This window comes from Balaenoptera ricei, chromosome 17, assembly GCF_028023285.1.
Source record: "Balaenoptera ricei isolate mBalRic1 chromosome 17, mBalRic1.hap2, whole genome shotgun sequence".
NCBI classification, from domain to species: domain Eukaryota; kingdom Metazoa; phylum Chordata; class Mammalia; order Artiodactyla; family Balaenopteridae; genus Balaenoptera; species Balaenoptera ricei.
The window spans coordinates 21973127-22045215 of NC_082655.1; the positions used below are offsets into that span (position 1 = coordinate 21973127).

Below are 72089 nucleotides of genomic sequence, written 5' to 3' on the forward strand. Positions count from 1 at the left end.
ATGACAGTGCAATGGTTTTTACAGTCAGATCAGTTGTGTCTCAGACAAAAACCAGTATTCTTAGAATATGCAAATTATTTGTGAGGGTAAAGTATTTTGTCAAAGGAAGGTAAATGTAAGTTTCTATCTCCCACAGAAATGAATTTATTTTGTTCACTTTTAGCCTTCCATTGAAAAGTGTTTGTCAAAGCCAGCCTACTCATTATTCTTCATCCTTAAGATGTGTTTCAGTGATGCATCTGACAACTTATACTCAGATTTTCTTTTGGATGTAATAGTTGTACTATAATAAATATGAAGCCTATTGTAAGAATCTTCCAAAATGTAGAATTCAATCATGTAACTCATTAATTCTTCACACAAACATGTTGCATCAAAGACAGATACGTGTTTTTAAATTTTGTATGATGCTAAAAATCTAAAAAATGTAAAGAAACAATGCCAAACTAGATATGACATCTTTAATAGCACAGAATATTATTTGAAAGCAGTAGCTTCAAATGTATTAGTATGAATAGATCTGTTCTTTCATTTCAAGAAGAATGTATTAGTTTAAATTCTATTCAAGTCTTTGATATCCTAGTTCAAAATATATACATGGTCTATATAGCAAACCAAGCAATAAATTACTTAAGAAACCTCTTAAGAATTTTGTACTTTGGAATAAGTGTAATCTCTGATAGAGGGCTCATCCCCTAACTGACTCCACTTCAACCAAGCAGATCTCCTTTCTTTTCCTTGAAACTTCCAGGGAACCTCTTGTCTCAGAGCCTTTGTACTTTCTGTTCCCTCTTCCGACACTTCTTCCCTAGGGACTCACAGGGCTCATCCTCTGGTTTCCTTCAGATCTTCACATAAGTATCATTTTCTCAGGGAGACTTCCTTCACCCCCTCAATACTCTCTACTCCCATCCCCTTCACTATTTTTCTTCATGGCAGTTGTCACCTTCTAATGTACTATATATTTTACTCATTTGTTGTAATAAGTACTCAGCAAATATGTGTTGTGTTCATTTAGTAAATAAAAGGAAGGAAAGGTGGGGATGCCAATAACATGGTTTTTCTGGAGTGGATTTAGTAGGCATGGTCTGTCTCTGGAGCTCTAATGCTGGTGGAAGCTTCTGACACCGGTCCATAGCTAAGGTAGTGTGATTCTGGAATGAAGTGTACCAACAATGCCTTCCTGATTCCCCAGCTTCCTGACAACTGCAGAGGTAGCCCTTTCTTTAGAGGGTGGCTCTCAGTTGATATTCTGGGAGTCTCTCCTGGAGACCCAGAGAGAGTCAGCTCTTCTTCACAATCTATCTCATTCATCTTAGTTTACCCAAATGTTTCCTATTATCTACAACTGAGCCCTGACTATGCCCCCATTTTACATCAAGAAAACTGATCATCAGGAACACTAAATGACAGCAATGAGTCAAGCCTGAGTTTATATGATCCCACAAACTAAATGAACAATTCTAGATTCCTCTTCCAATGACTCAGAAACACCCACGCAGTTCCAGAAATTTCTCCTCCTAATCCCTCAGAAAGATAGATTTCTGGAACTGATGAAAAAATATATTCTTTCCAGCCCAACCCTCTGCCTGGAATAGTTTGCACCTGCTACGGATGACTGTTAAGACTGCTCCCAAGGGGCAAAAAAATCTTGCATCTCAGTATTTGAGCATTTTGCATAATATATTCTGTATGATATTTTTGTGCAATTTTCAAGATATGTTGTACCGGGTAACTCAAATTAAGTCACAAAAATCGGCTGTTTGGTTATAAACCATCCATTGTGGGCTTACAGTGCATATTATGGATTCAAATCTTCTTTCAACTAAAAATGGCTTGTTTTCCTTTTCTGATTACTCAGTTGATGACTTGTGTGATTTGGGACAATCAGAGCCTGAGAATCTGGCTGTTGCTTCCTGTCTTTTGCACATTCTGTTGAAGCAGCTAAACTCTGTATCTAGTTGGGTTTTTTTTTTTGTTGTTTTTTTTGTGTGTGTGCATCTGTGGAGTTTGTTTTTGAAAGTGAAAACATTTTTCAAAGAGAAAACCATCTCAGAAAAACATCACAGAGGGAAAATCCTCTCCATTATTTGTATAATATTATATAGGCAAGCCAAGGACAGGCTACTCCTCTGAAAAGACAAACCTGGTAAGAGGAGATTCCATAATATAGAAAGCAGATGAAGCTGAAGGAATCAGAGGATGGAAAGGACCAACATATTTTCAGGGGTATGAAAGTTAGTAATACAAAGTTATTAAATAACCTGTGAGTTAATTATATTGCACTTTTAACACACTGTGGTTTTTTTTCTATTTATTTAAAGAGTTATTCCATAAGTTTTTAAGAATTGGTTCCCAGGGAATTCCTGGGTGGTCCAGTGGTTAGGACTCGGCGCTTTCACTGCCAAGGGTCCAGGTTCAATCCCTGGTTGGGGAACTAAGAACCCACAAGCCACGTAGTGTGGCCAAAAAAAAAAAAAAAAGAATTGGGTCCCAAAACGTACAGAAGGAACTGTCCCTTACAAAGTTGTAAGTTAGATCATGAGAAATTGTCAATATTATTGAAAGTTATTTTTAAAAAGAGAGTTTCTCTCTTGGTTGTCAAAGTCAGTACATTTCCCACTACTCAGATGGAAATCAGACCTTTACCACAAAGAGAATGCTCCTTAAAAATGGCGGTCTCATAGCATCTAACATAATAGCTTATTAGGTTTAAAAGAGAGAAGAAGAGAGAAAGAGGGAAAGAGAGAGAATAAATACCTTGGCTACCATCAATAAAAATTATATCTTTAAAAAAGGTTTTATATTAGAGAATTCTGTCACAAAACACTGTTAGATAAAATATTATACTAAACATATGATATAGTAAGTATAAATAAATAGGGTAACTCCCAGAATGTACCAGGTGGACTCAGGGCAGAGGAACTACGGTGAGTGTGCAGGGGTTGGAGAAAGATTCTCCTTTGTGCAGAATCAGGCATGAGCATTATGGAAAAGGAAACCCTAGGAAGGAGAAGTCTCATATTTGAGTCTGTAGGATTTGCTAAGGGGCCAGGAATATACATTTTTTTTTATTAATCGTTAAATTCCACAGCCTGACACATTGCCACACACATGACGGTTCAATAAATATTTGTCAAGCAGTTTGATACCAATGATGTCTGTTGAGCACGTACGTAGATGTCAACTCCTTTCTTGCTTCTTCTTGTCTTAAATGGTGAAATGATACCTAGAGCAACAGGCATCATGTTCCAGCCATGAAGCCAGTATTCCAAGGATGATAGGGCAGGAAGATGTAAAAAATGTGGGTCTTTGAGGTTATCAAGGAACTGTTTCCTCCAGATGTTTTGTTATGTGAGTACTTAAATGTTTTATTCCCCCTTTTTTTTTTTGCTTTTGAGTGCAAATTTATATTTGGGTTTTTTTTCCTCTTTTTTATTGAAGTATAGTTTCTGTACAATATTACATGTTACAGGTGTACAATATAGTGATTCACAAATTTTAAGGGTTATGCTTCCTTTATAGTTATTATAGTTTTATAATATATTATAAAATATTGACTCTATTCCCCATGTTGTACAATGTATCCTTGTAGCTTATTTTATACCTAACAGTTTGTGCCCCTTAATTCCCTACCCCTATATTGCCCCTCCCCTCTTCCCTCTCCCCAGGTAAGCACTTGTAAACTAGCTAAGCACTAGTTTGTTCTCTATATTTGTGAGTCTGCTTCTTTTTTGTTATATTCACTATTTTGTTGTATTTTTTAGATTCCACATATAAGTGATATCACACAGTATTTATCTTTCTCTGAGTTATTTCACTTAGCATAAAGTCCATCCATGTTGCTGCAAATGGCAAAATTACATTCTTTTTTTATGGCTGAGTAGTATTCCATTGTGTGTGTGTGTGTGTTTGTGTGTGTGTGTGTGTGTATATGACATCTTTTTTATCCATTCATCTGTTGATGACACTTAGGTTGCTTCCATATCTTGGCAATTATAAATAGTGCTGCTATGAACATTGGGGTGCATGTATCTTTTTGAAATAGTGTTTTTGGTTTTTTTTTGGATGTATACCCAGGAGTGGAATTGCTGGCTCATATGGTAGTTCTATTTTTAGTCTTTTAAGAAGCCTCCATACTGTTTTTCACAGTGGCTGCACCAATTTACATTCCTACCAACATCATACAAGTTTTCCCTTTTCTCCACATTCTCACCAACATTTGTTGTTTGTAGACTTTTTTATGATAGCCATTCTGACAGGGATGATTTGATATCTCATTGTGATTTTGATTTGCATTTCCCTGCTAATTAGCGAAGTTGAGCACCTTTTCATGTGCCTGTTAGCCATCTACATTTCTTCTTTGGAAAAATATCTATTCAGTTCTTCTGCCCATTTTTTAATTGGGTTGTTTGTTTTTTTGATGTTGAGCTGTATGAGCTGTGGAGGTAAAAGACCTGTACTCAGAAAACTGTAAGACACTGATGAAAGAAATTGAAGACAATACAAATAGATGGAAAGATATACCATGCTTTTGCACTGGAAGAATCAATATTATTCAAATGACCATACTACCCAAGGCAATCTACAGATTCAGTGCAATCCCTATCAAAATACCAATGGCATTTTTCACAGAACTAGAACAAATAATTTTAAAATTTGTATGGAAACACAAAAGACCCCGAATAGCCAAAACAATCTTGAGAAAGCAGAACAGATCTGAAGAAATCACACTTCCTGGCTTCAGACTATACTACAAAACTACAGCAATCAAAACAGTATGGTGAAGAACACAGCAAGGAGGCAGCTGTCTGCAAACTAGGAAGGGTGCTCTCCCTAGAGACCAATCAGCCGGCATCTTGATCTTGGACTTCCCAGCCTTCAGAACTATTTATTCTCTTCATCAGTACCCCCAGGCGGGAGAAGTCCCTGCCTTAGTCCTGTGTATCTCTCCAAAAAGAAAACAAAGAGATGTTTCCTGGAAACATTTTCGCTCACCATTTATTCATTTAAATCAGTCAATAGACATTCACTGAGGCCCTCTTCAGGCCAAGCGAAGCACTGAATGCGACTGGATACACAGACATAGCAGATTGGAATGGACCCTGTCTTCAAGAAGCTCCTGGTTCAGTTGAGGATAGGAACGTGTAGAGACACAGCTACAGAATGTTGCAGAGTGTCTCTACCCACCACCAGAGCCTCCCATCAAGCCTCTTAGATAGCCTCAACCACCAGAGGGCAGACAACAGAAGCAAGAAAAACTATAATCCTGCAGCCTGTGGACCAAAAACCACAGTTACAGAAAGATAGAGAAGATGAAAAGGCAGAGGGCTATGTACCAGATGAAGGAACAAGAAAAAACCCCAGAAAAACAACTAAATGAAGTGGAGATAGGCAACCTTCCAGAAAAAGAATTCAGAATAATGATAGTGAAGATGATCCAGGACCTTGGAATAAGAATCGAGGCAAAGATTGAGAAGATGCAAGAAATGATTAACAAAGACCTAGAAGAATTAAAGAACAAACAAACAGAGATGACCAATACAATAACTGAAATGAAAACTACACTAGAAGGAATCAATAGCAGAATAACTGAGGCAGAAGAACGGATAAGTGACCTGGAAGACAGAATGATGGAATTCACTGCTGCGGAACAGACTAAAGAAAAAAGAATGAAAAGAAATGAAGACAGCCTAAGAGACCTCTGGGACAACATTAAACGCAACAACATTCGCATTATAGGGGTCCCAGAAGGAGAAGAGAGAGAGAAAGGACCAGAGAAAATATTTGAAGAGATTATAGTCGAAAACTTCCCTAACATGGGAAAGGAAATAGCCACCCAAGTCCAGGAAGCGCAGAGAGTCCCATACAGGATAAACCCAAGGAGAAACACGCCGAGACACATAGTAATCAAAGTGGCAAAAATTAAAGACAAAGAAAAATTATTGAAAGCAGCAAGGGAAAAACAACAAATAACATACAAGGGAACTCCCATAAGGTTAACAGCTGATTTCTCAGCAGAAACTCTGCAAGCCAGAAGGGAGTGGCATGATATACTTAAAGTGATGAAAGGGAAGAACCTACAACCAAGATTACTCTACCCGGCAAGGATCTCATTTAGATTTGATGGAGAAATCAAAAGCTTTACAGACAAGCAAAAGCTAAGAGAATTCAGCACCACCAAACCAGCTCTACAACAAATGCTAAAGGAACTTCTCTAAGTGGGAAACACAAGAGAAGAAAAGGACCTACAAAAACAAACCCAAACCAATTAAGAAAATGGTCATAGGGACATACATATCGATAATTACCTTAAACGTGAATGGATTAAATGCCCCAACCAAAAGACATAGACTGGCTGAATGGATACAAAAACAGGACCCATATATATGCTGTCTACAAGAGACCCACTTTAGACCTAGGGACACATACAGACTGAAAGTGAGGGGATGGAAAAAGATATTCCATGCAAATGGAAATCAAAAGAAAGCTGGAGTAGCTATACTCATATCAGATAAAATAGACTTTAAAATAAAGAATGTTACAAGAGACAAGGAAGGACACTACATAATGATCCAGGGATCAATCCAAGAAGAAGATATAACAATTATAAATATATATGCACCCAACATAGGAGCACCTCAATACATAAGGCAACTGCTAACAGCTATAAAAGAGGAAATCGACAGTAACACAATAATAGTGGGGGACTTTAACACCTCACTTACACCAATGGACAGATCATCCAAAATGAAAATAAATAAGGAAACAGAAGCTTTAAATGACACAATAGACCAGATAGATTTAATTGATATATATCAGACATTCCATCCAAAAACAGCAGATTACACGTTCTTCTCAAGTGCGCACGGAACATTCTCCAAGATAGATCACATCTTGGGTCACAAATCAAGCCTCAGTAAATTTAAGAAAATTGAAATCATATCAAGCATCTTTTCTGACCACAACGCTATGAGATTAGAAATGAATTACAGGGAAAAAAACGTAAAAAGGACAAACACATGGAGGCTAAACAATACGTTACTAAATAACCAAGAGATCACTGAAGAAATCAAAGAGGAAATAAAAAAATACCTAGAGACAAATGACAATGAAAACACGACGACCCAAAACCTATGGGATGCAGCAAAAGCAGTTCTAAGAGGGAAGTTTATAGCTATACAAGCCTACCTAAAGAAACAAGAAAAAGCTCAAGTAAACAATCTAACCTTACACTTAAAGAAACTAGAGAAAGAAGAACAAACAAAACCCAAAGTTAGCAGAAGGAAAGAAATCATAAAGATCAGAGCAGAAATAAATGAAATAGAAACAAAGAAAACAATAGCAAAGATCAATAAAACTAAAAGTTGGTTCTTTGAGAAGATAAACAAAATTGATAAGCCATTAGCCAGACTCATCAAGAAAAAGAGGGAGAGGACTCAAATCAATAAAATCAGAAATGAAAAAGGAGAAGTTACAACAGACACCGCAGAAATACAAAGCATCCTAAGAGACTACTACAAGCAACTTTATGCCAATAAAATGGACAACCTGGAAGAAATGGACAAATTCTTAGAAAGGTATAACCTTCCAAGACTGAACCAGGAAGAAATAGAAAATATGAACAGACCAATCACAAGTAATGAAATTGAAACTGTGATTAAAAATCTTCCAACAAACAAAAGTCCAGGACCAGATGGCTTCACAGGTGAATTCTATCAAACATTTAGAGAAGAGCTAACACCCATCCTTCTCAAACTCTTCCAAAAAATTGCAGAGGAAGGAACACTCCCAAACTCATTCTATGAGGCCACCATCACCCTGATACCAAAACCAGACAAAGACACTACAAAAAAAGAAAATTACAGACCAATATCACTGATGAATATAGATGCAAAAATCCTCAACAAAATACTAGCAAACAGGATCCAACAACACATTAAAAGGATCATACACCACGATCAAGTGGGATTTATCCCAGGGATGCAAGGATTCTTCAATATACGCAAATCAATCAATGTGATACACCATATTAACAAATTGAAGAATAAAAACCATATGATCATCTCAATAGATGCAGAAAAAGCTTTTGACAAAATTCAACACCCATTTCTGATAAAAACTCTCCAGAAAGTGGGCATAGAGGGAACCTACCTCAACATAATAAAGGCCATATATGACAAACCCACAGCAAACATCATTCTCAATGGTGAAAAACTGAAAGCATTTCCTCTAAGATCAGGAACGAGACAAGGATGTCCACTCTCACCACTATTATTCAACATAGTTTTGGAAGTCCTAGCCACGGCAATCAGAGAAGAAAAAGAAATAAAAGGAATACAAATTGGAAAAGAAGAAGTAAAACTGTCACTGTTTGCGGATGACATGATACTATACATAGAGAATCCTAAAACTGCCACCAGAAAACTGCTAGAGCTAATTAATGAATATGGTAAAGTTGCAGGATACAAAATTAATGCACAGAAATCTCTTGCATTCCTATACACTAATGATGAAAAATCTGAAAGAGAAATTATGGAAACACTCCCATTTACCATTGCAACAAAAAGAATAAAATACCTAGGAATAAACCTACCTAGGGAGACAAAAGACCTGTATGCAGAAAACTATAAGACACTGATGAAAGAAATTAAAGATGATACCAACAGATGGAGAGATATACCATGTTCTTGGATTGGAAGAATCAACATTGTGAAAATGAGTATACTACCCAAAGCAATCTACAGATTCAATGCAATCCCTATCAAATTACCAATGGCATTTTTTACGGAGCTAGAACAAATCATCTTAAAATTTGTATGGAGACACAAAAGACCCCGAATAGGCAAAGCAGTCTTGAGGCAAAAAAATGGAGCTGGAGGAATCAGACTCCCTGACTTCAGACTATACTACAAAGCTACAGTAATTAAGACAATATGGTACTGGCACAAAAACAGAAACATAGATCAATGGAACAAGATAGAAAGCCCAGAGATTAACCCACGCACCTATGGTCAACTAATCTATGACAAAGGAGGCAAAGATATACAATGGAGAAAAGACAGTCTCTTCAATAAGTGGTGCTGGGAAAACTGGACAGCTACATGTAAAAGAATGAAATTAGAATACTCCCTAACACCATACACAAAAATAAACTCAAAATGGATTAGAGACCTAAATATAAGACCGGACACTATAAAACTCTTAGAGGAAAACATAGGAAGAACACTCTTTGACATAAATCACAGCAAGATCTTTTTTGATCCACCTCCTAGAGTAATGGAAATAAAAACAAAAATAAACAAGTGGGACCTAATGAAACTTCAAAGCTTTTGCACAGCAAAGGAAACCATAAACAAGACGAAAAGACAACCCTCAGAATGGGAGAAAATATTTGCAAATGAATCAACGGACAAAGGATTAATCTCCAAAATATATAAACAGCTCATTCAGCTCAATATCAAAGAAACAAACACCCCAATCCAAAAATGGGCAGAAGACCTAAATAGACATTTCTCCAAAGAAGACATACAGATGGCCACGAAGCACATGAAAAGATGCTCAACATCACTAATTATTAGAGAAATGCAAATCAAAACTACAATGAGGTATCACCTCACTCCTGTTAGAATGGGCATCATCAGAAAATCTACAAACAACAAATGCTGGAGAGGGTGTGGTGAAAAGGGAACCCTCTTGCACTGTTGGTGGGAATGTAAATTGATACAGCCACTATGGAGAACAATATGGAGGTTCCTTAAAAAACTAAAAATAGAATTACCATATGACCCAGCAATCCCACTACTGGGCATATACCCAGAGAAAACCGTAATTCAAAAAGACACATGCACCCGAATGTTCATTGCAGCACTATTTACAATAGCCAGGTCATGGAAGCAACCTAAATGCCCATCAACAGACGAATGGATAAAGAAGAAGTGGTACATATATACAATGGAATATTACTCAGCCATAAAAAGGAACGAAATTGAGTCATTTGTTGAGACGTGGATGGATCTAGAGACTGTCATACAGAGTGAAGTAAGTCAGAAAGAGAAAAACAAATATCGTATATTAATGCATGTATGCGGAACCTAGAAAAATGGTACAGATGAGCCAGTTTGCAGGGCAGAAGTTGAGACACAGATGTAGAGAATGGACATATGGACACCAAGGGGTGAAAACTGCTGTGGGGTGGGGATGGTGGTGTGCTGAATTGGGCGATTGGGATTGACATGTATACACTGATGTGTATAAAACTGATGCCTAATAAGAACCTGCAGTATAAAAAAACAAACAAAACAACTAATACTAAACTTTCATTGGGTTATTTGTATGGAAACATGTTAATATAAATGTTTCAGACATTACATGAAATTTCTAAAAATCTTATATTTGTATTTGTATGGAAATATGTATGGAAATATGTTAATATAAATGTTTCAGACATTACATGAAATTTCTAAAAATCATATTTGTATTTGTATGGAAATATGTATGGAAATATGTTAATATAAATGTTTCAGACATTAAAAAAAAAAAAAAAAAAAGAAAAAAAAAAACAGTATGGTACTGGAACAAAAACAAACACATAGATCAATGGAACAGGATAGAGAGTCCCCAAAAATAAACCCACACACTTATGGTCAATTAATCTATGACAAAGGAGGCAAGAATACACAATGGAGAAAAGACAGTCTCTTCAACAAGTGATGCTGGGAAAATGGGACAGCTACATGTAAAAGAATGAAATTAGAACATTCTATACCACCATATACAAAAATAAATTCAAAATGGATTAAAGACCTAAACGTAAGACCAGATACTATAAAACTCCTAGAGGAAAACATAGGCAGAACACTCTTTGACATAAATTGTAGCAATATTTTTTTGGATCCACCTCCTAAAGCAAAGGAAATAAAAACAAAAATAAACAAATGGGACCTAATTAAACTTAAAAGCTTTTATGCAACAAAGGAAACCATCGGCAAAATGAAAAGATAAACTACTGAATGGGAGAAAATATTTGCAAATGATATGACCCATAAGGGATTAATATCCAACATAAATGTTTTATTCTTTGTCCCTGAAACCACTGTTATTTATTACTTGTAGGAAAAAAAAAAAGGTTATTTATTACTTGCAGAAAAAAGCATTCTTCATTGATACACCCCTAAAAGGAAAACTGTATCTTTTTTCCAGGTCCTGAAAAATAGGCCTGGTCTGATTTCACAGCAGCACCCCCAGATAAACAAACAAACAAACAAACAAAATCACCTGTTTGCTGATGTCTGCAATTCTTCATGCAACAGAACACTTTATCTAGAACATGTGATATTGACTCATGCTTAATTGTATAGCACCTGCTTTTGGCATTATCTTTGGGTCTGCTCCAAGAGAGAATTTCCTGTTTTAGGAACTTCTGGGCTCGCAAATTCAGATAACCCTCAACATATCTATTTTTCAGTTATTACAGGTTTCCTGGTTCAGCCATTGCTAAGCTTTTGTTCTCAAACTAATCACTCTGCTTCTTTGTATTACATAAATAACCACCTCTAAAACTTTTCCTCATAAACCATAAAACTGGGTTCTTCCCTCAAATAGTCATAGATGACCATCTGTGCCAGTTATCAATTTATTGTCTCTGAGCTCCAAGTTCACCTTTGTTTTGCTTTGTCATACAGGAGCTGGACCATGCAAATATTTCCCCTTGTCAGCTAGTGCAATGTTAGGCTTTGTCAGCAGGGGGCGTGGAACAGAAAGCAGCATATGGGACACCCCGTGGCACTCATGCACCAACAAGTTTAGCCAGCACCATGCAGAATCTCACTAGCAGCTCAGGAAGTGACTTCCCAGTGAGCTTCACGAGCATCCCAGAGGGCTGATTCCCAACTTGTTTTACTAGGGCCCCAACAGGTGGTTTCCAGCCAGACCTGGCTGGTGGCACTTCAGCAAATTCTCTGTTATTAAGTAGGCCACAGCCACACCCTCTCCAACAGGGTCTGGATGTCAGTGTTGGCCTCCTTCCAAGTCTTTTCCTTCCATGGGTATTAGACTCAGCTGTAGAAGTAGTAGCTCCTCCCTACCTCTGCTATTCTTGTGTTCTGTTGAGTTCACTTTATTGCTAAGCTGTAATCACCTGTTATTTAGTTAACTATTAATTATTTATCCCTTAGTAGTTACTCCCTGCTATTCGTTCATTATTAGAAAATAATTCTTTATATTGAAATGTTCCACTCAATTTACTGCACGATTTCTGTCTCCTGGCTAGACCCTGACTGACACATCTTCTTTAGGTCATTCATAGGAATTCTGCATGGACTATCTTTATTTTACAAAAATGTCAGGAGTCTACTGACTTCCAAAATGAATCAACCTGTCAGTTGTAATGTTAAACATGTAAGGCCAAGTTTCCAAGCCTGGTAATCCAGTACATTAAAATTAAATAATATATGTTATTTTGCAAAGGTCCAGGAATCAGGAAAGATTCAAAGACATTGAATTTCTGTTGTGGTAGCCTTCCTTAAACCCATTAACATTTATTTTAATTGTGGTTCCAAGGTAATATTTCAAATAGTCTGAGAATGAAATTGCACATGTAAATACTTCAATGTTTAGGGAAGTATTTGGGTATTAGAAATGGACTCTAGTATTGCCTACAAGTCAAGGATTTGAAATTTTTTATCTCTACTAATAATGAGCCTATAGGCAAACTAAATTTTTAAAAAGCTGTACTTTCAACCCACACAATTGAATATCAGAACATTTGAGATTTTTAGGTTCTGTGCTATCCTTTGTCAAGTATGACCCAAGTAGAGAAAATATTTACAAATAATATACCTGATAAGAGTCGTGTCCATAATATATTAAGAATTCATACAATTCAACAACAAAAGGTAAACAACCCAATTAAAAGTGGACAAAGTATTTGAATAGACATTCTCCAAAGAGGAGACATAAATGGCCAACAAGCATATGAAAAAATGCTCAATGCCATTAAAGAAATACAAATCAAAACCACAATGAGATACCATTTCACACCCACTTGAATGGATAGAATTAAGAAATAATAATAACAGAAAATAACTAGTCATGGTGAGGATCTAGAGAACTTGGAACCCTCATACATTGCTGGTAGGAATACAAAATAGCACAGACACTGGATAAAGAGTTTGGCTATTACTCAATAATTACCATATGACTCAGTAATTCCACTCCTAGGTATAAACCCCAAAGAATTGAAAACAGGTGTTCAAACAAATACCTATATGCAAATGTTCATAGCAACACTATTCACAATAGCCAAAAGGTGGAAACAACCCAAATGTCCATCAACTGATGAATGGTTAAACAAAATGTGGTATATCCACACAATGGAATATTATATATCCATAAAAAGGAATGAAGTACAGCTATACACTACTATGTGGATGGACCTAGAAAACATTATGCTAAGTTAAAGAATTAGGGACAAAATGTCACATATTGTATAATTCCATTTATATAAAATATCCAGAACAGGAGAATCCAGAGATTAGTGGTGTCCAGGGGCTGGAGGGAGGATGGAATAGGGAGAGATAGCTGAATGGGTATAAGTTTTCCTTTTTGGGTGATAAGAATGTTCTAGAATTAGATAGTAGTGATAGTTGCACAACATTGTAAATATACTAAATGCCACTGAACTGTATAATTTAAAGTGGTTAAAATGGTGAATTCTGTATTATATATATTTTACTGCAATGAAAAGATTATGGAAGGGAAGGAACTGGAGGTAGAAAACATGTACAATTCTTTAAAGAAATTTTGCTGTAAAGGGTAGTTGAGAAGTGGTGCCGTAGCTGGAGGGGGATGTAGAGTGAAAGGAAAGTTTTTAAAATATTGAAAATAGTGTTATATAATAATTATCAAATAGGTACTTGCTGAATGGTAATGTGGTGTATGGTTACCAGACAGACATAGAGGGTGGCAGCATTGGATTAATAGCCATTGATCTGTTAGATCCTAAACAGAAGATACCATGACCCACCTTTGCCTCTGATACTCATGGTCTCACTGTGCGAAAGAATTGAATGATGACAGTCGGGAAGCTAGATAAAATATGGAAGACCATACAGACTAACTGATGTGTTGCTTAAAATATTAATTAGATTTCACCTCAGTTTGTCTTTCCAAAGTGAGATAGTGGATAAAGCTCACTGATTTTGTGCTACCAGTAAGATGTATGAATGAGAAATCCCATTTCCAATTGATTAATCATTGCCAAATAGAATAGATGAATAACTTGGAGAATTGGATGGTTACATATAAATATACTTTATAAATTCCAAATGTTCTAGAATAAATGCTGGTTTAAAAACATTCTGTGAATCTTTGGAAATTTGCTTAAGATTAAAATTATTCTTCATGTCTTGATTTCATTTAAAAAATTTTTTAAATGTTTTGTTTTGGAAAATTTCAAACATATGCAGAGGTAGAGAGAGTGATTTCCTCATGTACACTTCACCCACCTTCAACAATTGTCAACTCACTGCTAATCCTGTTTCTATCCCCTCACCCACTCCTCTTTCCACTTCTTGAGGATTATTTTATAATACATCCCAAACATCTTATGATTTAACCTGTGAATATTTTAGTATGAATCTCTAAAGGATAATGGCACTCTTTTAAAATATAACCACAATACCATTTCACACCTAAAATAAACAATTCCTTGGTATCATCTTTTTGAACCCTACCTTCCATTAGCTAGTGGATAAAGAGTTTGTCCAGTTGGAAAACGCTGCTCTTTTTAAGAAATCTAGGAATGCCCACATAACACTGAGCAAGACATATTAACCTGGCCACACCTAGATGCATAGGAGGTTGGTAAATGTAATCTTTTAACTGGGTGCCATATGCCAATCTAAAGAAAAAGGGAAAGATATTGGGAAGTAATAAGCAGTTTTTGTCATGGAACTCAATATAGAATAAAGATCAACAGTGAAGGAGAAAATCAGCAGATCTCAGGAGAAATGAATGGTGAATGTGTTGAGGAAAATAAGTATGTCATTAGATATCCAAATATCACTAATAGTAACTACAATAATATTAAAAGAATAACTACTATTTACTGAGCTCAAACAATGTGCCAAGCACCATTCTAGATGCTCTAGATAAGTCATCTCATGTAATGAACACCACAGCTGCGAAGGTGTAGATATAAGTAGCCTGATTTTACAAATGAAAAAACTGAGCCTCAGAGAAGTTAAGCAACTTGCTCAAGGTCACACAGCTACTAAATGGGAAGAGCCATGATGCAAACCCAGGTCTACCTGGTTCCAAAGTCTGTCCTCTAAAAATCCTTTCCCCTTGATGTGGTCCACGTACCAACAGCTTCTGAATTGCCTGGAAGCTTGCTAAAGGAAGGAAAAAAAAAAAAAGAGCAAAATCTTGGGCCCCATCCCAAGCAGCTGAATGCAAATCTGCAACTTAACAGAATACCTAGATGAGTTTTAAACCCATTAAAATTGGAAAATCACTCTCTTCCACCCTACTATGAATATACCAGGCCTCACTGATAATAAAACATCAACTCTAGTCTTAGGGAAAGAATTTTGATCTATTTTGTTACAGTGTGAGTTTCTATAACAATATTAATTCCTCACTTACAATTAGCAGATAGGGGAATGATTTCCAAATGACATGGAAGTTATGTCAGTTCAGATGTGATTTCTTTTTTCCCTAACACATTTTTTGCCCCTGTCAAGTTAATGCAAAGCCCATTAACACAGGACTGTACATGATGCCCATTTCCTTCCACTCGGCTCTTGGCTCCATTGAGCCCCGCACTGTGTCTTTCCAGTGCTTACTGCAGGAGTTTCCCTTATCTCATAACCTAGCAGCTTCTATCTTTCTTTACACCTTTTCCATCAAGCTACTTTCACCTACTTTTTAAGTACTGTATCTGCTATATTACTTCCTTGATTAGTGGTAATTTAACATCTTTGAAGTTTGCAAGTATTTTTTATTAAGACGTTACCATTTTTGTTCTCTGCATTGGTTTTAAGAGCTCTACCCCAACCCTATTTTCCTGCAGTTTGCCCTACTATTTTTAGTAAGCAATTTGCAGGATGAAAAGAACAATGTATATTACGTTATAACAAAAACACCTGCATTCTGGAATGGCTGGAGGGGTTCAGAGGAAACACTATCCATCTGCTTTTGGGTAAGCACCCATTATTGTCAAAGATGCCTCATTATTACAGAAGAGATCATGGGCTTGAAAGTAGAGGAAATGCATCAAAATAGTCAATGACAAAAACGTCCAGCTAAGGAGTTAAAAGTGCTCCCAGCATGGAAATGTTGTTAGCATAATGAAATTTTCTGAGAAAAGTCAAAGTGATTATCATAGACCCTGACCCAGCTTCTGCCTCTGCAGCTTCCACTGGCCTCAACCTCAGTGGTTGACAAATTCACATTCCCATCAGGCCCAGAGACCTGCCGCATCCCTGAGGCCACTCCTGGCCCCTAGTGATTTTTCTTTGCTGACATCTACCTGTCTGAACAGACCTTAAGTGCAGCCTTGACTGGGATGTTTGCAGCCCCTCTCCAGAGCAGAATCCTGATTCAAAATGACATGCCTGAAGCTGAGCATGTGACTATGAATGAAATCTACCATTTCTATGATTTATAAAACCCTCTCTCACACATGCCGTTATCACTAACTTATTTAATATCTAGAATATTAAGAATTGAATACCAATGTTTTGTCCTTAATCCCGCCGCTTCTTAAATATAATGCATCTGATTATAACATTTTTGACTATGACTGTTGTCCTTAAAATGTGTTCCCTTTTTGATCAAAATATTACCATCCTTTTTAGGGATAAAAAAAATATTGTTGACCGTAGAAGAAAAGCAAGAATCTACAATTTTTTTCAGTCATTTTCTGTCCATTTTTCTCTATTTAGCCCAAAATCTTAAAGGGGCTAGTCACTCTTTCTGGACTTTTCTTTAATGAACTTTAGAAACCACGTGCAACAAATATTTCATACTTTGATTTTTCTTTATTTAAATAATTTTTAAATTCTGGTGCAACATACTTAATACTCATCCATTATTAATATTGAAATACTCCTGAAAATCTATCCATTTTCCTTATTCCTCTCTTAATCTAACCCCTCCTACTTAAAATATATTTTTTATGTCATAGAGCATTATGTTTTGAAAGTTTAGCAATTCAGAGAAACAAATCTATGAAACTGTGTTTAAATCTTAAACAACTCTGTTACTATGTGTTGATCATCTATTTCTGTAACAGTTTTTATCTCATGAAAAGTCTCAGTTGTGTGAATGTGTGTGTGTGTTCCTGAAATAATAAGACATAGAAAGAACACAGCTGCTTTATAAACATGCTTAAGACAGAAGCAGCATCCAGTTCTTCAGACAGTGATTATCCCACATCATACAAGTCATCAACTGAGGAAGCAGAAAAGAAAAGCAGAGTGTTCCAACTGGAGGAAGATTAGATCTGCAATTCAAGTCTGTCCTGCCACGGTTTTAGTCAAACAAATTCACAACTATTAAAATTGCAAATTTTACATTGCAAAATTGCACACTCACCAAATAAGTATTTCCAGGTAAAGGAGATATTAACTGCAGCTAACTTCTGTAGCAAGAAAAATTAACTAGCTCAACGTTGTGTATAAGGAAATGAATGAACATGTTGATAGGATGGGACTTCAAGCCAGAACAGAATATATACCTTGTTCAAAAGAATCAAATCCACAGATTTAGGGAATTAGGGTTGTATGTGAAGAAAATATTAAAGAAATCCATGAAAGGGAAAGTGGGCTCCAGTGGAGAGCTACTGGGTAAGAATAAATGGTTCAAGAGAAAAGAAGTGATAGTACCTTGGGAGTTCAGTACTGGAGAGAGAGAGAGAGATTACAATTGTAATCAAATAAGGATTACAAAATGGGCATAGAGCAAAGAATAGTTAAGAGGGACATTTAGAGTATGCAGGTATTTACTGATGTTCTTAAAAGCTGAATGTTTGATAAATATTTGCCATACCTTGCCAACTATTTCATTACTCAGAAGCTAGAAGGTTCAAGAATAATAGTCACAATTTATTGAGTAGTTACTCAGTTTCAGCCACTAAGTATTTCATATATATGATCTTATTTAATTCTTTCATCAGTCATAAAGAGTATGGCCTCCATTTTTGTAGATAAAGAAATCAAAACCCAGAGAAGTTAAGTATAATAAATTGCATATGGTAAAACAGCTGGGAGGTAGAAGAGATGGATTTGAACCCAAAGCCCATATTCATAACCATCCTTCAAAGATAGAGGGAAAAAAGTCTTCGATAAAAAAGTAAGCTGTTGATTTAAATGTTAGATTTGTTATTAGAAATTAGTAAAACAGAATTGTTTTTATTCAAATTAAGAGGAAATGTATGTGGTCCCACTGACAAAAACTCTAAAAACTAATGTAATATAAGAAAGACAGGTAGTGGCAATGCATATTCATCTGACCATATTTTGAAATGGAGACAGATTTAAACTGAAATTTAATATTAACAATGAAGAAGGATTCACCATGCAATGTAGTCTTATCCATGTAATCCTTAACCTGACTCAAGACTCTTCCCAGACGATTAGTTTTAGATCATTTTGTAGCTGATACGCTTAAATTATTTCGAAGTGTTGAATTAAATCGTTCACTGGCAGAAATTGAATTTTTCTATTGTAAAGAGTTTCTTAATGAACGAGTGTGTGTTTTTGTTTGTTTGGTTGATTGGGTTTTTGTGGGTTTTTTGGAGATGATGACACAATTGCCAGAGTTGAGTTTATGAAAAGCCACACCAGCAGGAAGGATTTAAATGTTTTAAACATTTAATCTGTACTGGTTGAGGGAAATCACAATGAAAATGATAAAAGTGCTTGCACCCCTTCCCTACTTAGCTTGGGATTTCAACAACTATCCTTAATGGCAGCCTTTAAAGTCCCCATTAAAAAAACAAAGAAAAGAACAAACAAACAAAAAATTGCCCAACTAAAATAGGATAGTCACTTGATGAAGCTTTGAGTTCCAGCTGCCATGACCACTTGGCTAATGGACTCCAGCCTGTGAGTTGAACCCTGCCCCAAGCAAAAATCAGGTGACCCAGGATAAGTGAAGCACAAGGCTGCCCACTTTCTTATCCACCTGTTGCTACAACATAGGAAGGTTAAAAGTGAGTTGTGTTGTACAGTGTTAAAACCCTCGAAGGGTCCAGGGCAGTTGAAAACTAGCATACAACTGGGCTGGATTAAAACTGCTAGGTGTCCACATCAAACGATGGTAATCTTATCCTCTACTCTGGCTAGGAGCATTTTGTCTAGCTCGGGGTGCCATTCTTTAGGGAAAAAACAAAATTTATAGGGGAGAATAATTGTGATAGTGACAATGAAGATAGTAATAAAAATAACTTAGATTACTTGTAACATGCCATGCACCATTCCAAATGCTTCTACATGTATTAATTCATCAATCCTCGCAACAATCCTCAGGTGAGAAACCGAAAGCACAGAGAGGCTGTTACTCATGGTCATACAGGCAGAAATTGGCAGGGCCGTTTTGTAAAGCCCTTAAGTTTGGGGCGGGATGGGGACCTTTTTTTTTTTTTTTTTTTTACAGTAGTAGTGTTATCCTAAATATCAATAATACAGAGGATCAGAGAAGACTCTCTTGTGGGAGTGACTTTTGAGCTAAGAGTGTAAGATTAAGAATTAGACAAAAGGAGAGGGGATGGAAATGCAAGACTATTCTAAGCACAGAGAACAGTGAGTGCAAAACTCTTGAGCTCTCTTGGTGCGTTTGATGACTGGAGCACAGTGAGGAAGAGAGGGGCAAGAGAGGGAGCAGGAGGCAGGGGCTGGATCGTTGTATCATCTTAAGTACTTTGGGTAATAGCACATAGGCAGATACTATCTCACTATATCGTCATTATATCCCAGACCCTAGCTATCATAGTATGTGGTTCAGAGAAGACCGTCTATAAATATAGGTTGACTGAATGAATGAACCCCTACATTTTAGAGAACTTATTCAAGGGCTTTATGTTACATTCGTTGCTACAGAACCATTTAAATGAATTTTTATGTAAGGGGCACACAAAACTACACAAAGACAGGTTTTTTTCCTTTAAAACAAGCCCAAGGATAAAGCTACATCCAATCAGCGCTTCCTTGGCAAGCACTGCGCGCGCGCCGCTTGCCAGTTCCGCGACGCTCGAAGACCCTCTAGCAAGAGAATCACCTTTGCGCTTGCTCAGTTCGGGGCTGCTCAACCAGAGGGCGGGTGCCAAAGAGAAGGAAATGGTCGCTGAGCCTGCGTCGCTCCTTCTGGGGCTTAGGCTGGCTGCGCAGGCGCACAGGTACCATTTTGACCGTAAACATCCTGCCGATTTGAACCGAGGATTTGGGCGGCAGGAAGAGCCGCGGCGTAACGGCAGCCATCTTGTTTGTTTGAGTGAATCGGGAAGGAGGCGGCGGCCGTGGCGGCGGCGGGAGCTGCTCCGAAGCTACACCTCACAAGGGCTCCCCCCTTTCCCCGCCCCCTCCCCCGACCCTTTTCCCCTCCCCAGGCCACCCAGCCCGCCCAACTCCCGGCGGAGAACAAGGTAAGATAGTCGGCCGACCCCTTCTTTTCCTCCGGCTCTCTTCCCCCCACCCGTTCCCCGCCGTCTTGCCGTCGGGGAGCGGGACTCCGGGGTGGGGGCGGCGCGGGAGGGCGAGGGAGACGTCGGCACTGCCTGCGCCCCGGGTCGGGGCAGTGCTGCCACCCCCCGAGCTCCCGAACTGCAGCGCCGCCCGCCCAGGCCCCTTGCCCAGGTGCCCGCCCTCGGCCGGGACCCGCGCAGCCTGGGCCCGCATCATCGTCTATTGGGTAACAAATGGTTCAGGTCTATTTCAAGACCAAAGAAGCAGTTACTCGGTCGGTCTCTCGGGGAGACGCGGCTCCCCGAGGAGGCAGAAGGAACCCCGGGCCGCGGAGGGCGAGGAGGAGGTTTGAACGAGCGCGCTCTGGGCACAGGGCCGCCTACTCTTCGGGTGAAAATGGCTGTCTGGGAAGACGCGGGATTCGGGGCGGGAGGCGGCGGCGGCGGGCTGGCCGTCCGTGACGCCAGCTCCGAGGGGCCGCAGCCGTCCGCCGAGCGTGGGTGCGGGGGTAGGAGACACGCGGGCCCTGCCATCGCGGCCACGGTGGGGCCGGAGGACGGGGCGGGCCCCTGGCTAGGGACCGCTGTTGCTCCCCCTTCCCCTTTATTTTTTTTTAATAAAGGAAGATGGTTACGATGGGGATATCAAATACTGGCCAGACCCATAGAAAACGCGACCGAGGGAAGTTGCCTCTGATTCTTAGGAAATTAGCATAATTGGTTTTCCTCCCTGGCTTTCCTAGCGATTGAGGATATTGAGTGTTGTATTTGGGCGGGGGGGGGGGGCGTTTCTGACAAATGCCTGGTGTCTCTTTCCTCGCTGAGAAAGGCTTTGAGAATGATCTGCTGTGATAGTGTGGGGTGACACTGTCTAGCTGTGCTGCTGCCAGACTTAGCGGCCTTCTTCAAATTTGAAAGTGGGAAACGCTGGAGGGTTTGGCCACCTTACGATTTGTTAGGCTTTCAGTGTTCGAAAACGCGCTTGAGTTTTTAAGGGTTTCTGGTAAAGGCTACTGTTATCGGCTTCCCTTTGCAAGCGAAAGTTAACATCTGCTCTCCGTATATTGTTTAGAATGATCATTGAATTCCAGAAACAAATTGCCGTTTTCTTCCAACGAATGTAAATGCTAGGGAGCTGTGTGGTTGTGGAGAATGTTGAAGACAGGCTGGAGAAGCTTTCCTAAGTTGTAGAGTCATTAAATTTCTTTGTTTCATGTTGGGAGCTACTAATCAATTACTTTTAAAAAGGCATTGATGAGGACGTATGTCATACCCAGTGATTAAATTATTACCAGTTTGTAGATGAGGTGACAGCAGTGCATAACTCAGTGGACATAGTGCCTTTTTATATACAAGTCAGAATTACATTGATAGAGCATAGCTTTTATCTTTCTTGTGTTTATAGAGGCAACACATTAGTACAATCTAGGATTAACTTTTCTTAAGGATGAGAATGTCTTTCCTGGTGAGGTCCTATTTATTGGAACATAAAGATTCTGAGAGTTTTATCTTTTATAGTTTGGTACAGAAGGGAAATTTCTAATATCAGAAATGAAGATTTTGTGTTTTTTGTTTAAATGTTGTGATGTCAGAATTGTTAGGCATGGTCACGATAGCTGGTATGTGCTCTGTGGGAGATTTTTTTTCCAAAGTAACTATTTGTGTCTCTAGTGGCATTGTGTTGGGTATGATATGATGTTCTGTTTAATTTTCATAATACTGTTCGGGAAACATCCCCATTTTATAGATGAGAAGGCTAAGACTCAGATGTTAATTCACTTTTAACCCTTACAAAACAACTGTGGAGGGAGCTGAGTTTGAACCTAGGACTGTCTGATTGTAAAACTCTCCTTCAAAGAACATTAGTATCAAAAGGGGGAGGGGAGCTCTAGGGTGCAGGGGTGGAAATACCTCCTGTCCCTGAGACACTCCCCTAGCACCCCCAAAGAGATGGTTCCATTCTTATCTGAGTTCCATGTTGATGTTTTCTAAGGTTAGTAATCACTGAATTTCCACCTTCCAGTTTTTTATAGTTAGGAAAAGTGAACTACACAGATTAAGCAGCTTAACATGCTAGTTACTGGCAAAGCACTCCCAAAATAATTGTTTTTACTTTGAATAGATGACGTTCGTGTATGCCATAAGTTAAAAAAAAAAAAAAAAAAAAGTCCAACAGTACACAAGGGCAGTCCTCACTTTCTCCCTGGACCCAGGTTCCAAAGGTGACCGGTGTCATCAGTTTTATTTGCACTCCATAGATATTTTTTGCTTATGCAAGTGCATGTTTGTATACATGTATAGAGAGAGCTCTCTTTTATCATTGTTTAAGAGTGCATGGGAATTCTATTGTATGATTGTATTAATTTGCTAAAAGTCACTTATTAAGGGCTAGGTAGGTTATTTCTAGTACTTTGCTGTTAAAAGTCATGCTGGCAAGGCAACATAGTGTTTAGTTAGACTTGTGGGCTCTGAAGTTCAAGTTCCACTTGCATTAAATACTGGTGACCTTTGCCACATTCCTTATCCTCTCCTTTTCTCTTTTTCCTGGTCTGTAAAATGGGCCAGTATTTATCTTTTAAGACTGTCACGAAGAGGATGGACACATAAAATACTTAGAGCTTAGTAAGTTTTTGGGGTTTTTTTGAATTGTTATTATTATACATCCTCAAGTATACTTTTGGTTTATTACTGGAAGTGCAGTTTCTTGCTGGAGAGTATGAGATGTTGCCACATTGCCCTTCAAAGAGGTCATACCAATTTATGCAACCAGTATCCTGCCCTGCTTTTTAACAGATGAGTGAAATATTACAATGAGTTAACATCATTGTAGAAACATGAGCTGTAATTTGACTTCGTTTTTTTAGAAACATCTTAAAGAAATTGCCGTTTTTGCGTTCCTGAATATGTTCTAAATTATCAGTCTGTCATTTCACATCAGATTTAAATTACTTTTTAGGATCAATTTTTAAAAGTTGTTTGCTGCTTTAGAAAAAAATTGAGCAGTCATGAAATTGGTAAGCTACGCTTTTTGACCAAATGCAAGCTTTCTGCTAAGATCTTTTGTAAAGGATTAGCAAAATTTAGAATCTTTAAAACTTTCAACCAATCTTCTTTTGAGATTGGTTAAAGGTTTGGTATTACTAAGGGAAAAAAAATGGTTTAAAAGGCAACAATGATTACACTTTACTCTTATTTAGGTATAAGCCAATAGTTGATCCACTGCTGTACATCAGGCTTCCTTTAGTTATTAAGGTGATTTCCTCTTGCTAATGGGTTCCCAGATTAATTTTAGCACCACTCTGCTTTAGTTACTCCCCATCCAATGCCAAGAAAGCATCTGTTTAGGAATCTCTGCCTGGGCATAGCTGGGATATTTTAGGCATGGTACTCTTGACTAGCAGCTGAAGTGCTGGCCATGAACTGCTGACACCTGTTGAGACGTGCCAGTTTCAATTTCTAAAATTTCCAGAATTTTTTACATGTATCAATTATGAGATCACTTGGTGTATTTCATTTCCTTATTCATTAAGCACTTATTTAGTAGTTGACACGCAGCAGGGAGTATTCTAGGAGCTAAATAGTAAGAGTTTTTTTACTTATTTGGAACATGACTATCTTCTATAGTGATACTTGGAGCTTATTGTGTATGACAGTGATTGTATTTCTGAGAACACACAGCTATATTGGATTTCTACAAAATCCTGTAGATTGTATTTATAATGCTGTAGAGGCAGCTTAATTTTTATGCTAACAAACTTTAAGGCTTGAAGTAGAAGCACTGCAACATAGGAGGCTCTCTTTGATTATGGGAAGCAAATTTTGATCTGCTAAGTGGAATAGAAGGTGCACTTGAGGTGGTGTTGTTTAATGCTTTTACCTTAGAGCATTTGATCTGAATTCTTCCTAGTTTAGTATTCCTTAGTTCTTTTCTTAACTCCACATTTGAGAGAAAAAGTTCACATCATTAGGCAGTTGATGAAGCCTATTTTATTTTTGTCTTTAGAGAAAATTTTCCTAGTGTGAATGAATGATCCCCTGGAAGCATCTGGTTCAGAGATTGAAAATTCCATTAAGTGATGGAAACTGGAGATGAGGCAGACCTGACTGAATTACTCTTGCACCACCACCCTCCCAAACATTTTTGACAGGCATAAAATCTCTTGCTTGGGATACATTAACTAATATGTATGTATTTTCTGTACCTTATTGGAAAGAATGAGCATAGTTTTTAATTGAAAGTACAATAAGCAAACTTCTTGTTTAAAATTTACAGTCTCTTTGTAAAAACATGAAAATTCGAGTTAACTTACTCTGGATCTTTTTTCTTAAGCTAATTCAAAAGAAATTTTGCATTCCCAATAGCCGTGTATGAGAAATGCAGCGTCTCTGTATCCCCACCAGCATTTGCTTCCTGTTGCCGTTATTTTTTACTTTAGCTCCTATAAGAGGTGTGCAGTGATATCTTATTGGGTCTTAATTTGCATTTTTCTAATGACTAGTGGTGCTGAGCATCTTTCTTGTTTTTAATTTGCCATCAGTATATTCTCTTCCTTGAAATGTCCTTTTTTTTTTGCCCATTTCTAGTTGGATTTTTTTTTTTTTAACTCTTTAGTTTTGAGAGTTCTTTGTATATTCTGGATCCAGGTCCTTTTCAGATATGTGGTTTGCAAATATTTTTTCCCATCTTCTATCTTGTCTTTGCATCCTCAATGGGTTCCTTCATATTAGGTTCTTTTCCTTTATAGGACGTGTTTTTGGTACAATGTCTAAAAATTCTTACCAAGCTTTAGGTATCAAAGGTGTTCCCTTGTGGTTTTTTCCTTAAATTTTTATAGTTTTACATTTAAGTCTGATTTATTTTGACTTAATTTTTATATAATGTGTGAGGTTTGGGTTGAGGTCTTTTTTTTTTTTTTTTTTTTTTTGCCTATGGGTGATGTCTGATTGCTCAAGCGCCATTTGTCAAAGACTAAAAGACTACCTTCCTCCTTTGAATTGCTTCTGCATCTTTGTGAAAAATCAGTTGGACTTGTGTGGATCTATTTCTGGGTTCTCTACTCTGTTCCATTGATCTGTGATTGATCTGTGTGTCTTTCTCTTCGCACAGTATTGACTGTTCTAGCTATATAATAAGTCTTAAAATTGGGTAGACTGATTCTTCCCACTTTATTTTTCTTTTTCAAAATACTTTTAGCTATTCTAGGTCTTTTGCCTTCCCTTATGAGTTTTAGAAAAATCTTGTCAGTAGGTATTAAAAAACCTCATTAGAGTTTTGATAGGAGCAGTGTTAAAGTTTCTTTAAAAGCTAAAGGAACACTTATCATGCTGTCCAGTAACACTGCAGAACATTTGTCTTGGAAAAATGAAAAATTAACATTCACCAAAAGTCTGTATACACTAATATTTATAGCAGCTTTATTTGAAATAGCCAAAAACTGGAAACAACCAAATGTCCTTCAGTAGGTAACTGGCTAAGCAAATTGTGGTACTATAACCACCCCCATGGAATGCTACTCAGCAATGAAAGGGAACATACTGTTAAGACATGCAACAAACACCTGGATGAATTTGTAGCATGATGCTGAGTCCAAGAAGCTATTCCAAAAAGTCACATACTGTATGATTCCATTTATATAACATTCTCAAAATGATAAAATCTGAGTAAAGAACAGAGTGGTGGTTGCCAGGACTTAGGAATGGTAGGGAGCAAGGGATAGGTGTGACATAAGTTTTAAAAGTTTTTAAATTTTAATTAGTTTTCATGTGTTTTGGGTGTGCTTGAGTTTCTTTCTGTAAAAGCATGACTTACCTTTTTTAAGTGTTACAGACATTTTAGAAAAAGTTCACTTGGCAAAATAGATTTTCTAAAATTTTCTGTGGAAAAGGGAAAATACATGATATAAGGGAAATTATCTTTTTACACCGTTCACATGCTCTCCAAGCTGGAGTTTTTCAGGCTGCCTTTTTTTTTCTTAGGTATTAATACATTAGCTGACTAAAAGGAAAATAAAAGAGTAACATACTTGTGTTTCTACTAAGACTATTTCAGTCACGAGATAAATTGTATACTGTATCATTGTCCTGAATTTAGTAATCAAGTGCTTTTCAGATTCCTGAGTTGAGAACACTATACAATGCTTCATCTTTTTTAAGGCTCAACTTTTCTAAACTACTTACCTGTAAAATGGGGCCCACCCACTTACTTATCTGCTTGGTGAAATATGAAATGCTTGTCATGAGGTAGCAATTATTATATAATGTATTTAGCTAAGAATCTCAGTTTTTAATGGGGTTCTAAACATGGAAATTTCCTCATTGATTAATATCTGTGCCTGAGTGTTTTTCTTCTTGGACATTCTTTTCTTGTCATGAAGAATATATTTTCTGGCTTTTGGCCAGAAGCAGACTTATTTTTACAGTTAGTAATCAGGATAGGAATGGAATTAACACTTGATGGAACTTCAAAAAGAATAAGAGTTTTCTGAAGACAGTTTTTACTTAAAGGAAAAAAAACAAACTAGCACTTTTATTTTAAGATGACAATAGGGCATGGAAGTGACTTGACTTGTCCCCTTTCCTTTCAGCTTAGTGTTTGGGGGGATCTTTTCTTACCCTCTCAAAATTAAACAATAGATTGTTTTTTATATGCATACTATACTTCACTCAAGCCTTTCATAGTTTTCATATTTAGAAGAATAGGGGACTTTTATTTTCAGGTTTCTTGTATGTCTTGATAAATAATTCAGTTCTCATATGGTGTTTGCATTAATTTTTTGTCCCCTTCAGGTTTCCTCCTGTTTCATAGTCAACCAGAACAATGTTCTACGCACATTTTGTCCTCAGTAAAAGAGGGCCTCTGGCCAAAATTTGGCTAGCGGCCCACTGGGATAAGAAGCTAACCAAAGCCCATGTGTTTGAGTGTAATTTAGAGAGCAGTGTGGAGAGTATCATCTCACCGAAGGTATGTTTGATGTTGATATTTTTATTCACTTTGTTGATTGTTCATTGATGTGTGAAATAGAATTCTATAAAAACAGCTTCTTAGGTAGGCGCCTATGTATATTGGAGGTAAAGAAAATCCATAGATTAGCCAGAGTTTCAATTTGATACTCTCTTCTCTTTAAAAATTCTGTTGAGTACACAGATAACTTCATTTGCCTCTTTTAATGGCAGATAAGCATGGCTGGGCAGTACCCAAATATTTTATATTTAACTTTCTAGATGTTTTTATATTAAATATGTGTATAGGTGTTCCTGATTGAGGAATTTACAGACTTTTCAAAATAAGGACCCGTTAATTAGAAGATGTTGCAGGGGCCAGATCTGACTCTTGATACTTTATCCACGTAGCAAATAGGACCCAGGACACTTGCTCCACCTCAGCTTCACAGGCCTACTTGCCGTTTCCAGAACTGTTTCCCATCGTAGAACTTTTGTACTTGGCCATGCACTTTCCCTAAATGTTTAATTACTGTGTTCCCCTAGAATGGCAGCCTCATGAATGTCCTTACCTTATCTGCCTTGCTTACTACTCTGTTTCTAGAGGAGGTTTTATTGATATCCTCTGAAACTTCTGAAGCAGTGGTTTCCACCCTTGGATTTCACAAATTGAATGACTTAATATGTGCTTTTTGTGTTGCCAAGGAAAGACCATTCAAACAAACAGACACAATTATAGCTGCTAACATCATGAGCATTTCATTGAGGAACAGAACGGTTGACTTTAAAAATGTATGAAGGGCTAATCTCAAAATAAAGGTATAGTCCTTGAATATAATTTTTATACACACACACACACATATATATACATATCACATCTGTGTTTTAAAGGTCCTTTCCTGGGCTTTGTATTTATGCATATGCATACACACATACATGTACCAATTTTCCTATTTTGAAAGCATTCCAGATTGCAGCTCTCTGGATCAGCATTGGGAGCTACTCTTAGAATTAACAGTTTGGACAATGCTGGTATAGTGTGTTAAATAAGAGTAGTTCTTTATTGCTGAAAGAGCAAGGGGATCCCAGGAATAAAGCTGGGATGTAGCGGAGACTTGTTCAGAAAAGTTATCTGGGAAAATAAATGTCTTACAGGAGAGAAGTGGAAGTTTGTATTTGGAATTAGAGTAAATTATAAAGTTTCTATCTGTATATGGAAATTCAGCTGGTTTTAGAGTTATAGTGTAGAATTTATTGGTGTTAAAGATGTTTCTATTACATTATTTCTAAGACAATACTAATTAGAAAACTTTACAAACAGGGGAAAATAAGTGACCTGTAGTTCTACCACCTAGAGAAACCTTTAGTATTTTGGTATGTCTTCTAGACTTTTATGGGTGCATGTGTTATACACGTAATTTTTCTCCTTTTTTATGCACGTATAAAAAAAACTGCATTGTAAGTTTTGTAACAGGACTGCATTCAGGAAAAGCTCTGTTCATAACTCTGCCATCATTTTTAATGGTTGCATTGTACATTGTCATAGTTTCTTATCCACAGAACTTAAATACACAAAAAAACCCAGAAACACACTTGACCAAAATTGAAGTGAGGTCATTTGTGTTTTCATAAATTCACTGTAGAAATACTAATGTGTATGGTTATGGGGAGCTGCTGCAGACACTCCTGGGAATGTTTTAATAAACGGCATGTGCACTGCATTACCTTTATAATATTCAAAAAGCTCTGAATTCCAAAACACATTTGGCCCCTAGGACTTCAATAAAGGATTATGGACCTGAAATTTATCATTTTGATTGTGTATGATTTATTTTACCAGCTTCTTTTGGGAGGGAGGGAAATAATCCATATTTTTTCCAAATTTGAATTTAATTCCTCTAGTCTGTATAATGCAACCATTAAAAATTATGATAATGCTATGAACAGAGCTTTTCCTGGATGCAGGCTCATTACAAAACAATATAATACAGTTTTTTGTGTACACATGCACACAAAAAGAAAAATTGTGTTTATATATAAAAGCCTAGAAGGCATATTAAAATATTACTAAAGGTTTCTCTAGGTGGTAGGATTACAAGTTTTTATTTTCCTCTTTTTAAAAAACAGCCATTTAGTAACTGTTACTTGTCAAATCTTTTGTTCTGTGTCTTTCCTTAATGTTGATGTTTAGGAATATAATTATTGGAGCAGGTGGTATACTTACTTTAAGATTTCTGATGTGCATTAACAATTCGCTCTGTGGGGAAATTGTACCAGTGTGCACTGCTGGTCGAATTGTTTGAGAAGATGATATTTTCTTTTTATAGGTATGCTTACTGAGTTAGGTGAATGGAGAAAGGAGAAATTGAACTCTTTTCTTGAAATTGATATGTGTGGCTAATCTTTAACATTCATAAGCAAGTATTGAGGGTGATTTGGCTTAAAAGGATAACAAACTTCTTCATAATATGTGCAGAGTACTTTGTACCCCATTAGGGACACTGCAACTTTAAAAACCATTTCTAAGTGTGTTTTTCTTTGATTGGTTGATTTTGTTTTATTGTGATAGAATATATCACAATAGATATCTCCACAGGGTGAAGTGACCTGAAAATTTCTAATGTCTGCTCTTGTTGTGCCGTTCTTGTGGTGAAATGTTGGTTTAGTCGTCTAGAACAAGTGTCAGACAAATTGCTCCTTGCAGCTGCATACGTTATCTCTCCCCGCTTCCCCTCCGTCTCTAGTTGGAACAGCCCCTCTTAATCCCTGCAGAGTTTTCCTTGGACGTATAGCCTGTGTTCTTGATTATACCTACACTCTTCACATGAGCTAGCTCAACAGCAAAAATGCCACACCTCATTTTACCTGTTCCTGGACTAAACTCTGAACCAAACTAATCCAGAAAGAAAGACTTTGCCCAAACACCACCTTTTTTTTTAATGAGGTGACTACTTTATTATCTGCATTTTTAAGGAATTTACTTTGAGGTAACGTTCATTTATAACATTATATAGGTTTTATGTTTCTACTTCTGTATACCCCACAGTGTGCTCACCACCAAAAATTCAGTTCCCACCCATTACCATACAGTTGATCCCCTTTAGCCATTTTGCCTTTTCCCCCGTCCCCTTCTCCTAAGGTAACCACTACTCTCTTCTCTGTATCTCCATGTTTTTGTTTAAACACCACCTTTTAAAAGTTGCTAATTCTGGACAAGATAATGGCATGCCAAGATTGGGGGTTTTTTCCCTCCTTTTTTCTTAGGTGAAGGTGCAGTCAGTAGTAATTTTAAATTTCCTGAGACTACACCATAAAGGGAGATTCTCATTTTCCATTAGGAGCAGTATTTTAATTGGGTATTATTTTTCATATCAGGGATTTATCATCAGATAAGTCCTAGATTTAGTTATAAATTTATTACAGTTTTAGATACTTAAGAATTTATAACACTAAACTTCATAATTTATGCTGTTATGAGATGTGACCATAAATATAGAGCCTGAGAGTTATTGTAAATAGGATTCTAGACTGCTATAGAGAGTACCCATATTAAATAAAACAACACATTGTATTTGTAAGTTATAAGTAACATAGTGTACTAAGCATAATTTAAACTTTAAGCAAATATTTAACAGCTTTCTTTGCTACTTAAAAATTTGATGTTTTTATGGTGTGATCTGGAAAACAATCTGGTAAAGTTGAGCTCATGTTTTCTTGTTCTTTAAAAAAAAAAAATTCTTATTATAACCAGAGGAATTTTGAATCATTCTATTTAGATTGGGTATTTACTTCTCTCATTCTTTTCACAACTATTCTGTCTCATCCCACATACTGGATCCCCCGTAAGCACTGATCAAGATCTACCTTGTTAAAATACAGGCTGAGGAATGTATTTTCTTGTGAAGGAAGATGGATGCCATTATCCTTTATCAGTTAGTATGCTTTCCAGTCAGGTAATAAAAACTCAGTGAAAAGTGGCTTAAACAATGAGGAAATTAACAGTCTTATTTAACTAGAAGTTTAGAAATAGGAAGATCTAGGATTGGTTCAGCAAAGGACTCACCTTTCTTCGTTTATTGGCTTCTGGTCCTCATGCATACGGCCGCCTCGCAGTTACGGGAGGACTGCAGGCAGCTCCAAGCCCCACCTACTCACAGTGCAGGAAGGGGAGAAGGAAGAGAGGGGTGTTCGTTGTGTTGTGTTTTGTTTTAATTGGGAAAATCTTTCTCAGAAATTCTCTGACCTACTTGACACTTCTCGTTGGCTGAACTGGGTTACATGCCCACTCAAAAACAAGCGCCAGCAGAGGAGAATGAGACAGTCATCCTTCAAGACTGGGGACATGCACTTCCCAAATAAAATCAGAGTTCAGTTAGCCAGCAAGGAGCAATGACTAGATTGGCAACCAGAAGTGCCACATACTTCTTAATGTGCTAATGACAACAATTCATGGATTGCCTTAATACTTGCTTCATAGCTACCTTCACATCTATATTAATTCATGAATTTCTGCCAGTCTGTTCTTCAGGTATACTCAGGAAATTTACAGGTAAAGGCAGTGAGAAATAAAATATACATGATTGTGAGGTAACTTCAAATAAATGGTTAAAAGTATGGAGAGATATGAATTGCACAACATAACAAGCTTTGAAGTAGTCTCTAAATCCGGAAAATTAACTTTATAAAATAGACTAATGTTAATTCACAGGTGAAGATGGCACTCCGAACGTCAGGACACCTCTTACTGGGAGTAGTTCGAATCTATCACAGAAAAGCCAAATATCTCCTGGCAGATTGCAATGAAGCGTTCATTAAGATAAAGATGGCTTTTCGGCCAGGTATTGTTGACTTCTTTGTTTTGTTTTTAACTTTGGAGTTAATCGTGTTTAGTTTAAAAACTGCTAAGCAAATATGCTAGATGAGCGTAGTTTGTTTTGTTTTAATTGCAGTACAGGGAACCCTTTAAAAACGGGGCAGAACTTAGAGAGGCAGTGTTTCAAGGGAAAAAACCGATTTTATTTTTGTTCTACGTATGGAATTATGACAGTTACACCTTTTTCGTTATTCCTTTGGAGCTGCCTTTTTTTTTTTAACCCCTTTTCCAGCAATCATCAGAGGTTGAAGTGTGGAAAACTAATTGTTCTATGATTTTTAAAAATAAAGCTCAGGAAAGAAAATCTTAGAATTTTAATTTTTTCCCGAATAATTTTAGTGTAGTCTTAATATCAAATTCACTTTTAGCTTAAGTTGTTGAGACTTTATTAAATGTTTTCTATAGTTCTTCGTTGTTGTTTTGTTTTAGGTAATAGTTGATTCTGAAATTGGACTCTAGCAACCAAATTTCCATCTGCATAGATAATTACTATTGTATAATTTTTTAAAGCATTGACAAAATTTTATTCTGATTAAAATAATCTCAATGTGTAGGAGAGATGCCTTATACCGTAATTTCTACTGTTGTTATATTCTTATGCTTCCATTTATTTTAATATATAAATAGTGAAATCTTTGAGATCTAAGATTTGGTTAAAAGTAAAATATTTAGGTGGGGGCCATGACACTTTAGGCAGAGGCCGATGATTTCTCTTATGTGGCTACTAAGTGTATTTTGCTTAAATAACATGTTTTGTTTCTTTTTATCTTTTAAAGCAATGCATTTTTATTATAGACCACTTGAAAAATATAGGGGAAAATGTAAAGAAAATTAAAATAATTTAATCCCACTTTCCTAAAATAACCAGTTCCTCTTAACATTTGAGGTATTCTTTTGCAGTCATTCCTTTTCCTCATAAATTTCATGCTTATTTAGAAAACTGTTATTAATATTTATTTATTTGTTGATACGTCCTTTTAAAGACTTCTCAGTTTAATGCATAATTAGTGCTTTGACCTCTTGTAACACAAGTAGTGTGGCTAATGATTATTAAAAAAACAAAAGTACTTGAGCTTCAGTGATACTTTGCAAATATTATCAACCCTTCTGGAATATAACCTTAGGAAATTATACTGACTTTTTTTTTTTTTAACATCTTTATTGGAGTATAGTTGCTTTACAATGGTGTGTTAGTTTCTGCTTTATAACAAAGTGAATTAGTTATACACATACACATGTCCCCATATCTCTTCCCTTTTGTGTCTCCCTCCCTCCCTATACTGACTTTTTACCTTCCTTGATCCCTTGATAATCTTTGGTGTAGCCAGGTCTTCAAGCTTACCGTTTCTTTTCCAGGTGTTGTTGACCTGCCTGAGGAAAATCGAGAAGCTGCTTACAATGCTATTACTTTACCTGAAGAATTTCATGATTTTGATCAGCCACTGCCTGACTTAGAGTATGTCTCTCTCTCTCTGTCTCTTTTTCTTCTTCTTCTTCTTTTTTTTTTTTTTTAATTATTGACTTGGCGTACAAAAAACATTATTGGCTTACAAATGCATAGTTTTCTTGGGATGTTTTTGACATTGCGTTAACATGTAGCTAGAATGCATGTGCTTTCATTTAGGGTAGTATATAAATATGAAACATATAACCTAGAAGTGTTTCTTCTATAAGGTCATGTAGAAGATGCCAGCTTTAAAACAGCTAAGAGAATTCTGATTTGCTTAGGCAATTGTGTAAACTGAACAGCAGTCTAGCTGTTTGCTTTACATAATGATATCAGTAAACTTGAACTGTTGCTTCATGATTTTTTTCAGAGGTATATACTAAAGTCATCTACCAGTTTATCATCTTGGCCAAGCTATACTCAGCCACAATTTTTGTTCTTTTCTTTTATTAATAAACATATGAGATAACTTTCTATAAAGAGCAAGACAGGGTCATTGTCACACAACATTTAAGAAGAGAAAGTTGTACAGAGATGGCCATTACAGCAGAATACTGTGGTATGTTGTTTCCCTCTTCTCAAGTCTTCAGAATTCAGCTGTTATTACCATGACAGGGAATGTCACTGTCACTTTCCAAGCGATTGAGTAGCACGGTTAGTTATCCGAGAAACCCTCTACACCAATCCCCATTTATTTTTTGACAAATTTGTCTGCTTTTTTAAAAAATGATCTTTGACTTTTAATTATAGGAGTAAGTTTATGATTTATTTTGAATTTATTGTGTTAATTAGTGCTAGGCACTATTTGGCTGCTTTACTTTTTCCTCCCTTTCTTTATACTTGTTTTATTTTTAAAAAATTCTTATGGTGGCATTTTTTAACATAGCTAAACAGTAGAGAGATCAGTAAATATTATGAACCCCAGGTGCTGATCATCCAGCTTCTTTCGTTATCAATGTATTGCCAGTTTTATTTCATGTGTACAGTTGACCCTTAACACAGGTTTCACCTGGGAGGGTCTACTAACGTGCAGATTTTTTTTCACTAAATACATGCTACAGTACTATGCAATCTGAGGTTGGTTGAGTTAGTGGATGCAGAACCACAGAGGGCTGACTGTAAAGTTATATGTGGATTTTTGACTTCAGGGGGAGGGGTGGGTAGGTGCCCCTAAATCCCACGTTGCTCAAGGTTTCAGCTGTATTTCCCCAACTGACCTTCTAACAATGGATTATTTTAAAGCAAATAACAAATATTTTATTTCATCTGTAAATACCTCAGAATGTATCTCTTTAGAGGCAAGGAATTTTTAAAACAAAGCCATAATAATATCACAGTTTTTAAAAAATTACAGTAATTCCTTAATATAATACACAATCAGCAGTCAAATGTCCCCAGGTGACACATAGGCTCCCCCCGCCATGCTTTGTTTCAGCTACGGTCTGTACAGAGTCTCCAGACTGCATTTGGTTGATACGTATCATAAGTCTCTCTTAAGAACCTGTAACAGAGCTACATGTTTTTTGTATGTTTGTCCTTGCCATTTATTTGCTGAACAAACCTGGTGATTTGTTTGGAAGTATTTACATTCTGAATTTGGTCGATGGTATTCCACATTTGTACTAAACAAAGACTCAGAAAAGCCAGTTAACTTCAGTGTTCACACAGCCTGTACGCTGCAGGGCTCTGATGAAAACCCAGGCCTGTCTAGCCCACGCATCGCTCAGTTTTTGCTCTGTATACCATGTTGCCTTATGGAGTGATTTCAGCATATTATATTTTGCTCGCTGGTCATTAACAGGTTTAAAATTTAAATACAAATTAAATTAACTTCCACATCATTTAGATTCTTGGATTGTATTTATTTAATATTAAATATTTAGGTTCCATAGGTTGTATGTATGGTTTTTTTTCTTGCTTATATAAAGAATTGAGATGTGTTTTCTCTTACAAATACATTACAATGAGACTTGAGACTACAGTGTATTTGAAATTCTTTTAAAGTGACATCGATGTGGCCCAGCAGTTCAGCCTGAACCAGAGTAGAGTGGAAGAGATAACCATGAGAGAAGAAGTTGGAAACATCAGTATTCTACAAGAAAATGATTTTGGTAATAGAGAAACAAATCATTAGCCATTAGCTATAATGTTAAAATTACGTTACTCAATATATTTAGGGTAACCTAAATTTGGATCTTATATTTGAATTTTCTCATTATGCCCCAGAATCAGTTTATGAAATACAATAGATGCTAAAGATTTAAAGTTTAAACTAGATGTTTTAATATTCAAAGATAAATAAGACTTCAGTAAGCAAATGTGACATTATAATTAAAATAAATCATTAGCCATTTTCTTTTGATTCGGTGATGTTTCTAACTTTTCTCAACTAATGACCAACTAAAATGTGTTTAGGTGACTTTGGAATGGATGATCGTGAAATAATGAGAGAAGGTAGCGCTTTCGAGGATGATGACATGTTAGTGAGCACTGGTGCTTCTAACCTCCTATTAGAGCCTGAACAGAGCACCAGCAATCTGAATGAGAAAATTAACCATTTAGAATATGAAGACCAATATAAGGATGACAATTTTGGAGAAGGAAATGATGGTGGTATATTAGGTAAGTCACAACAAGGTGATTATTCTAACAATTTCTTTATTTAGTTGCGGGGTTTTAGAGCAGTTGCTAATTCTTAGTCTTGAGCATCTCTCTAGGTATATATGTGTGAATTGTCACCAGTTGGTTCAGTAAAAGTTTTCTGTAAACCTGTAGCCTAAAAATGTTTTAACAATACCTAATTTTGTTTAAAACTGCTTGTCTTGGAGTTTTAAGTTTTACTAATTCTTCGAAGTGCTCTATTTGTGTTTAAGTAAATACGTGTTTTAAAATTGAGATTTTTTTTTTTCATATGTTAAGTGTTTTATACTTTTGTATACTACCTTGAAGAGAACAGATGCATATTGAATACAGATTTAAATTTTTTAATTTAATCCATTTTAACATTATTTTTCCAGTGATTGGCTATTGTTCTTTTAGCATTTCTTTTTTAAATTGTAACCAAATTACATTCCCTATTTCAGATGACAAACTTATTAGTAATAATGACGGCGGTATCTTTGACGATCCCCCTGCCCTGTCTGAGGCGGGGGTGATGTTGCCAGAACAGCCTGCGCATGATGATATGGATGAGGATGATAACGTATCAAGTAAGCATGTCACGTTCAGTGATCCTGGGCATGATGTGTGGCATCCAAAAAGATACTCACTGTAGAAGACCAAAAGCTAAAAGTTTCAGCTTTTGATGAACTGTAAATCTCCTTAAAAGCAGTGCTTATGATTGATTCTCTTTAACCCTGTGCTCCTTCCCCTTTTTTGGGCAATAGGTCAACTGGAGAGACCTCCTTATAACTAGAGAAGTGTTTTTTCTTTGGAGCCAGTGGGTTTCTTTCAGTTACTCAAAGGGATTTTTTTCCCTCATTTGCTGGATATATATTAAATACCCAAGCCTTTTGTGACCAGATTTCTGCTTTTATAGTGGGTGGGCCTGATAGTCCTGATTCAGTGGATCCTGTCGAACCGATGCCAACTATGACTGATCAAACAACACTTGTTCCAAATGAGGAAGAAGCGTTTGCTTTGGAACCTATTGATATCACTGGTGAGCAAACAAACTTTTTGACTTAGAACTTTTTCTAGTTCTGGCTCACGTCCACTAATCTGCTGCTCATTTTCAATATAACTAAACTTCTTTTCTCCTTTGTTAGTCATCTATTATAGAAACTTTAATTCACTTATAATTCGAATATCTTACAGAGTATCTTTACAAGTTGCTGTGAAATAAAAGTATGGAACAAGCTTTCTGCTAATAAATATCTTAGTCTTTGGGGGTTACAAAAATGCTAACAGGCCACATGTGTAACAGAAAGCATTGCAAGGCATTTTTCAGTAAAGTACAAGATTGACTAATCCGTTATCTTCCAACATTCTAGATTCTGTGTATGCTTTGGGCTACAATCTGGGAAAATCTAAAACTACTTTTATTTTTAACTGGAAATAACAAAGGTTCTAAAATCAGTATTTTTCTTATGCTGCTTATTAAGAAACACAGCAAAGCATATTTAATTGGGGGTGCTGCTTCTGAGTAAAAGAGGCAGTATGTAATTTGGATGTGAAACTTTAAAATTTCTAGATGGTGTATGGGTACAATGGGGTAGAATACCTTAAGTCATTTACAGTATAATTCAAGATACTGTTATGACTTCTAAGTAAAACAAGATTAACTTTTTGGGTTTCCTACTTAGAATCTGATCACCAAAAATTCTGATTTGGGCTTCTGGTTTAAAAAGAGTACTTACTGTGTAGCTATATTTAGGAACTAAAAATATAAAAATGAACAAGTCTTTATCCTCGTGGAACTTAAATAATAGGGGAACATGGGTAATTAAGTAAATTATATGCTATATTATTGACAGATATTACAGAGATCTATAAACAAGGTAAGAGGGACGTATACTGCAGTGTTTAAAATAGGATAATTGAGCTTAGCCAGCTGTTAACAAAAACTTGAACTTTTTAATTTCAAGGAAGGGAACTCAGTAGCTGGAGGACAGGGCCTGGACAGAGGCTGTCACTGCATAACATCTTTTTGAATCTTGAATTTTGAACCACACGAGTATTTTATCTATAAAAACCTATGGGGTATATAACATGTATGACAATGAAATCTTGAGGAATTTATTTAATACCATGAGCTTTTCTGTATCTTAAGAAATTGAGATAATGTTACCTCTTTGTAAGAGTTTAGTAGGGATTAGAAATGAGGATACAAAAAGTGTATAGGATGGAGTTCAGGGTTCATCTGACTGGGTTTGCGCTTGTTTCACTTTATCAAGCTGCTTGTGCAGCTGCCATATATGAATTGTAACTCTTCCAATAAAAATCATAGTAGTTGCAACCATTTATGGAGTCCTCAATCTATGTCAGACATCATACTAAATATTTTACAATCCCCTATACGTGGTTGGCCATATTTCAAATGAGAAAATGAAGAGGTTAGCAAAATGAAGTTAACTTTTCTTAACGGTCACTCACTTAATAAGTGGCAGAACCTAGGACTTGAGCCCAACTCTGAATCAAGTGTGATGTGTTTACAATATAAAGCTACATGGGCAAAAATGAATCGGCTCTTGCCATTATTTTGCTCATTTTGTGCTAAAAGTCAATATTCATTCATTCAGCAAATTTTTATTGAACATCTATTGTATGCTAGCCTCTATATGGTACTTGGGAAACATGACTTAAAACAGATTCTACCCTCATGAAAGCTTAACTTCTCTTCTAGGTGTTTAGAAAAGCAGGAATATAATGAGACCAAATCTGGTAGTTGTATGTTTCATGCTGGCCTCAGAAAAGATGACCTTATTTTCTTTTATCATGCCAGTCAAAGAAACAAAAGCCAAGAGGAAGAGGAAGCTAATTGTTGACAGTGTCAAAGAATTGGATAGCAAGACAATTAGAGCCCAGCTTAGTGATTACTCTGATATTGTTACTACTTTGGATCTGGCACCACCCACCAAGAAATTGATGATGTGGAAAGAGACTGGGGGAGTGGAAAAACTTTTCTCTTTACCTGCTCAGCCTTTGTGGAATAACAGACTACTGAAGGTAATATAGTTTGCAGAATTTTAAATTTCATATAGATTTTGACCATTTTTAAAAATAAACTTTAAAAACTTGTTTGAATCATTTTTGATCAGGTATTTTTCAGTGATATAGCATCTTCTCTTTTTTTTCCTCCCTTAAACCACAGTATACTGGACATAAACCTGATCTGAAAGATCAAGATAAGTGACACCTGTATTTCTAAAAGATGTAGAATGAATCTTCCCTATTCTAAAAAGACACTGATGTTTTTAATAATAGTTCTCGCTCCTCAACTTGCTATGATATATTACAAGTTCTGTTGCCTTAGTGTGTACTGTGGTTCCAGTCTACAATCTTTAGATGTTGCTTTCTGGCTAAAACAAGGGGTGGTTCTACTTTTCCCACAGTACAGAAATCTGGCTTTATGAGAATTTTTTTTCACTTACAGGCCCTTTCTGCTCACTTTAGGTTCCAGACTATTCTAAAGCAAAGTTCTGAGGCGTCATAGAACCAATTGATTTTTACTATAAAGTGTTTAAAGCAGCAAGGCTTTGGTAAAACTGCTGTATATTGGAAGCACAATCGTATAATCATTTGGAAGAAGGTCTTTAAGTGTTTTTTTTTTGACTCAGTGGTCTCATTGTTAGGAATTTTTCTTAAGGAGGTAATTCAAAAAGCCACTTCTATAAAGATGTTCATTAATTATTATTTACAGTTAAATTTTTTAAAAGAAACTTAAAATATTGAAGAATCATTCAGGTGTGGCATATATATATATATATATACACGCACATATATATTTACTTCCACTCAGTGGAATATTCAGTCATTAAAAATACTAGAAATGATAGTTAATGAAATTACCATACAATATTAAGTGAAAAGGGCACTATGCAAAGCTGTTGGGTATGATTTGTTAGATTGTTTTAAGTGTATGAATATGAAAATAAACTGCAGGTAAATAAGTTTAGAACTTTAGTGTTATCTCCAAGTTATGAGACAATGGTTAAAAATTTCATTCTCAACTTTTCTAAAATTGCTGCAGTGAAAATTTTTACATAGAGGATTTCAAATTATAAAGTAGAATGAAGCATGAATATGATATAACATTAAGTAGAAATCATGCTAAATTATATATACACTGATTGTTAAAGCATACTTGTAATGCCATTGGTAGGTTTTCGGTTCATGTGATTTATAGTAGAGATTTTATAATTGATTTTTTTTTTTTTTAATAGCTGTTTACACGCTGTCTTACACCACTAGTACCAGAAGATCTTAGAAAAAGGAGGAAAGGAGGAGAGGCTGATAATTTGGATGAATTCCTCAAAGAATTCGAAAACCCGGAGGTTCCCAGAGAGGAGCAGCCCCCGCAGCAGCGGCAGCGCGATGTTATCGGTCTGTCCCGTTGCAAGAGCTCCCTGAGCAAATCTAAGTGAACACTTGGCTAAAATTTACCTGTATATCGCCAAAGTGAAAGAAGAAGTCAGGAACAAAGACGTATTCTCAGATTTTTAGACAGGGAAATACATGCCTTATAGTCTCTGATTCCTTTGTTAGATGGGAAGTTTTCTGTTTTCAGAAAGGTCTGAGGTTTAGGACTTGGCCGAGTGATAGTCTGCTAAAGGATTGTCCTGCCTTGGACTGGAGGTGGGACATGTGCTTTTAAAAACCTCTTCCCACCTTGAAATGTATTATAAATTTAGTAACCTTTGTGGAGGTGAAATTTTATTCAGCCTTCTTCATTAGGGAAAGTCTTAGCATATTAGTATTAAATGGTTCTAAAATGTTGTTGAGGACTGTATGACCGTAATCCCCTCTTCGTATGATCGATTGCAGATGAGCCCATTTTGGAAGAGCCAAGCCGCCTCCAAGAGTCAATGGAGACCAGCAGAACAAACCTGGATGAGTCAGCCATGCCTCCACCACCACCTCAGGGAGTTAAGCGAAAAGTGGGACAGATGGACCCAGAACCCATGATCCCTGTAAGCACAGCTCTCCAAGGTGTTTGGGGTGTGGGTGTTCGGGCAATGTTTTAGATCCCTAGTAATAGCAAGTGTTGTTTAAGGAGACCTTTTGAAGTATCTTGGTTTGGGCAGAAAGTAGTAAGGAATGGGTCCACAAAGAATGGCAGCTGAGGATCACAACACAGTGTGCCGTGAGTGGGAGGCATTCTTAGGAGTTTTTGGTTTTTCTGACTCTGGGATAGAGTCTTGCTTCACAGTGGCCTAAAGTGAGCATCCTTGGCTACTGTGGAATCCTTGACTCTGAACTTGGTTCTGGTTTTTATTTCAGTTCTCAAACGTTAGCCCACGGTGAATCTGACAGTTCTAGGTAGAATAAGAAAAGCAGCATATGGAACCTGTTAAGTACGTTGTGAGTAAAATGAAACAAACTTCCTGCTAATAAATAACTTTGTCAGCAAGATGGAACATTTTTCCTCCGGTTTTATTGAGATATAATTGACATGTATAAATTGAATTAGTTTCGGGTGTACAATATATAATGATTTGCTAGATGTGTACATTGTGAAATGATCACCATGGTAAGTTAACACCCATCACCTCGCAGGATTAGATTTTTTTCTTGTCAGGAGAACTTTTAAGATCTGCTCTTAGCACCTTTCAAGTGCATAGTATATAGTTGAACCTCCTTATCCATGGATGTATACTGAGGGCTGTCTGCAGTACATTGTTTTATGTAAGAGACTTGAGCATCTGTAAATTTTAGTATTCAGAGGGGATCCTGAAACCAATCCCCTGCAGATACTGAGGGACAGCTGTATTGTTAATTGTAATCATCATACTGTGTATTAGATCCCCAAAACTGACTTTGACCAACATCTACTCATTTCCCCCATCCCCTAGTAACCACCATTCTACTGTCTGCTTCTGTGAGTGTGAGCTTTTTAAGATACTTGATTCCACATGTAAGTGATTGATATATCTATCATACAGGATTCAGCTTTCTCTGATTTACTTCACTTAGCATAATGCCCTCAAGGTCCATCCATGTTGTCACAAAAGGCAGAATTTCCTTCTTACGGTGAATAATATTTCATTGTGCGTGTATATCATATTTTCTTTATCCATTTATGTGTTGATGGATACTTAGGTTGTTTCCATAGCTTAGCTATTATAAATAATGCCGCAGTGAACATGGAAGTGCAGATATCTTTTCCAGATAGTAATTTTATTTCCTTTGGATAAATAGTGGCTGCACCAATTTACATTCCCACCAACAGTGCAAGAGGGTTCCCCTTTTCTCCTCATCCTTGCCAACACTTGTTATCTCTTGTTTTTTGGGTGATGCTTTATTGTGGTTTTTATTTACATGCCCCTGATTGATTAGAGATGTTGAGCACCTTTTCGTGTACCTGTTGGCCATCAGTATTGCTGTCTTCGGGAAAATGTCTGTTCAGATCCTCTGCCCCTTTTAATCAGTTTGTTTTGCTCTTGAATTGTGTTGCGTTCTTTATATATTTTGGATATTAATCTCTTATAAATGATTTGCAGATATACTAGTTTGATGAAGTCCTACTTGTTTATTTTTGCTTTCGGTGTCAAATCCAAAAAGTCGTCAGGACCAATGAGCTTATCACCAGTGTTTTCTTCTAGGAGTTTTATGGTTTCAGGTCTTAGATTCAAGTCTTTAATGCATTTCAGTCTTTTGCATGTGTCTGTCCAGTTTTCCCAACACCATTTATTGAAGAGATTGTCCTTTCCTCATTGTATGCTGCTTTGTGCTAAATTAATTGACCATATATGCGTAGGTTTATTCCTAGACACTCTATTCTCTTCCGAGTTCTGGTTTATTCTTTATAAATATTCCTGTATATCTTTAATACTAAGCAGTTTTAGGCTCTCTTATTAAGAAATCAGAATATGCTCGTCCAGTTGCTGAAAAAAGGTAAAGCGACGTCTTGCTACTTCATTTAGACTGGCTACCCATTAAAGTTCACTTAGTGTTCCTATCCTGAGTGTAAAGGAAGGAGGTGGTCTGGTTTAAGGCTTCCCAAGCTTAAGTAAGTCTATAGAATAAATTAATTCTGGGCAAAGGGAGGCTTTTTGGTACCTTAGGCTCTTGGTTCAGCCTCCATCATCAAGACATTGGCAAAAGAATATTCTTTGCCAATTTTAACAACTAGTTCTCTATGCCCTCTGATGGTAAGGAGTTGTAAAAAAAGAGCGTTTTTGAGTTCAGGAACGGGAACAAGTAATTAGTGGGTTAGTCTAGTACCAACCACTCTCCAGGTAACTGTTCCCTTGTCACTCTTTTAATGTTCTCATGTGTTTGTATTAAGTCAGAGAAGAAAGAAATTCAAGAAATGGACCCAGAAAAATAGTCTCCTCATTCCTAATATTTGCTGCTGGAAGAGCACAAAGGCTCTTATTTAGAGCTCAAGCTGAGTTGCAGTAGCCTTATACAGCAGTGGTCGACAGTACCAGGCTAATTAACGTTAGAGCCTTTTTGCATTGCCCAGGAGTCGTCAGTGGGTTCTGTTTAGTCCTAAAATGCTAATACAGAAAGTGTTGAGGGTTTTTTCTTGTTTGCAAATTCCTCACATAGACTTTAAGTATTTGACTTCTAAAAAGTAAGTATAAAACACTTTTGTTCTAGGGTAATAAGATAAGATAATGAATGGATTAATTTCCTTTGTAAAGTACTTTAATGTTGTGGCTTTACAGTAAAAGAACAAGATGTGTAATCAGGTTTTGATTATGAGGAAGTGTGAGAAGTATTTCTTTTCATTTTGAAAACTGCAGCAACTACATGTTTGCATAGTTAAGAGAAGCTACCCTTAAAATGTGCATCTTAAATTGCCTTATCTTTATTGCTTTAAGCCTCAGCAGGTAGAGCAGATGGAAATACCTCCTGTAGAGCTGCCCCCAGAAGAGCCTCCAAATATTTGTCAATTAATTCCAGAGTTAGAACTTTTACCAGAAAAAGAAAAGGAGAAAGAGAAGGAGAAAGAAGATGATGAAGAGGAGGAGGTAAGGAAACGTTGTAAAAAAAGATCTGATGAATAAATTCCCATTCTAGGTTTAGCGAAAATCTTCAACCAGCTCTTATTATTTTTCATCTTGGAGCTGAGTTCAGAGTGATGAAAAATGTTTGAATATAAGCAAAACTTAGCCAAATTCTTAGTGATCTACACCATCATTAAGAACTTCAGATGTTGTGCTGTGTTATCTCTCATTTGGTCCCTTGGGGGCTTTTCAAGGACATGGGACTTGCCCTTTCACTGATTCCTTGACTTCTAAATTGTTTGTAAGCTGCTTTTGTTATCTTGTGGTCATTGGTCAGCTGTTAGCATCTGCCTCTAATATAATCTATTTGTGTGGATTTTGCTTTTTCATTAGACTGGAGTGGTTTGTGACTTGGCTAATAAAATAGAGTGATTTTTACTTTTGACTTTGGGAATGGATTTTCCTTTTCCTGGGGCATGCTTTGGCTGTTCAAGTTTTTTCTTTCCCTGGATCTTTAAGGTTGTATATTAGAATATGTATTCTTCTATTTGATGTTCTGTCAGGTATTTTATTTAAACCTTTATGTTTAAAGTTTCTTCCAATTTTCATTACCATCTGTTCGTGTTTGTATATGCCAGCATAGATTTCATAACCAGTTAGTGCTTAACGTGAGCCTTACACACTGTTTTAAAGTCAGAATGTAGCCCCAAAGCTCTTCCAGCCTGTGTGCTAGAGTATCTCAGCCTTAGTGTTCAATTAGCATTTTAAAATTCTACTTTCTAATACATGTTAAGCTGTTGTTATTAACTCCTGGTTCTTTGGATGTGGTGATAGTTGCAGCACAGCCTGGAAGCATCTCGGCTGTTGCCCCGTGCCGGCCGGCTTAGGACAGTCTTGTAGGTGGCAGGTGACTGGCAGCCAGGCCCCTCCAGTTAAATATATATTATAAATTATAGCCCATTTCTTTTAAAACACTGTATGGAACAGTATTACTTACTTACTCATCTTTGCTAGTCTGCAGGCTCTTTGGTAGTGGTCCACAGTGAGATTAGGAATTTTCTGGAATACCATCGTCCAGAAAATCATGCTACCAAAAAAATACATAAATATATATTCAGTTAAAATAAACAGTATGCTTAGTGACGTAGTTGGTTTATTTCCTTGCTTCAGTTTCTTACCTTAGCAAGGGCCAGTAACGCATAGCTCGCCAACCAGCAACAGTCCGTGGACCAGACTGTGTAGATCACACACTTACATACCAGTACAGAGTCATATATTCAGCTAAATGCTTGCAGGTACAGAGGATTTTCTTTTGTAATTTAAGAAGGGATGTCGAACTAGATGCTAAATGATTTTTCCATTAGTCAAAATACACAATTTAGAGCTTTCAGGAGATACAGAAATGCTTCATTTTGTAGCAGTTTTGTCAGTTTTTTGTTTTTGCACGGGGGTCCTTTTCACTCAGGATGAAGATGCCTCAGGGGGTGATCAGGATCAAGAGGAAAGAAGATGGAACAAAAGGACTCAGCAGATGCTTCATGGTCTTCAGGTATGCCTGCGAAGTCCTAGAGAAAAAATTTCATCAAAGGCTTTTGGCAGTGTTTCCTTAAAAAAAAAAAAAAAAAGTTACATGCTATAACCAGAAAGTCTACCTTTGGTGAAACTTTTTCCAAAACCGCACACCTTAAACTATTTTAATACACAAGCTGTTGGGCTAAGAGTAAGCCTGGAAGGCATCCAGGTGAACAGCTTCCCTGCAAAGCAGAACTCCTTTGTGTGTGTACATTTTCTTACTTTTGGTTGAGCAAATTTAATGGGTTGAATCATTAAATTTGTCAAATCATTGTACAGTGTCATTTATCCTTGGGCCTTAATGTGTCAGATACAGAGGAGATATCTTGAGTGTTTATGAAATACCAGGCAAGGTGCTCAGGTCTCCTAAAATAAATTCAAAGGATAGTTAGGTTGACAGTTTTCAGAACTGTGTGCTAGATTTTACTATTTTATCAATTAGATGAAATTGATAGATGAATTGATTAGATTTTATTAATTAGAAAAAATGAGTCGTCTATATTAGGTTGTCCCAAAAATGTTAACTTTGTCCCCTTGCCTTTTTTAATGTGAGAAACACTCTCGTACCATTCAAAAATCTACTCCTAGCCCCCAACAGAATATATACAGTAATACTTTTCTCAGTATCCAAAAGTAGTATCCTTTTAAAGTTACTACTTTATTGTGTAGACGATTATTTTCATTTAATTCTTTCTTTTATTTCAGCGAGCTCTCGCTAAAACTGGAGCTGAATCTATCAGTTTGCTTGAGTTGTGTCGAAACACGAACAGAAAGCAAGCTGCAGCAAAGTTCTACAGCTTCTTGGTTCTTAAAAAGCAGCAAGCTATTGAGCTGACACAGGAGGAACCATACAGTGATATCATTGCAACACCTGGACCAAGGTTCCACATTATTTGAGCAGCTAGAAGCATTATAGCTAGTGTTCGTTTCACTAGTGTGTACAAATTGCCCCCATGTGTAGGGCACACAGAACCCTTCAAGAAAATTTAGATTTTTGTGTGTACAAAGTCCCTGCCTCTTTCTTCATGTTTTCTGGTATTTTTAAATTTGTCAATTTCATCTTTTAAGGGAAACTGCTTGTATGGTGTTTGTGTTCTGATGGAGAAAACAAGTACCCCAAGTTTATTTTAACAGTCCAGAACAGATTTGTGCAATATTGGCGCATATAATAATGTTGAGTAGCAGTGGAAAGTCAGGGTTTTTATCTTAGTTCTCGATTATTGCATTGTAAAGGAGAACTTTTCAGGAAAAAAATGCCTGACGGTTAATAACTACCGTGTGAATTGTCTTTTCCCATCAGCACCTGGCAGTCTTCTTCGTAACCATTGTGCTTTAGGGATGGTGCCCAAAGCAGAGATTGTCCTCTTAAGTTTTAAAGTATAATTCCACACTTGATCATGGGGTTGTGTGAAATTGTACTGTAACTAATCCCTTTCAGCTACAAAAAAATAGGGCTTGGTTTAAAGTGCCCTATTTTGTAAATCATTCCATTTGAAACTTTTTAATGAATCTTACTATCCTGAAATCTTTTGTTTTAGTGAGGCTCTAAAATGAGCAGAAATAGACTTTTTAGAGTAGAATGAATATAAAAAGCATTTATAACTTTCCAGGAGCTATAAATCAAAGTTTTAAAAAGATTGTTTGGATATATTTGAGTATTCAGATCATGAAAATAGAAATTGCTATGCCAACTGAAAGGACAGACTGATGGGAAATCGTACAACTGGTTGACTTAACCTTTAAGCAGACAGTGCTGTAAAAACTAATGGCTTCTCTGATATTTATTATGTTTTAGTACTGATCAGTTTTTCCAGTGCTTGCACACTCCTGTGTTTGGAACTCTAATAGCTTTGCAACAGAAATCCAGTATCCGGTTTCCTATAATTTAAGTGAAGAAAAACACATCCAAATAAAGGCTTTAATATTAACAGATCAGATAGCACCAGAAATTATGTGACTGTTATGATTATCAATACATGTCTTAACATTTTAGGGCAAAATTACACACTGAAAGTTCTAGCTTTTAAGTGTTGGCACTTTTGTGGAAAACAAAAATCACTCAGACTTCAGTGTATACCCAGTAATTTTAAATTATGTGAGATGTTTTAAATTTGTGAACTCGTAATTACTGTTTTGATGATTCAGTTTCTTGAGAATGGTAATTGTATAAAATTGCTGTTGCCGCTTTATTTTCACTATGATGTGCCTGTAAACCATGGTTTTTTTTTCCCCTTTGTATAAAGACATTGTAGATAATTGAATGTTTGATTATAGAAAGGTCATTAGTTTCTTGTTACACATTTTGTTAGTCTGGTTTTTGTTGCTTATCAGGTTTAATATTGTTCTTGAAAATAGTTGATGCTATGTTATGTATAACTTTTCTAATAAAAGTTGTGTTATAAGCTGTACATTTTGGAGTATTGGTATTCAGTTGGTGGGACTCCCCAAGAAAACATTGCTTCATCTTTTTTGCCTTATCTTGAATAATTATCCATACAAATAGTAAGTGAACTTTTCAAGAGGTCTTAGAGTGTATTAAGATTCAAATGAGCCCAGTAAATGGCTGGTGCTGAGGAATCTTTGGGGCATAGATACAGCCCTGTAACTGCTAAGTACTATGACATGCCTATGGGTTCTTGGGGCCCTAAACAATTGTAGCCCATGAGCAATGTCCTGCAGATTTTCTGGGTCCATCTGAGAAGCCTGCTTTAGCCAGGGCTTTCGGTAGGTAACTTGGAATGTATCCACCTTTGCATTCAAGCATCTGACTTGTCCTGCCACCAGCTGTGAGCTTTAAGACATTGAAGACTTTATGGTTTAAGTAAGCCCTGCTGTATCTTCCGCATACATAGTTTAATACTGTTTATAATAGAAAAACCAATGTTTACTAAACACCAATTAGCCTCAAACCCGAAGATGCTTTAATATGGGGCTCACCACCTGTGGTAAAGACAGCCTAGTAAAGAATTACAGTCTAATATGAAAGTAATGGGAGCCTAGAATACAGCATGCCAAAGTACCTGCAGGTAGTGCAATGAGAGAAAGCTTTTGCTAAGATTTGAAAGATAACTCAGTGTGGTAATGGTTTTATTTCAGGTATAGCAGAACCATGAGTATTCAACTTGGGACTGAAAAGCCTAGGTAGAGATGTGAGAGTGGAATCCTGCCCCTTGACTTCCTTCCTCAACTTAGAGCTAACAAAAGGGTGCAGTAGGGCTTTCCTGGTGGCACGGTGGTTCACCTGCCGATGCAGGGGACACAGGTTCAAGCCCTGCTCCAGGAAGGTCCCGCATGCCGCAGAGCTACTAATCCCGTGTGCCACAACTACTAAACCTGTGCTCTAGAGCCCACGTGCCACAACTACTGAAGCCCGCGTGCCTAGAGCCCATGCTCCGCAACAAGAGAAACCACCGCAATGAGAAGCACACGCGCCACAACGAAGAGTAGCCCCCGCTCGCCACAACTAGAGAAAGCCCGCGTGCAGCAATGAAGACCCAACGCAGCCGAAAATAAATTAATTAATTAATTTAAAAAAGGGTGGGGGGCAGTGCAGTAGAGCAATGGGCCAGGGGTGTAGAAACTCAGCTTCAAAATCTTAATTTGATTATGGAGCCTAAAGCTCAAGAAGCTTTATTCTCTATCTGGGCCAGATCGTATACAGCAGAGGTTCTCAACCTTGCTGCCCTTTGTGGTCACCCGAGGAGCTTTAAAAAATACTGGATGTCTGGGTCCTATTTCCTGCAGAATGTTTTTCTGGATTGCTGATGCCCACTGAATACAAAATAACTGAATGGATGGAAGGAAATAAAGTAATAGATCTCCCACAACAATCTTCGAGTAAACATTAGTGCTCCTGCAAGGCATATCTTATTTACTGTGTGGTTTGGAGTAATGCCTGACATGCTGCCACCAGTCCCAGAATTTGAGAAAAATCAGTCAAGTGAAAAGTATACTGGTATTTACAGTTAAATAGCCCAGGGTTGCCTTGAGACTCCATTTACTCAACTATCAATCTGGGTGGTTGGTACAGAACTTGCAGAGTGTTTGTGAAGGGTCCCTAAAAGTGGGCACTCAATAAATGGTGGCTATTGTAAAAATGTTTAAAGCAAGGGATTCATATTAGAAAATGGAGTTTTCAGGATATGAATCTGATAGAGTGGGATGCAAAATAGGATTATGAGGAGACTAAAGGTCTTTGTAAACACTAGGGAATCTGAGTAAGATGCCAGAAGGAACCTAGAAGATGGTCTCTCTCTGAACATTCCCTCCCTTGCAGCACATTACCTTCCTTCTGCCTTCAGTGCCCTATGAGATGAGCAATCCTGGCTGCAAAGATGGTGACATAGGAGGCTCCTGAACTCCCCTCCTCCCATGGACATACCAAATGTACAGCTGCACATGGAGCAATTTTCTTGGAAAGAAATCCAGAAACCCTAAGCGACTCCTATACGTTGGGTGAAACCAGAACATACCCACGTCAAAGTGGGTAGGAAAGGCTGAGACATGCTTGACATAAACCTCACCCCCGGCACAGCAATATATAATCAGGAGAGAATTCCAACTTCCAACTTCTCCCTGAAGAGTGGAGGACTTGGACCCCACATTCACCACCACAACTTTTAAGACCCCACCCAAGGGACAGGCCCCCAAAATACCTAATTCTAAAAGCCAGTGGGGCTTGCATCCGGGAGACCCACAAGACTAGCAAGCATTTGTAACAGGTGTGCGAGCACTCGCCACAGCTATCCTCCCAGGGTTCAATGCAAAGGGAGCAAAGACAGGCTCTTATTTGTGTACTTTAAAAGCTGATTCCTAAGGGTCAGGTTTCTAACTGAGCACACTTACAGGGGCTGACTGCAGTCCTCCTCAGACTAGGGAAACCAGCAGACACTCCCCTGCTCTCTCCCTCTAGCTGGCTTCAAGTCACCAGTATATCCCTGAAAGGAGCTTTTACAAGTGTCTTATGCCCCAGCTTTTACGGCTGCTGCCTGAGGGAAAGACCCCTGGATCACCTGACTCTGATAGCCAACAGGGTTCACAAGTTGACATTCACAAGTCCCACAGGACTGCAGCAAACAACAAAGGAGTTCTTAGACTCAGGAGCACGTGCACGTGCACACACACCCCACCCCCCACTGCCATAGACCCAGGCCCAAATCAGAGGGAGCAGGCAAAACGCCACCTGGAAGGTCTAAATACAAACTTCACCAGCTGCTGCCTAAAGGTCCAGCTTCCAACCAGCCTGTATCTATGTGTTGGTCACAGTCCTCCCCTTTGGGACACTGTCATATCTGGGTACACCCTCAACCACTGAGAGCCAATAAGAACAAAGAAAGCAGCTTGGACCATCACAAAGGCTTGAGAGACAATTAGGAGCATGGGCCAGGCTTACTGATGAGGTTCATCTCTTAACACAAGAACACTTTGTCAAGACTGGGAGAGGTGACTGTTTTGTCTAAGCACAGAAACCAACACAGTCAAAGAAAATGAAGAAACAGAGAAATATGTTACAAACAAAAGAACAAGACAAATATCCAGAAACAGATCTTAATGAAACAGATATAAGTGATTTACCCAATAGACATTTCAAAATAATATATAGATGTTCACTGAAGTCAGGAAAACATTGCATGAACAAAGTGAGAATTTCCATAAAGAGAAAAAATATTTTAAAGTACCAAATAGAAATCACAGAGTGTAAGAATACAATAACTGTACTGAAAAATTCAATAGAGGGGTTCAACAGCAGACTAGTCAAGCAGAAGGAAGAATCAGCAAACTCAAATCCAGGGAGTAGAATTCATCTGGGGTGGGGCTGGGGAACAGAAAGAGAAAGAGAGACAATAGTGTAAGGGACTTATGGGAAATCATTAAGAGGATCAATATACATATTATAGGGGTCCCAAAAAAAGGAGAGAGAAAGAGGCAGAAAGCTTATTCAAAGAAGTCATGGCTGAAAACTTCCCTAACCTGGTCCCACTGGACTGTATACATTTGAATACTTTAAAAGCTGCTGCCTGAGTTTCTGGCTTCCAGTCAGCCTAAATCCAGATGCTGACTGAGATTCTCCTCTTTGGGACACTTACAGGTCTTGGCACACTCTCAACTACTGGGAGCCACTAAAAATAAATCTTCTTGGACAATCACAGAAGTTTGAAAGACAACAAAGAGCTAGACAGGGTTAAACGGTAAGGTTCCTGTCCTACATGAGGCCACTCCTTCAAGACTAGGAGAAGCGACTCATTTACCTAATGCACAGAAACCAACACAGAAAGTCAAGGAAAATGAAGAAAAAGAGAACTATGTTCCAAATGAAAGAACAAGATAAAATCTCAGGAAAAAATCCTTAATGAGATGAAAAGTGATTTATCTGATAAAGAATTTAAAGTAATGGTCATAAAGGTGCTCACTGAACTCGGGAGAAGAATGGATGAACCCAGTGAGAACTTCAAAAAAAGACAGAAAATGCTGTATAAGAAAGTACCGAACATAAGTCATATTAATGAAGAATACAATAACTGAACTGGAAAAAATCTACTAGAGAGGTTTAACAGCAGACTATATGAAGCACAAAAACTCACCCCATCAGAGCAGGAAAAAAAAAAATGAAGATAGTTTAAGGGACTTATGGGGCAACATCAAGCAGACCAACGTTTGTATTATAGAGGTCTCAGAAGGGAAGAGAAAGAAAAAGTGGCAGAAAATGTATTTGGAGAAGTAATGGCTGAAAAATTTCCTAACCTACTAGTGAAGGTTAAAAGACAAAAGTTTTAGTAAAAAACAATTATAACTACAATAATTAAGGGATACAAAAGATAAAAAGATGTAAAATGCGACATCAAAAATATAAAATTTGGAGGTGGGGGAGAGAATAAAAATGTAGAGCTTTAGAATGCACTCAAACTTGTTATCAAATTAAAATAGACTGCTGTAGATATAAGGTGTTATATGAAAGGCTCATGGTAACCACAAAGCAAAAGTCTATAGCAGATACACAAAAGATAAAGAGAAAGGAATTGAAGCATACTATTAAAGAAAGTCAAACCACAAAGGAAGAGAACAAGAGAAAAAGAGAGGAACAGAGGAACTACAAAACAGCCAGAAAACAATTACCACACAATAAACACACACATATCAATAATTTCTTCAAATGTAAATGGACTAAATTCTCCAGTAAAAAGAAATAAGTCTTTTTTTTTTTTTAATCCATTCAGCCACCCTATTTCTATAGTGCCTATAGGAGACTCCAGATATAAGGACATACACAGACTTAAAGTAAAGGGATGGGAAAAGATATTCCATGCAAATGGAAACCAGAAGAAAGCTGAGATAGCTATAATTATATCAGACAAAATAGACTAAAATAAACATTATTTAAAATAAACATTTATTTAAAACAAACATTTAAAATAAACATTGTCTCTTCATTAAGAGACAAAAAGGACATTACATAATGATAGAGGTCAATCCAACAAGAAGACAAAACATTTGTAAATATTTATGCACCCAAGATAGGAGTACCTAAATATATAAGACAAATTAATTGAACTAAAAGGAGAAATAGACAGCAAAACAATAAAGGTAGGGACTTTAATACCCTGCTTGCATAAATAAATGGAAAGATATTTCATGCTCATGGATTGGAATAATTAATACTGTTAAAATGTCCATACTACCCAAAGCAATCTACAGATTCAATGCAATCCCTATCAAAATTCTGCTGCCTTTTTTTTCTTAACAGAAACAGAACAAACAATCCTAAAATTTGCATGGAACCATGAAAACCCTGAATAGCCAAAGCAATCTTGATAAAGAATAAAGCTGGAGGCATCACACGCCGTGATTTCAAACTATATTACAAAGCTATAGTAATCAAAGCAGTATGGTATTGTCATAACAACAGACACATAGATCAATGGAACAGGATAGAGAGCCCAAAATTAAACCCATGCATATATGGCCAATTAACTTACGACAAAGGAGCCAAGAATATACAACTGGGAAAGGACAGTGTCTTCAAAAATGGTATTGGGAAAATTGGACAACCACATGCAAAAGAATGAAGCTGGAAATTACATCATAATTAACTATAAATCAATTAAAGTTTGAGTGTAAGACCTGAAACCATAAAACTCCTGGAAGAAAACATAGGTGATAAGCTCCTTGACATCAGTCTTGGCTAAAATTTTTTAGATCTGACCTTAAAAGCAAAGGCAGCAAGCAATACTAACAAAGAGGACTACATCAAATCAAAAGGCTTCTGCACAGCAAAGGAAACCATCAACAAAGTGAAAAGAAAACAAAAAGAATGGGAGAAAATATTTGCAAATTATATATCTGATAAGGGATTAATATCTGAAACATGAAGAAATCATACAACTCAATATCAAAACAAACAATCTAATTTAAAAATGGGCAGAGTGTCTGAATAGACATTTTTCCAAAAAAGAAATACAAATGGCCAACAGGTACATGAAAAGATGCTCATCATCACTAATGATCAGGGAAATGAAAATCAAAACCACAATGAGGTACCACCTCACACCTGTCAGAATGGCTATTATCAAAAAGACAAGAAATAACAAATGTTGGCGAAGATGTGGAGAAAAGGGAATACTTTGTACACTGTTAGTGAGAATGTGAATTGGTGCAGCCACTATGAAAAACAGTATGGAGGTTCCTAAGAAAATTAAAAATAGAGTTTCCATATGATCCAACAAGTCTGCCTCTGGGTATTTATTTATGTGAAGAAATCGAAAACATTAACTCAAGAAGATACACACATGTCCAAATTCATTGCAGCATTATTTACAATAGCCAACATATGGAAACAACCTAAGTGTCTATGATGGATGAATAAAGAAGATATGGTGTGTATGTGTATATTTTATACACAAACACACACAATGGAATATTATTCTGCCATAAAAAAAGAAATGATATGAAATCTCGCCATTTGCGAAAACATGGATGGAACTCGAGGACATTATGCTAAATGAAATAAGTCAGAGAAAATCAAATACCATGTGACATCACTTATATGTGGAATCTAAACAGATAAGCAAACAAAAACTCCCAAAGTCACAGATATAGGGAACAGATTAGTGGTTGCCAGGGGTAGGTGGCGGGGGAGGGGTTGGTAAAATGGGTGAAGGAGGTCAAAATGTACAAACTTTGAGTTATAAAATAAATAAGTCGTGGGGATGTATTTATTTTATTTATAAAATATGTAAGTCACGGTGACTATAGTTGTTAATACTGTATTGCATAATTGAAAGTTGCTAAGAGAGTATATCTTAAAAGTTCTCATCACAAGAAAAAAATTTGTAACTGCGTATGGTGATGGATGTTAACTTGTGGTGATCATTTTGCAATATATACAAATATCAAATCATTATGTTGTATACCTGAAACTAATACAATGATATATGTCAATTATACCTCAATTTAAAATAAGGAAATAATAGCTGAGAACTTTCCAAACCTGGGGAGAGAATTATACATCCAAGTTCACAAAGCTAATATAACCCTATTATCTCAGTGCAAATAAAACCTTATCCAAGACACATTATAACGAACCTGTCAAAAATCAAAAATAAAGAGATAATCCTAACAGCAGGCAAGGAAAAAAAGATAGTAACCTATAAAGAAAGTCCCATTAGGCCTGCTCTCAGCAGATTTCTCAGCTAAAACTCTAGGTCAGGAGAGAAGCAATGATATATTCAAAGTGTTGAAAGAAAAAAATTGCCAGCCCCAAATATTCCATCCAGGAAAGCTATCCTTCAGATATGAAGGAGACATAAAGATTTTCCTAGAGCAGAAAAAAAAAATCTGAAGGAGTTCATCACCACTAGACCTGCTTTGCAAGACATGCTAAAAGGGGTTTTTCAAGCTGAAATTTAAAGATGCCAATTAGTAACATGAAAGCGTACAAAAGTATACAGCATATGGGTAAAAGTAAATATTCAGTCAAACTTAAAAAACTAATTCTGTAGTAGGATGGTGTGTTCACCACTTAACTACAGTATAAACATCAAAAGAAAAGAGTATTAAAAATAATTATAGCTACTATAATTTGTTAATGAATACACAATATAAAAAGTAAATAATGCATCAAAAACTTAAAAGAGGGAAAGTAAAAGGGTGAAGCTCTTGTAGAAAACTGAAGTTGCTATCAGCTTAAAAGAGACTGTTTTATCTATCAGATGTCTTATGTAAGCATCATAATAACCACAAGGCAAAAACCTATAGTAAAAGCACAAAAGATAAAGGGGAAACAGAATATACTATCATAAAAAATCACCAATTTACAAAGGTAGCCAGAAACAGAGGTTAAAAATAAACAATGGAAATATAAAACAAACAGAGAACTATTAATAAGATTGCATTATTAAGTCCTTACATATCAGTAATAACTCTAAATATGTGTGGGTTGAATTCACCAATGAAAAGACCCATAATGGCTGGATGGATTAAAATCAAGACCCAACTATATGCTGCCTACAAGAGACTCACTTCAGGTTTAAGGACACACATAGGCTCAGAGTGAAGGGATGGAAAAATATATTCCTTGCCAGTGGAAACAAAAAGTATGTGCAGGTAGCTACACTTGTATCAAACACAGTAGACTTTAAGCCAAAAACATTAATAAGAGACAAAGAAGGTCAATATGTAAGGATAAAGGGGCTTGATTCATCAAGAAGATATAGCAATCATAAATACACATATACCCAACATCAAAGCACCCAAATATATATATTGCTATATAGCAAATATAAACATCTCTGAAAGGAGAAAGAGACAGTAATAGTAGGGAGCTTTAGTACCCCACATTCAACACTGGATAGATCATCTAGACCAAAATTCAAAAATGAAACATTAGACTTAAGCTATACATTAGACCAGATGGACTTAGACATTTACAGAACATTCCATCCAAAAGCTGCAGAATACACATTCTTCTCAAATACACATGGAACATTCTTCAAGGATAGCTATATATTAGGCCATTAAGTCAATAAATATAAGAAGACTGAAATCATATCAATCATCTTTTCTGACCACAGTGGTATGAAACTAGAAATCCATTACAAGAGGAAAACTACAATATGCACAAATACATGGAGATAAAACAAAATGCTCCTAAGCAATCAATGGGTTGAAAAAGAAATTGAAAGAGAAATCAAAAATATCTTGGGGCAAATAAAAATTGGAAATACAACATACCAAAACTTATGGGATGCAGCAGAAGCAGTTATAAGAGGGAAGTTTATAGCAGTAAACACTTACATGAAGAAAAAAGAAAGGGCTTCCCTGGTGGCGCAGTGGTTGAGAATCCGCCTGCCAATGCAGGGGACACGGGTTCGATCCCTGGCCCGGGAAGATCCCACATGCTGCGGAGCAACTAAGCCTGTGCGCCACAACTACTGAGCCCATGTGCCACAACTACTGAAGCCCAGGTGCCTAGAGCCCATGCTCTGCACCAAGAGAAGCCACGACAATGCGAAGCCCACGCACCACAACAAAGAGTAGCCCCCACTCGCTGCAACTAGAGAAAGCCCGCGCACAGCAACGAAGACCCAACGCAGCCAAAAATAAAAACAAACAAATAAATTAATTAAAAAAAGAAAAAAGAAAGATCTCAAATAGCCAACCTAACTTTACATGTTAAGGAACTATAAAAAAGAAAAACCTAAGTCTAAGGTTGGTAGAAGGAAGGAAATAACAAATTCAAGTGGAAATCAATGAAACAGAGACTAAAAAAGACATTAGGAAAAAAATCAATGAACCTAAGAGCTGTTTTTTTGAAAAGATAAATAAAACAGACAAACCTTTAGGTAGGTTAACTCATAAAGAAGAACTTATTAGAAATAATATTAGAAATGAAAGGGGAGATATTACAATTGATAACACAGAAATACAAAGTATTATAAGAGAATATTATGAATAATAAACACATGCCAACTTAGAATAGTGGATAAATTTCTACAACCTACCAAGACTGAATTATGAATAAATAGAAAATCTGAACAGAAAAATCATGAGTGGTAAGATTGAGTCAGTAATCAAAAACCATCCGATAACAAAAAAAGCCCAGGAGCAAATGGATTCACTGGTGAATTCCACCAAACATCTGAAGAGGAATTAAAACCAATCTTTCTCAACCTTTCCAAAAAATAGAAGAGGAGGGAACACATGCAAATTCATCTTACCAGGCCAGCATTACCCTGATACCAAAAACAGACAAGGATACTACAAGAAAACTATAGACCAATAACCCTGAGGAACATAAACACAAAAATCCTCAATAAAATATTAGCAAACTGATTATAACAGCATATTAAAAGGATCATATGCCATAATCAAGTGAGATTTATTCCAGGGACGTAAGGATGGATCCACATCTGCAAATCAATGAATGTGATACACTTCATTAACAAAAGGATAAAAATCAATAGATGCAGAGAAAACATTTGACAAAATTCAACATCTTTCATTATAAAATCTCTCAACAAAATGGGTATAGAGGCAATGTACCTCAACATAATAAAGGTCATATATGACAAGCCCACAGCTAACATCATACTAAATGGTGCAAGGCTGAAAATTTTTTTCTCTAAGATCATGAACAAGGCAAGAATGCCCTTACTTTAATTACTTACTTACTTAACTTACTTACTTTACTTACTCAATTTACGTACTTACTTTGCTTACTTACTTACTTACTTAACTTACTTACTTACTTTACTTACTTACTTTACTTACTTTGCTTACTTACTTACTTACTTTACTTCTTTCCTTCCTTCCTTTACTTACTTCCCTTCCTTCCTTTTTCCTTCCTTCCTTCCTTTTTCCTTCCTTTTTCCTTCCTCCCTCCCTCCCTCCCTCCCTTCCTTCCTCCTTTCTTCCTTCCTTCCTTCCTTCCTGCATTGGGTCTTCATTACCATGCATGGGCTTTCTCTAGTTGTGGTGAGCAGGGGCTACTCTTCATTGCAGTGGCCAGGCTTCTCATTGCAGTGGCTTCTCTTGTTGCACAGCACGGGCTCTAGGCACATGGGCTTCAGTACTTGTGGCATGCGGGCTTCAGTAGTTGTGGCTCGCGGGCTCTAGAGCACAGGTTCAGTAGTTGTGGTGCACGGGCTTCGTTGCTCTGCAGCATGTGGGATCTTCCTGGACCAGGTCTCAAACCCATGCCCCCTGCATTGGCAGGTGGATTCTTAACCGCTGTGCCACCAGGGAAGCCCTCTTTTTTTTTTTTTTTATTTTTACTTTATTTTTGGCTGCATTGGGTCTTCGTTGCTGTGCACGGGCTTTCTCTAGTTGTGGCTAGTGGGGGCTACTCTTCATTGTGCGGGCTTCTCATTGCGGTGGCTTCTCCTGTTGCAGAGCACGGGCTCTAGGTGCACAGGCTTCAGTAGTTGCGGCGCACAGGCTCAGTAGTTGTGGCTTGGGGGCTCTAGAGTGCAGGCTCAGTAGTTGTGGCACATGGCCTTAGTTGCTCCACAGCATGTGGGATCTTCCCGGACCAGGGCTTGAACCCGTGTCCCCTGCATTGGCAGGCAGATTCTTAACCACTGTGCCACGAGGGAAGCCCAGGGAAGCCCTCTTTAAACTTTTATTAAAAATAGTACTAGAGGGCTTCCCTGGTGGCACAGTGGTTGAGAGTCTGCCTGCTAATGTGGGGGATGTGGGTTTGAGCCCTGGTCTGGGAGGATCCTACATGCCACGGAGCAACTAGGCCCGTGAGCCACAATTACTGAGCCTGCGCGTCTGGAGCCTGTGCTCTGCAACAAGAGAGGCCGCGACAGTGAGGCCCGTGTACCGTGATGAAGAGTGGCCCCCACTTGCCGCAACTAGAGAAAGCCCTCGCACAGAAACAAAGACCCAACACAGCCAAAAATAAATAAATAAATAAATTAATTAATTAAAAAAAATAGTACTAGAAGTCCTACCCAGGGCATTTAGGCAAGAAAAAGAAAGAAAAGGCATCCAAATCAGAAAATAAGAAGTAAAGTTTTATCTATTTACAGGTGACATGATATTATATATAGAAAACCCTAAAGATTCTCCCCCCAAAAAATTGTTAGAATAAACAAATTTAGTAAAGTTGCAGGATACAAAATCAGCTGTGTTTCAACACACTAACAATGAACTATTGAAAGGAGAAATTAAGAAAACAATCTGATTTACAACTGCATCAAAAAGAATAAAATACCTAGGAATAAATTTTACCAAGGAGGTGAAAGACCTATACATTGATAACTATACAATATTGATGAAAGAAATTGAAGAAGACATGAAAAATGGAAAGATACTCTGAGCTTATGAATTAGAAGAATTAATATTGTTAAATATCCATACTACCCAATGCAAAATACAGATTCAATGTAATCCTTATCAAAATTCCAACAGAAATAAAACAATCCTAAAATTTGTATGGAATGACAAAAGACCCTGAATAGCCAAAGCAGTTTTGAGAAAGAGCAAAGCTGGAGGCATCACACTTCCTGATTTCAAACTATATTACAGAGCTCTAGTAATTAAAACAGCACAGGATTGGCCTGAAAACAGACACACAGATCAATGAACTAGAATAGGGAGCTCAGAGATAAACCCACTCATATACAATTATTTGATTTACAACAAAGGAGCCAAGAATACTCAATAGGGAAAGGATAGTCTCAATAAATGGCATTGGGATAACTGGGTAGCACCTGCAAAAGAATGAAAATGGACCCCTATCTTATACCATACACAAAAATTAACTCAAAATGGATTAAAGACTTGAATATAAGACCTCAAACTGTAAAACTCCTAGAAGAAAACATAGAGTATAAACTCCTCGACATTGGTCTTGGAAATGATTTTTTGGATTTGACACCAAAAGCAAAGGCAACAAAAGCAAAAATAAGTGAGACTACATCAAAGAAAAAACCTTCTGCACAAAGGAAACCATCAAAAAAATGAAAAGGCAACCTACAGAATGGGAGAAAATATTTGTAAATCATCTATTTGATAAGAGGTTAATATTCAAATTATACAAAGCAATCATACAACTCAAGGGCAAAAAAAAATTTTTTTTAAAAGGACAGAGGAACTGAATAGATATTTTTTTCAAAAAAAAACATACAAATGGCCAAAGGTACATAAAAAGGTGTTCAGCATCTATAACTATCAGGGAAATGTAAATCAAAACCACGACGAGATATCACCTCACACCAGCTAGAATGGCTATCATCAAAGAATAAGCCAAGATAAGAAAACAACTTAAGTGTTTGTCAACAAATAAATGGGTAAAGAAAATGTGGTAAATACACAACACACACAGTGGAATATTATTCAGTCATGAGAAGGAGGAAATCCTGCTGTTTGCCATAACATGGATGGACCTTGAGGGCATTACACTAAGTGAAATAAGTCAGAGAAAGACAAATACTGTATGATATCACTTACCTGTGGAATCTAAAAGAGCTGAACTCACAGAAGCAGAGAGTAGACTGGTAGGACCAGGGGCTGAGAGGTGGGGGAAAAAGGGAGATGTTGGTCAGAGTATAAACTTTCAGTTATGAGATGAATCTGGGAATCTAATGTGTACTATGGTGATTATTGTTAATAATATTTTATTATATTCTTGAAAGTTGCTGAGAGTGTAGATATTAAATGTTCTCCCCACAAAAAAGAAATGGTAATTATGTGAAGAGATGGAGGTGTTAGCTAACACTATGGTGGTAATAACTGTGTACTAGATAAGTGTATCAAATCAACGTGCTGTGCACTTTAAATTATACAATGTTATATGTCAATATTATCTCAATAAAGCTAGGGGAAAATAAAACTAAAAATGAATGAAGTGAAAGGAATGAATGATTGTTATAGTTAATTGGCAAAACTTTCCCTCTTTCTTCTAAAGAAATTGCAGGCTTTAATATACATTCTTCTAAGGATCTTTCTCCAAAAAAATTAAACTATATAGTGCTAAATAATTGAAAAATAATCACACTTTTTTAGAAGTCAGAAGGGGTCACCTGTGATAGTCCTAATCCAAAGGCAGGTAAACACCCACACCATTTAGAAAAATGCTGTTAAATTTCTAAGGTGGCATGACCTACTGGTTAGTATAATACAATCCAATAAGTACCATTATATATGTCTCCTGTCATAACATGTCTCTCGAAACCATGTAAAAAAATGAGAAAAGGGGCTTCCCTGGTGGCGCAGTGGTTGAGAATCTGCCTGCCAATGCAGGGGACATGGGTTCAAGCCCTGGTTTGGGAAGATCCCACATGCCGCGGAGCAACTAGGCCCGTGAGCCACAACTACTGAGCCTGCGCGTCTGGAGCCTGTGCTCCGCAACAAGAGAGGCCGCGATAGTGAGAGGCCCACGCACCGCGATGAAGAGTGGCCCCCACTTGCCCCAACTAGAGAAAGCCCTCGCACAGAAACGAAGAACCAACACAGCCAAAACTAAATAAATAAATAAATAAATTTTTTAAAAAAGAGAAAATATCACGTGAGACCCCCTAGTAGAAAAATTGCTAGCTTCACAATCAGGCACAGTTGGATTTAAAGCCCAGCTCTGTCACTTACCACTAGTGTGCCTTGGGCAAACCTCTTCCCTTCCCTGAGCCTCAGTTTCCTCATCCATAAGGTTGGGTAGCAAGATCTACCTCATGGGGTTTGTGAGGATCAAATGAAATACTCTATGAATGCAACAGGCATCAAGCCAGGCTGGTACCTAGAAAGTATCAGGAAGCATGTAGCTACATCCATCTAAGCATTTCTTTCTTTTGTCACTATACACACATTATCACAAAAAGCAATTAATTTCTACAAGTCTCTAAGTTTCTCCTAGAAAAGTAATTTAAGAATTTATCGCATATAAAACCTGGAGGCTAAGGGCATACACAGACAAATAGCTCTGTTCCATAAAAATAGGAAGCAATCCCTGGACATGACCTCCCAGGTGGAGTTGGGGGCCCTGGGGCATTAGTAGGTAACTGGAGCCACTTATTTTGACTACCTTCTTTTCTTTTTAAAAAATTTTATTGGAGTATAGTTGATTTACAATGTTGTGTTAGTTTCAGGTGTACAGCAAAGTGAATCAGTTACACATATACATATATCCACTCTTTTTTAGATTCTTTTCCCATATAGGCCATTACAGAGTATTGAGTTCCCTGTGCTGTTCAGCAGGTTCTTATTAAAGTTATCTATTTTATATATAGTAGTGTGTATATGTCAATCCCAATCTCCCAATTTATCCCTCCCCTTCCCTTTCCCCCCTAGTAACCGTAAGTTTGTTTTCTACGTCTGTGACTCTATTTCTGTTTTGTAGATAAGTTCATTTGTACCCATTTTTTTAGACTCCACATGTAAGTGATGTCACTCTGTTCCTGCCTTATAGTCTTGCTTTCATGCTGTTTCCTCTAAACATTCTTACGTTATTGTCAACTAGTAAATCAACATAGGAATTTAAAATGGTGGGAGGGGAGGGAGGCTCTTATATCAAGAACATGCTTCCAGGAGCGTCTTCTTCCTGTTCAGTATTCCGCCTGCTTCTCTCCCAGCCGTGCTTCTGTCAGGAGTGCAAATGCTTAGCCTCTGCAGGTAATGGAAATGAGTGAAGTGGCCGGGTGTGCAGCAATAGAGGGAGGGGAAGGACAGTGGCGGATTGGATAAACAGAGGTGGGAGGGGTGGGCGGTGTCTGCTAAAATCTCACCAACTGCTGGTTCAGAAAAGACCCAGCATTCCCACATTTGGGGGTTTGTCAAAAGAGGCCAGGAATCCAGATTCTTATGTGAATACTCCTGATTTTTAAATGTGATATATTATCCAAAATTGTTTTCAACCTCACGCAGACCCAGCCCATTACCCTCAGGTTTGTGGCTTCTGTTGAGCTGAGTGTGAAGGCTGTTAGGAAAGCAATTTTGAGCCACTAAAGCAAAGCTTCCAGGGCTCTTTTCTCTGTCACAGCTTCAAAGACCACAGGTTGGCTGCTGCTTCTTTAAAGTACACTGTCTTCATTTTTCCCAAGGCCTTTATTTGATTTTCTAGGCCCAGAGGGAGAATTCTTACTTGACTTTATGCTTCAACTTATGGCCTGCTACTGCCTTGTGTGATAACCATTGTATAACCATTATACGAGCATATAACCTAACGGAAACCTCTTCTCAGAAGCAGGGCTAGAAAAAAATTAAACCTAGGGACAAAAGTCTCATCCTGTCAAATTTCCCAAAGCCCAACGATGCAGTGATTCTCAGATGTTACGAATGAAGGAGTCGTGTGGGAGACTGTGAATCTGCAGGCTTGAAATTTGGCCCAGGTATCTGCATTTTTAACAAGCATTCCTGTGGTTCTGAGGCAGGCAATTCCCAGATGACATTTTTAGAGGCCACAATTTAGCTTTATCCTCAGAGTTGCCGTTTCAAACACTTGGCCAGCATCTGGAGCCCCAACTGGAGAGAGGAGGAGCCCTCCGTGATCAGTTATTATTTATGCTCTAGGACTAATTAGTTCTCAATTGGCCAACAGCTGTTCAGTGGGAAATTCCCATACATTTCAAAGAGGGAATGAAGCTCCCCAAGTTGGGCAAACTGATACAGTGTTATTTCCAGAGGGCATCTGGTCAAAGGGGTTCTCAAGTCCCTCTCTAATTATCCCAGCTGCTGGCAGTCTCCTACATGCTAGGAGAATGAGTAAGAGGGCCAGTGGATGGATAATAATCATGTCAACGGCAATCATCAAAACATCGATAGGTATACTAAGTGAAGTCAGAGAAAGACAAATATCATATGATATCACTCATATATGGAATCTAATTTTTAAAAATGATTCAAATGAATTTAATTACAAAACAGAAACAGACTGACAGATTTCAAAAATAAACTTATGGTTACCAAAGGGGAAACGTAGTGGGGAGGAGGGTAAATTAGGAGCTTGGGACGAACAGATACACACTACTATACATAAAATAGATAACCAACAAGGACCTACTATATAGCACAGAGAACTCTACTCAATATTCTGTAATAGCCTATATGGAAAAAGAATCTGAAAAAGAATGAATATATGTATATGTATAACTGAATCACTTTACTGTACACCTGAAATTAATACAACATTGTAAATCAACTATACACCAATAAAATTTTTTAAAAATTGATAGATTCTCTTTATTGAGTTTGGCCTAGCTGAGGGCATGGGATTGGAATAAGCAGAAGGTGGGTTGAATAACAGCTCTGTCTCTAATTAGAAACCATGGGGACTGCCTTAACTTCTCTACATCTTGCTTCTCTACTGCAAAAGCTCATAAGGATCCCATGAGGATTAAATAATATAATGCAAACAAAGCACTTATCATAGTGCTTGGCCTGTGGTCACTGCTCTTTATCTATTAGCTGTTGTTCAGGCTACAAATATTTGAGTGCTTTACTCTGAGCAAGGCATGATTCTAGTTGCCTGGTATACTGACATGAACAAGATAAACATGGTTCCTGGCCTCACAGAGCTACGTTTCTGGTAAGTTCAAGGGAATCAGGACAGCTTCTCCAAAGAAATAAATCCTTCTTTGATTTCCCCAAAGGAATTATTTCCCCTGTCTTCTCTGTTTCCACTATATTTTACTTATACATTTTTTTTTTTTTTCGTTGCGCCGGGTCTTAGTTGCAGCAGGCGGGCTCCTCAGTTGCAGCTCATGGGCTCCTTAGTTGCAGCAGGTGGGCTCTTAGTTTTGGCATGCATGTGGGATCTAGTTCCCTGACCAGGGATCAAACCCAGGCCCCCTGTGTTGGGAGTGCAGAGTCTTACCCACTGCGCCACCAGGGAAGTCCCTATACCTCTTTTATGAAACATCACAATATACTGTAATTTACCTGCTTACTTGTCCTTCTTCTGACTACTTGACATGAACTTCCGGAGGACTTGTCTGTAATCGCAGAACTCCCTAGCCCAGTGAGGGACTCTGAGCGGGGTGTGATCGTTTTTATTGTATTCAGCATCACCAGTGGCAAAGGATGAAAATAAAGTAACTCATCAAGCCAATGTCTGTAGATATTGGTCTTAAGAGTAGAATATGAATTCTTATGGTTTTTAAAGGCTCATAATCTTGCCTTAAAAAGTAAGGAAAGAAGAAAAACTAACAGGAGGGAAGAATAATTTATCTGCCAGCTTCCATCTCCCAGTGGGCAACGGTTTGCTCCATGGGACATTAACTACCCACCCCTTCTGGAAAAAGCCCCAAGGCAGAAGGCTGGAGGCTCTGGTAGGGTTTGCGCCTGTAAGGTTGGTGCAAAGCCCACCTAGCAGAGGTAGCTGGATCACAGCAAAGAGCCAAAGGCCCAAGATTCAGGTAATACTTTTACTAGTTTAGAAGAGAGCCCTTCAGAGTTTAAATAAGTGGTCAGATACAGAAGAATACTTGACTTGGGATTCTAAATCCCCACAATAATTTTTTGGGGGGGACAAATGTGCTAAGTACACTGGATGGGAAAACAGAGCAATTCCGGTGCTCAACCAGAAGAGGGGTGGCAAGATGAACAAGGAATCAGCCTTGCCTGCTTCCAGAACAATGTTTCCCAGGCCCCCCACTGAGTAGACCAGACCTCTAATGCCTACACAGTCTTGCCAACCCCGGGTCACAGTGACAGCCATCAGGGTGTCAGAGAGAGGCTTTCTTCTTGACACACATAGACTCCCAGCACCTTGGGCCATGCACATGGGTGTCCAGGAGGTCAGCACACACAAAGACTTCTTGAAAAAGACTGACTCCATTTTTTACAAGTTGTTTTACAGACATCAAAACAGTCCAAAAAGTGATTTATATATTTTTTTGCATCATAAATAAAGATGCTGTGTAATGAAAAAAACAAAAGCAGCTTTGCTTTCTAGGAAACAACAGTGTCACTTCCTTCACATGCCGTTTGAAATGCAATAGCAGGTCGTAAATCCTGAGTTTCTTACCCAAGCAATCCCAAATGTGTTTAGATTGACTCTGCTGAAATAACAGAGATGGCCATATTTGCTTGATTATAAAAGCTGCATATGAAATGTTATCCCCTACTTTACCAAGCCCCCTGATCATGATGGGCACTAAATGAGGTTACGTATGTGCACAGACTTTGCTATCTGGAGAGCTCCACAAACGTAGTTAAAATAATAACACAGCTTCCTCAGGAAGAAGAGAGAGCATATTAGGTGAAGATAAGGTTAGGTCTTAATCTACAAGTCAATTTCACAGAAGGTAAGAGGATACCACATAGTTAAGGTTGAGTTCTCGGCCAACTATTTCAAGTATTATAAACGTAATAGTTTGGGGGAATTTCAGCACTTAATGCTTTTCCTGATGAGACTCTGGGGAAGCAACAACTTTCCACAAACTTTTTGAAACTTTGACACAGTCACTGGCTTCAAAAAAACATACACTAAAGGATAAAATTAATGAAGAGGGATATTTTCAACTTGACACATTTATTGAACATCAGACACTGCTAATAGCATATAAAAACATAATCCTTGCAATTACATCTTCAAAGACGTCAAGGAACTAGTGAGTGGCATTTGAACCAGACCTTGAAGAATGAGTGTGATTTCATTTGGCAGGTGGAATACAGAGGCTAGAAGGGCAGGGTGTTCCAGGAAGAAAGAACAGCACAGGCAAAGGCATGGAGGTAAAAAGGAGCAGGGTTGATCTGGGAGCCAAATGTAAGGAAGCAAAGCCAAGGTAGCAGGCAGTGGACAGGATTAACTCTCAGGCTAAGCAGTCTTGCTGGACTTTCTAGAGAGTTTAGGCTGAAGGATCACCTGGCATTTTTCCTTCCTAATCCGCATTCCTATATTTACCAACAAATAGGGCCTCTCCACAGACCTTTCTGCTTTTAATCAGGTCACATAGGATCTTCATACCTTGACAAACCAGATAGAGAATAGAAAGCTGAAAAACATTTCCAGACAAGAGCAAGTCTGCTTGTTGAGTATGACCATTTTTATAAGTCCTTCTGGTTCCACTGTTTACATGGGAGCCTTACTGCCAGGAAAACTGAGCTGTCCCAGCAGCCGCCCGTGTCTCACACTCTTAGAGCCTGGATGTGTAGGAATCACTCTGGGCCCTGGAAAATCATTTAGGAGGAGAAAGAGCTGAAAGCTTCCAATGTCTTCAGACTTCTTCCTGGGTTGCTGACAGAGGCATTCGTGGCCAGGAGTATTGGCAAAAGGGGTAGGCCAGGGGTAGAGGGTAAAGAGAAGCCTCCTCAAATTCCAGTTTTCCTGGAATTTTTTTTGTCAGTGGCCCTTGTCTTGATCCTGAGCCAAAGTTCAGGGCAGAATGACTTTGTAATGGTCCAAAGGTGACAAATGGTTAAGAGTTTCGGCAAAATCACTTTTGCTTTTAGGAGAATCATAAAATGACGATGATAATAATAATAGTAGTACAATTTGTTGCCCACTTAATAATAATAATAAATTTATCATGGCTAGAATTTGTCCACCATTTGCTAGGAGTCAGGCTCTACATTAAGCATGTCACCTGTATTAACTCATTTAATCCTCCTAACATCTCTGAGATAAATAATAGTATTATTATGATGAGATAAATAATAGTATCTCTATGATAATAATAATAGTATTACTATTAACCTTATCAACAGATGTAGAAAATGAGTGTGACCTAGACTACAATGGTCAGTGAAGATTTCATTTGTTTCTCTACATTTCACGGCTCCGATGGTCGTTAGGTGAGGTCATGTAACTAGCTGTGACCAACCGGCTCTAAGCAGAAACAAAACACAGTTCTTCAGAACTGAGGCAGTGAAAAGCCCATACGAACTTTTCTCCCCTTTCCTCTCTTCCCCCAAGCTCAGGGATTAAGGAGGGTGGGAGTGCCACAGACGCTCCTAGCTGGTAGATCTCCATCAGCTCCATCAGGCTGGTCCCTGAGTAACTAAGGGAAGCAGAGCCTGCTCATAAACTTGGGATAAACATATACCAGGAGCAAGGCATAAGCCTTTGTTGTGTGAAGCCACTGAGACTTCAAAGTTAATTTATTAACGGCTGCATAATCTAACCCATCTTGATAGTACACTGAGGCCCTAAGAAGTTTAGTAACTTACCTTAAATAATAGATCTAATTAAGTAATTAAGTTAGAACTGGAACCAAAATTTTCTGGTTTCCAGGCAAGTCTTTCTCCTGCACAAATTCCAATCTGACTGAGATAAGGGCCATAGTTTCTACTGCACCATTCACCATGTGTGTGGCAATGACTCCAAAAACCTATCCATGAAAGACCCAGCCCATATGGGACATCTCTTAAAGACAGCTAATAGAGTAGCTCTGACAGGGCAGGCTGGTTAGAGGCAGATGTGAGGACGGAATTCGCAGGCAGACCCTGCACGTGACAAAGCTAAAAAGTCACTAAAAGCAGATACAAGCAGAGGGATTGCCAAATCACCTCACAAGGTCACATGAATTTACTATAGTCCAAGGCCTGGCCCTCAGTCTTACCCAATTTGGTCAGCAGACCCAAAGCAGAGTCACTGCTCTGAGTCCAACTTGGAGTATCCAACTCACAGAAGACTTAAACCAGAAATCCAATTTGTCATTTTTTTCTCAGAAACATGATTATCACATGATCAATAATGATTTTGTTGTCCTAATTAGTGCATTCTCTCATTTGATCACTGGGTTCATCCTTGAAATACATTCTTGACCTGGCTTCTGGGATATTTCACATTTGCTCTCTTGGCTGTTTGTTTTTCCCACCTCACTACCAGCTCATTCTCACATTTCTTTGTTGATTCCTCATCTCCCTATCCTTAACATTGGAATGCCCCAAGGCTCAGTCCTTGAAAGTTTTTTTTCTATGTGCACATGCCCTTGGTAATTTCTTCCAGTCTCATGGCTTTAAATAGCATCCACATGCTGATAACTCAACTCTGTACCTCCAGCTGACTTTAATCTTGAACTCTGGCTACCCGCTTGATCTCTCCCCTGGGATATGTATTGAACATCTCAAATTTAACATGACCAGAGCTGACCTCCTGATCTTCACCTACAAGCAAGCTCCTCCTGTAACTTCACCATCGTAGTCAATGAAACTACCATTTCCTCAAACCCACAACCTTGGAGTCCCTCCTTGACTCAATTTCTCTCACACACCCTACTTCATACCCTCCAACAAATCCTGCTGCTTTGTCTTCAAAATATAGCCAGAATTCAACCACTTTTTACTACCTTTATTGCTACCATCCAAGTTACCATCATCTCTTTCCCTGGATCACTGCCTCTCAACTGGTTTCCCTTTCACTTTAGCCAACTCCCTCCTTCAAACTCTCCCCAATGCAGAAGCCAGAGTGATCATGTTCAAACCTTTGTCAGATCACATGACTCCTCTGTTCAATATCTTCCAAAGGCTTCCCATCTCACTCAGAGTAAACGCCAGTCATTACAATGGCATTGGCCCCGGGCAAATTCACTCTCCTCCACTACCTCTTTGATCACATTTCCTACTTCCTTTTACTTCCTTTCCCCTTGCTCATTGCACTGGCTTCCTTGCTATGCCTGGAACAAGCTAGGCCCATCATACTTCAGGATTATTATACTGGTAACTTCCTTTGTCTGGAATGGTCTTCCCTTAGATGTCCACATGGTTCGCTCCCTCACCTTCCTCAGAAATTTGGGCTTGATTCAGTTAGGATGGCTCACTTCTACTCCATGTGGTGTCATCTTTGCTCACTCATGTTTTTGCGGTGAGCTGGTGGTCCATGTCTAGTATTTGGTTGTCTGTTGGTAGGAATGATGGGTATAACTAGGCCATGTGCTATTCATAGTCTAGCTGGCTAACCCAGGCTTAACAGGGTTCTCAAGAGCAGCAGGTGAGGGCATGCCCCAACGCCCACATTTCAAGCTTCTGTTTTGTAGCATATGTATTATTGTCCCACTGGCCAAAACAAGTCAAACCGCCAAGCCCAGAGTCAGTGTGGGAGAGGACTACTCAACTAGTGTGGATTGAGAGAGGGTGATTATATCAGACTTTTTAAAAAAAAATCTAATATGGTGTTGTTTTAGGGAAAAAAAATAAATGAACAAACTTGTAGTTGGGAACCCCTGTACTATAATACTATAATTCTTCTCTTCAAAGTTAATTTTTTAACTGTAAGGGTAACTACAGAGGAAGAGATTTCATCCTTGTGTAATTATGCAGGAAAAAAATTTTTTTGTTTTTATTCTGCAGTGCTTATACACTGTTTTTATCATCCTAGCATCCTTTCAAGAACCACTCTTCTGCCTGTTGATGGTTCTGGTGGGGTTGTTAGTGCCAGATCCTAGTCCCTTGCACCCCACCTCCTCATGACACATGACTAATCAGAATCACTCAGATGCCCTCCCTGGGAATGATATATGGAACTGGGGTTGGAGGGGGTGGGCAGGAGAAAAAGGAAGCCCTTTGTCTGCTGGAGGATATGAATCTGGAGCTAAAAGTCAGTAGCCATATTTCCCAGCACATAGGGGAAACCTGCCTGCAGAAAGAAACATCAAAAAAAAAAAAAAAAGTGGAGAAAAGGGAGGCAGTGACCTAGTGGCACTGAATTCTGATTCTAGTTTGTGAAGTCCAGGTTCCTATGGTAATTCCTCCCACCCTGCTTTACCTCTTCTGATATGTGAACCAATAAATTCCCTTTTTCTTAAGCTAAGTTGAGTTGATTTTCCATCACTGACCGCCAAGAACTCTAATGTGAAACCCTGGGATCGCTGTTCAATAAACTCATCTTCTCATTCCAGCCCCATCACCATCTTCAGCTGCCAACTCTTGAAACGCTTCAAAACTTCACTAGCGAAAGTGCTGTCAGGAAGGGGGTGTGGAGGAGGAGGGAAAGGGAGCCTGAAGAAAATGAATGGATCACTGGGATAAGGAAACAGACAGGATGAAAAATTACCACTCAGAATGGCTGGACAGAAGAAAAAG

The 72089-nt window shown here is 37.7% G+C and overlaps 1 protein-coding gene across 1 annotated transcript; it reads left to right on the forward strand.

The window, feature by feature from the left end:
• Positions 1–20424: 20424 nt before the first annotated feature.
• Positions 20425–48541, forward strand: RAD21 (RAD21 cohesin complex component). The gene is made up of 14 exons (XM_059901553.1): positions 20425–20647; positions 27473–27647; positions 32334–32463; positions 33855–33954; positions 35950–36056; positions 36361–36567; positions 37029–37154; positions 37484–37606; positions 39389–39612; positions 40830–40989; positions 41431–41576; positions 44436–44585; positions 46027–46110; positions 46839–48541. The coding sequence occupies exons 2-14, from the start codon at positions 27504–27506 to the stop codon at positions 47028–47030; spliced, it is 1893 nt and encodes a 630-aa protein (XP_059757536.1). The 5' UTR covers positions 20425–20647; positions 27473–27503; the 3' UTR covers positions 47031–48541.
• The last annotated feature ends 23548 nt before the right edge of the window (positions 48542–72089 follow it).

Coding starts and splice junctions, on each gene's coding strand:
- RAD21 (XM_059901553.1), top strand. CDS start 27,504: ATGTTCTACGCACATTTTGTCCTCAGTAAAAGAGGGCCTCTGGCCAAA. Junction 36,568..37,028: donor AAATGATGGTGGTATATTAG/GTAAGTCACAAC, acceptor TCCCTATTTCAG/ATGACAAACTTATTAGTAAT. Junction 40,990..41,430: donor GCGGCAGCGCGATGTTATCG/GTCTGTCCCGTT, acceptor GATCGATTGCAG/ATGAGCCCATTTTGGAAGAG.